Here is a 67,448-nt window from a genome sequence, read left to right as displayed (position 1 = left end):
CTCTGCCCAGACAGAGTGAAAATTCCGGTCAGATGCTGGCAGATCGCCTTAAGTCCCTCCGCTCAACCGGCACTTGCCGTGGCGGACCGGGGACCAGCTGATCAAGGAAGTGCAGGTACGTGGAGCAAAATACGAAAGGTGACAAATAATGCCCAGAGTTTCAGGAAAAACACTTGGATAAAAAAAAAAAAAAAGACAGAATCACACATTCAAAATACAACACGCAAGGGTGCTAGCGCGAGCTGCAGGCAGTCACTACCGTAAGTGTGAAGCGTTTCGCTGCGCGCGTCCGTGCTCGGCTCGGGTTTAAATGGCAGGAGGGGCAGGGCCAATGTAGTGATACTCTCCGCCCAGACCGAGTGAAAATTCCAGTCAGATGCAGCTGGCAGATCGCCTTAAGTCCCTCCGCTCAACCGGCACTTGCCGTGGCGGCCTGGTAAACACTTAAACACTCCAAAGGTTGTGTTAGTGGTGTGAAGTGCAGTGCACATGCAATGTGTGGAGTTTGAAGAAGTTACACCGTTTCTCCGTGTTATCAACTACTTCAATGGCTTTTTTGACATAAAATTAACATACCCTCAGTACTCTCACAATTCGATATTGAAGCCTTGCACATTTTTCCATATTTCCACCTGCCGCTAATATATGAAGTATCGCGAGTCTGTGGTGGTGATAGAAAGGAGGAGTTTATTTCTTACAGAATGCTCCACCCACAGATCTGCTTCCTCCTCAGATACTGACACCTTCCAACTCCCTCAACAGCATTCCACATTGGGCGTTGCCTCAGAGACTCTGGGATGTTACAGCTCTGTTGAAGAGGCTGCAAGAACTTTGTGTGAAGAGTGAGCCGTGATTATTTGGGGTGTTACATGTGATTGTGCAGATCTGTGCCCGCCCTGTGTGTTGGTCTCTGGGTGTAGGGGATGGCTGTGAATGGCTTGGACGAAGCCTAACCTTTCAATACAAAATGTATGGAAGTGATTTGTGTGTGCGAGACAGTGTGTATGTGCTAGTTTGTGTTTGGGCCTCTCGGGTGGATTAAATCTATATTAGTGTGTAAGCGACTGATCTGTCTGATTACTTATTTCCAGTGTGTCGGTCTTTGTGCCTGGAGATGAATTGTGTTTCACTTGTGTGTGTGCACGACAGAGCACAATGCCTGTGTACATGTGCAGCATTGAAGTTGTGTTTAAGAGATATTTGTTACATTAATCCATTTATAAATGAGGTGTGAGGCTGTACAAGTGAGAGTTGGAGTTTGTGTCACGTCTGTAAGTCTATAAGTAAATTGAGTTTTTAAAGAGCAATGTGTATTTGTGCGTATGTGCTGCAAACATTTTGCGTGTGTGTTGCAAGCAGTTTGCCAAAGACAATATTTCTCATATTCAGCATAAGATCTATTGTCTTTCAGGTACACAGATTTCAGTATCTCCCCCATGCTTATCTCAACTTTAGAAGCAAATGGCGTGCATGCCAGCCACACATATAGAGTAATCTGGTACTCAACAGCCCTCACTTTAGACCAACAAACAATAAGACTCTTCTACATCCTTAGATTGAGCAGTCGTTAAAAGCGGGTTTACTAAACCCACCCACCCTAGGCAAAGATAAGGTGGAAATACTCCAATTATTAGAATCTCCTAAGCCGGATATCCTGTTCTTAACTGAAACCTGGTTGTCTGAGGAATCTACTCCAGATCTCCAGAAGCCATACCCGAAGATAACCAAAAGAGAACACGCTCAGAGAAAGGAGTGAGATAGCAGCAATTATTCACCAGTGGATTCACACATCTCTGAAACAAATTACTCAAACTGAAGGGGTAGATCAACTTCTCTTTCTCAATTGTCGAATTGATGACTTTAACTCAGACCCTAAAGATAATGAATTTGCTGAGTTAATGGTGTTGAGTTTACACCAACGCATTACATGCTCAGCTCACATAAAACGAAATCCTTTAGATCTGGTCTTGGCGTATAATTCAAATTGACCTAATATAATTGTTGTAGAGTAGGGTCTGCAATCCTATGATCACCCAGATTTTTGCTTTTTGCTTCACTGGTTTACGACTTCCCTGGCTGTGGGCCTGCTAATCAGACCCACAGCCTAGCTGTTCTCTCTACTCCAAATTGTACCCAGGTACTGAATTGGCACTGGGCCCTCTCTGAGTCCCTGTACCCAGGGCTGAGGTGCACCCAGAAGTCTCCCAGGGGCTGCAGCATGTATTATGCCACCCCTGGGCTGACTAACTAAACAGACACAACTGGCTGCTTGACAGCTGGGGGCAAGGTGGTGTAATCACCCTTTGCTTTAGATATAGTATACCTATATCTAAACCTATATGGACACACAGATCTCCTATCAGTCACTCCTATGGCAGGCCTTAACAATCCTGAAGGCAGAGTGCTTGGAATCGTGTGAGATGGTGCTCTGGCATGAGCTGAGCCTGTCTGCGGCTTTCGGGATCTATTGTAGTGTAGTTCCTATCTTCCCAATAGGCTCTGCGCATTGGAATAATACCTACAGCAGTAAAGGCCTAGGCCAGACGTTAACTAGGTCTACTACTGTCGATACTAGACTTAATTTTTGGGTTTGCCAGCTTAGCTCAGAGTTCGCTAGAAACTTTCTAGAATGTTCAAGGAGGAATTAACTTCCCTGATTAGACAAGAAGGGATTTAGTTTCTGACAACCATAGAACATGACAACTTTGCTCTCCCCTAATCAAGAGTCAATCTCGAGAGTCGTGTGAGCACAAGGCAATTATTTTACTCAGTCAGTACGTGCATTCTTAGTCTCATCAGAATGTAGAGAAAAGGAAGAGACGGGCGTGTTCAATAAAAGGTGTTATTTATTGATCAGTCTCTTTTCTCGTACAAGAGAAATGGATCGATATTATTGCAATACTTATAGTTAAGTAAAGTGCATACATTAAAAGCAATAGTATAAAATAATACTGTAAAAACATTGATATGGTTTCCGAGCCATATGATGTTTAAAATGATTAAAATATATTTACATACACATATACATTTGACTAAACGTACTCAACTGGTGTTTCTAAATACGCCTACCCCGTGTACCTGACCTAAGTCTAATGCGTGGGCGGGAATAGAAAGTTACAGTTTAAGTTAAGTTTGTTTTTGCCAAGTGAATAACTAAAGAATTCTCTGTGAGGGGTTATTCAGTTCTGTACCTGGAATTTAGGATGAATGAGGAATGGTATCTCTTTCTCTGGTCTCGATATTCCAGGCTGCCTGCGAGGGCTGCCCGGAAGCGCCGGTGCTGGGTCTCTCGGCTTGAGATAGCAGCGCGTCTCTCAGCGCGTCAGGAAGGCGGGGCTGCGCCAGCGGGGTCTGCTTCTGCTCTCGGCTTCGGCAAGTATGGCTGCTCCGTCTTGTCACTACGCGTGTGTTTGCATAGGGCAAGATCGGTAATATTTATACCTTAAAGGTGCCGAGATTGACGTAAGGATGGACATAGATACGTCAATAAAGATGTCATACGACTTGCTCGTTAGCACATTCTTTACTAAAGTTCTCGGTGAAATCAAAACAATGGCCGCAGGGTTTTTCCCAGGTTGTCATAGGTTTGATTTGTTATGAGAACGTCGTATGCCTTATCAGGGGCTGGAGGAATGTCGCTTGTCTAATTAGATCTCAAGCGTTATGACCTAATCAGATAACACGTTCCTGTGCCGTAGTGTGACTGCGTCAGATAACGGTATCTGCATCATGGGGGCTGTTCTTGCCTCATGGGCTGACTGTTAGTTAACTTGATAGTTAGTTTAACCAGAATAGGGTCAGGAATAGGGGGATCGATTCGGAACCTATAGGAATACACGACACCCACTCCACGCTAACTATGGTCATATTTACTAATCTATGCATAGTATAACATAGTACAACATACTATAGAGAATAGTGTATACCTTACCACCCCAAAATACATAAATGCATTTTGAAATTTTCAAATATACTGAAAAATTGCAGTTATATATTGTATGCACTTAAGCTATGAATTAAATGCAAAAGTAAACACGCATTTGTATGCATTATTGCTAATTTGGTATTTGAGAAATACACATGAAATTGCTCTTAATATGGCTATACAGAAAGAAAGTTCGAGACCATTTCATCACATAATAAAATGTTTGTGAACATACCAGCGGGCAGCTAAAGTCTAAAAAGTATCTAAAAATAGAAATCTTAGTTCTCTAGGAATAGTTTCTTACTTTAAGCAGAAGATCAGTGTCCTGGAAAAAATATTGGAAAATATTTTAGGGGGTTGCTGAAAAATTGCTGTCCGTGAACTGGATTGTAATTGTTCATGTGACTTTATTTTTAAAGTTGAAGGCCGAATTCAGGGAACGCCGTGTGCGAGTTTACTCAAAAGTCTCTATTTCTGTTCTGGAGAGAACATCGTATCATTCAGGCTTTCGAAAAAACTGTCAACAGCTTCATGGGAAAGTTCCTCTAAGTCGGAAATAGGTGTAACCATGCATTCATGCGCATGATTGTCTCCATTGACATTCTGATTTGCATCACTGACAGAAGGTCGTACCTGTTCGATGCTGCTTTCATCTTGAACTTCACTACTCTTCAATCGTAGTGGTGAAGATTCCAGGAATGCCGTCATCAGGATTGGCAGCCTTTGAGGGCAGCACAAAGCGTGAACCTTGGTAGAAACCAACAGTGTATCTGCATCCACTGGCGCATCCGATTGTAGCGTCAGACAGGTGTCTAACACGCATTGTTCTCCGCATAGCAGACACCTTAGTACAGGTAAAACACACCTTTGCCACATTGGTCGAAATGATAGAAACCAAGTCATGTTCAGGTCTCTAAGCCGGGAGAGTCCCAGGATTTTTGATATCCGGTCCCGGTATCCAATGGCTAGGATCGTATCTTCCATTGTCGCGAGAGTTTGATCTGTGACATGGGTTGCCATAACGAAAAATAAGGACTAGGAATAGGATTCCTGCAATTAGTCCCAGGATCAAGGGAAGTCCGCCAAAAATCGAATGGACGAAATCTGGAAAAATACCCAGTATGGCTTTGAATGGTGTTAATGCCATCGAAAATACTGTCTTAAATACCCCTGAGATCCCATTGGTATCAGAAATATTTAAGATTTCGCTCAGGATTTCCGCGAAATGTACGGGGGAATTGGTTGATAGTAATGTATGTATCTCTGCAGTCGTCCTTGCGACTTGTAGATCATACGTTTCTTTTGATGACGTGAGCCTTGTAGGCGTCTGAAGAAGCACTGTTTTCATTCTGCTTAAAGTATCTATTCGAATAGAAGTAATTTTCAAATTGGGCCATGCCCTTGCCTCCCTGTCTGGAAAGGAGCTGGGGAACAAAGAACGTCCACAGCACTTGACCTTCGCCGTCGTAGTGACTAGATAAGGAGTCCCGGGCATAAGACTACAACATCTGCGGTCTACAATAAGAATGTAACTCCCTTTATAGAGTCTTTGAAAGAATGGTTCTATTTCTGTTGCAGGTGCGCCTTGCTGGTGACATGAAAGGTTGTATGAATTCCCTTCACAGGCTCCGTGCAAACCAATACCGTTACACAGAAGCGTGCCGCTTAGTGACATAGCACAATTGTTGCCACTAAGAAACACTTTCTGTCCTTTATTACTGACACATGCATGTGAATAGGGCAGGTTCCAAGTTGTTTTAAGGTACCCTTTACCCAATTTCTCGTACATGCCAGCCTGTATATATTTTTGGCAGTATTGAAACCTGAAGGTTGAGATAGGAATATTTATGATTCCGTGGATTATCCATTCACTGACAGGTCGTTCTGACATTGTCATTGGTAATCTTTCTAGTTTTTCAATGCTCAAGATTGTATAATCAGCACCCTTTTGCGCCATACCGATTTGTCTATCAGTAAGGTTAAAGATTTGGAATAGTGACGTTGTGTTGATTAAACGCCAAGGCACGTAGCCTGAACGCAGATTTTGTAACGTCCAGCCAAGCTGTACTATAGAACGCAATTGTGACTGTCCATGTTGTAATAACAGTAAGTCTTGCGATAATATATCGATTGCTGAAGACACAATGCTGTCCAATGAAAAAATTCTGGAGGACAGAGTCATTAACCCATTGTCCACTACAGAAAGTGATTTTTCCAAATTAATACGGTCAATTTCCCGTATTCTCTCTGCTGTTTCAATTTGAGTAACCTTCCAGGCCTCATTGTATGCTGCATATACAGAGGCTGCTATGAAACGCTTTTGACGCTGTTTGCACGGTCCCAGAATGAAATCACGCAAGTCAGCACCATCAGTAAGTAAAGTTAGGTGTTGCTTAATTTCAGGCAGTGTGGAAGTTTGAAGCCATTGAAGGCATAATTTGCCCACACTGTAGGTTGTTATTATCCCTGGGTGATGTCTTTGGGGATATCTTGGGTCTGGCCTGGTCATTTTGAACCCCTGTGTTTTGTTCAGGAATCTGTCTCGACAGTTATTAGTATCTGTTGGCCAGATCAACCACTGTTTCCAATCAGGATGTGTTCTGTTTTGGTTTAATATATGGTTTACGTCTATCTCTTCATCTGTATCAGAGTTATTGCTAAACATTGTTGGCTTTGGAATAGACGGTTTATTTAAATCTTTGATTTTGGCTAAGCCAAGACAGGTGGTTTGTTGAACAGTGTCATTTAAAAATATCATTTGTTCTGGGATCATGCAGGCTCTAAACAAAGCTTCTATACCCTGTACTTGCCATTCTTTTGTACCCCAAACACTTTTCAAATCAACATTTTTGTCCCAATAATCAAATCCAAAAGTATTCATTTGTTCAAAGAATGAGTCTGAATAAATCAATTTTGTGTTGGTTATCATGGTTTTCATCCCTGTCTTGTTTGACAATTTAAAATAAAATGTTTCAGCATTACTTGTGTTAAAACCTGAAAAATATGAATATTTGTCATATACGGTTCTAGAGCTCCCTTTTGGAGGTGTAGCACAATGTTCCCATTGATTATAATTTAAAACATTTCTAGGTTGTGCAGATTTATGTAAAAAATGGTTACCATAATGGTTATAGCAATACATACTATCATAATTTGTAGAACCTTGCAAATAATCATGTTTTGTAAATTTAGCAGACATTACTAAGTCAGACATCATGTGGTTAATGCTTTCGAAATCCCAATCATCAGCAAATGAGTTTGGTTTTGCAAAATCACTCAAGGAGATCTTGATTTGGTGTGGATATTTCAGGATCTCGACCGGACCATAAATTTCATAGTCAGTGTTGTCCCAGGCTACCCCACCAGGTATAGGATTGGCTGTGAAGTTGGCTGAAGAAAGTTCTGGAGAAAGTTCTCTTTTCTCGATGTGTGAAGATGTGTGTGGTTTGAGGACCAAGTTGATGTTCTGACTTGCTGTGTCCATTTTAGCATATTTTCCCTCAATGAAGCGTCCCAAAGTAAATACCATGATGAGCCAAAGTATGAGGATAAATGCACCAAAACCCACCCAAAATTCAATCCATGGAGAAATCAGATATGTTTCTTTCAGTTGTTTCAAAAGTTCCTTAGCTTTGTCTTTAAAGGATTTTGATGATGGCTGTGTCTTTGATTCACTGAGGCTTTCAGAGGAATCATCGAAGTTTATGAAGTAGCTGGATGCAGTTCTGTCAATAGTTCCAATTGGTTCAGGATTTTTGTTTCTTGCATTTTCACTTGGTACTTCAGTATAGATTGGTGTGTCTCTGCTAAATGTCTTTATTTGGGTTTTCAGAGGTCTGAGTTCTATTGCATTGTTGCATAGTCCTTCTTGTTCTTCTGTAGGCGTTTCGAATGTGATGAGCTTCTTCGTTAGGACCTCTGTACTGGTAGCAAACCTTGGTGTTCTGCTACTTATTGGGAGTCCACTTGGCCTACCGTTTGTTATCGGCCACATGTTGTGGTTTTACCAGGTCGATGGATACAACTCGGTTCTCCTTTTTTCCAGCAAGTGGCGGTAGTACAACTGATCTTGTCCCGTTGACAGACAAGACAGGAACTGCTTTTCTGTAGGAAGGCCCAAATTCCTTCTTTAGCGCGATCTTCTCCCTGACTAGATCCCCGACTTTTGGAATCCAGACAGGTCTTGCTGGGACAGGTGGTGATTCTTCAGTGGTTGTTGGCTGTTGTTTCAGCTGTGTGTTGCTCAGGTCTTTTCTTGTTTTGTTTAAGTCCTGCAAAATAGCCAAACGGTCTTTGATATCAAAGGTTTTTTCTTTCACCACTGAAGTCTGACTATCAAGGTCAGAGATCATCATCCTAGTTCCAAATAATAATTTGTACGGACTGAATCCCTTCAGAGAATTTCTTGGCAAGTTATTTAGACTACGTTGGACACTTATTAGATGTTTGACCCACCCAGCTCCCGAACCTAATATCCTTTCCATTATAGATTGCTTTCTGCCTTGGTTTTTTCTTTACACCATCCCGTACCCTCAGGAAGGAAGTGAGAAGATTCCCGCTGGACTGTGCTCATTTGGCCATGTATCCCCCCAGGCTGGTATGCCTGAGTGAAAACAATGGTCAAACGTAACATGCTCTTAGCGTATATGCCATTTAGACTCGCAAATCTTGTATAATAGTCCGGACGTCAGCCGAGTGCTGGTGATCTACATTATAAGTGGAAACTAGCCTGTATATGTTAATCGCAAGCCATTCTTTTTGCTGGTAATATTATCTGCCTTGATACGACGAGGTATTAAACTGTTTCTCTCCCCACTGCGATCTCTGTTGCAGTTTGGGCAGTTTTTTACAAACATGGTGTAGTGCAGGCTCATGCCTGGCCACCAGTACCGTGATTGTAATTCTTCCAGAGAATCTTTTAATTTAAGGTGTCTGAGACCCTCGCCCATGTGTGCGTCTGCGATTAACAAGTTTCTCCTGTCCATGTTTGGAATCACTCTATCCCCCACTCCAGGGATTCGAGCAAAAGGGACGGAGTTTGAATCGATTATGTATGTATAATTGAGTGGATAGTTGATCGGTAGTGCTGAGCAGTCGCCTTTTGATGACGTTTTCACCGCCAGCAATGTTTCACCGTCAATGTATTTTAATGTACGCTTTTTTCGAACTACGGGAGCCGAGTTAGTGGCTGCCGCTGCGGCTGTTTCAGCCAATGAATTCCCTACAACGTGAACGCCATCACGCTGGTGACTCAGTGAGTGTGTCACGTGAGTCTTTGGTAGTTCTTTTTGTAAAAGAGCTATTTGTTCCCAGAGCAGTTTCTGCTTTATTGGTGCATCTGTGTCATCTTTGTAACCGTTTTGAATCCATGTCTGCAAATCCTTGTTGTATGATTTGACGCAGTAATATGAATCTGACACTATAAGTGTCGGGAATTCGCGATCCGCATTATCTAGCGCCATTTTCAAAGCTATTATTTCAGTTTGTTTTTCTGAATTAGTTTCTACCGAGTGTGATTTTGTTAATAGAGGTCTCAGTTTACCTCCGCGCCACACTTCTTTTGTAATCTCACATGTGGGGTTGTATGCTTGTTCTCCCCAAACGGAGGGTTGAGCATGTCAGTCTGTATAGATTATACTGGCGTAATGTCGTAGAGGCAGAATGTCGATTGGGAGAGGATATGTTTTTTTTTTTTTTTTTTTATTCTAGATTTTCCATTTCTTCTAGTATTTAGAAAATTGTTAGCCAGGCTATACTTGATAATTCATATCCTACGTACAGGACTTTCAGGTGGGCAATTCTGGACTTTTTAAAGTTGAATTTGTAACCCTCTGCAGCGAACCCAAGTATTATGGTGTTCACTCTTTTCAAGTGAGTCTCCAAGTCATCATCTGTTAAGTAAATGTCATCGACATAGGATAATGCTTCATCATCATATAGTTGTAGTAATTCTGTTACTCTAGCTGAGAATACCCCCGGGCTGTTCTTGTACCCCTGGGCTAACTGACAGAATTGTTTTTGAGTGCCATTTACTGAGAATGCAGTTAAATATCTGCTCTCTGGTGCTATGTTTTGACAAAAGAATCCATTGGAGATGTCCAAGGTTGTTTTGTATTTTTTGCGCACTATGTTATTCATTAGTGCAGCACTGTGTGAGTTTTGCACTGCAAAAGTCTTGCAACATGTGTTAAGGTGTCGGTAATCCAAAACTAGACGATATGAATTGTCTGGTTTGGAGACCGGAAACAAAGGATTGTTCATTTGTGAGGTGCAAGTTTCAATCACCCCCTGGTATTCTAGCTGATCTAGTATTTCATTTACCTGTTTTTTAGCTTCTTGCTTAATTGGGTACTGCCTTTGTGCAGTTGGTTGTGATTTTAACTGGATTTTGTGAGGAGGAGAATCCTCATCCCATCCTACATGATTTTTATATAAAGCAGGTGCTAAGGCCACTGCCCACTTTCTAGCAAGTGTATATTTTTTATGAATCGGGATTTGATTCGAGAAGGCAGGCATAATTACTTCTTCGCCATGAGGGCACTCCCTGACAAACTCTGGTGGCCAGTCTTTTTCAGCTAGGAGGATGTCATAGCCCTTGGAGAGGTTATCCCAAAATAGTCCCCTTATTTTCCTAGTCTTATCTCCCTCTATACGTAATGTTATCTCGTATATCTTGTGGGGTTTGCTAACTCTGGTGTCTGCAGTTTCCACTTGAAGATATTCATTCGTGTCCACTGTCTCCAGATGATTCATAAGGACTTTGCGAGCTATGCTCACCTCTGCTGCGCTGTCTAGCATTGTCTGAGCCCACTCTCCGTTTTTCAGTTGTGTCCTCAGTATTCTCGGCATTGTTAACTACCTTGATACTGGCTACCTTCTTTTTTGGAAATTGTAATTTCTTTTTTAGCTGAGCAGGTTCCTTGTCTTTGGACTTGGCGTGCTCTTCTGGTCGTCCTCTTCTTTCCGATTTCTGCGAGGAAGTCTGAAAAGATTGAGAGGGACGTGTATCAATGTCTTGATATCTATCAGGTTTTTTAATATTATCCCTATTTCTAAGGTTATATCTATTCCCAGAGGGGTCACTCTGCGGTGACCTCTGTCTTTGGTTTGGAGATTTCTCTCTTCGCCTAGGAGACCTCCCTCGGGACTGGAATTTCTTTTCTTTAGGGTTGGATTATTTGTTTCCATCCCAGTTCTTTTTTGGTGAATTATTATTAAAAAATATTTTTTCTGGATTTGTAGTCAGTTGCGGTTTTACTGGTATTCCACCTAGACTATCTCTGCCTAGTTCTTCATAGGATTTTTCTATGATTCTGGCAATTTCAGCTGGTTGGTCTGCTATATCTGTCTCTTTTAACCTCTGGCGGATCGCCACGTTTGCTGCTTCACCTTTTATGTTGGCTAATAATATAGCCGTGACCTGCTTGAAGTCTTTTAGTAATTTCATACCAAGAGTTAAAGCAGGTTCTGGACCGTATTCATCTTGAATTTGTGTTAGCACATCTGGTATTACCGAAATGGATGGAACACCGTGCGTTTTTGTGTAGATGGAAGCAAAGACTGTACCCCAAGTGTCACAGTCCTCAATGTGTGGTGCGATTCCCATTGGGAGACATATAGTCAGAATCCTGTGTTTTTCTAATGGGGTGGTGTCAGGAAACACCGCCTCTATTTGGGTGATTTTTTGTGCCAACCAGAATGGTATTTGTTCCCGTTTAGCCGGTACTTTACCTAGGCAGGATTGGATGTTCTGTGGTGTAATTTTATTTGTGTTCCCCTGGTGAGGGGTCAGCTGTGGAGGTTTGATCGCTGGCTGAATTGTTGAAGTCCGCATTACATACTGAACTAATTGTCTATGAATTTTTAGTAGTTGTTTTAGCTGTATTAACAGCTCTGCTGCAGGCATTCTTTCGATGTCTGGATGTGGTGTGTATCCGGCTAAGACCGGCCACGTTGCTCCTGGTCTTCCTAAAGGACCGAGCCTTGTAATGTGATTGTTATGTATTAGGGCGCCATCAAATAAGAGCAAATGCTCTTGGAATTTGAGTGGTACTTCCACCTCCTCGAAAGGAGTGTACTCATTAGGAGGTTCCTCTACTTTGTAATAGTGGAAGTACTTTGTTACAGCATTAGCTGCTGGAAAATGTATCCATGAATAATATACCTCTGTCTGCCGATATTCGTGTGCCTCAATTACGAATATGACTGTGCCACCTCTAGGTGTCAGTCCATTTTCTATAAGTTTTAAGGTTATAGATCTCCTTTTAATGACCGGAATGAGTGTTATATTCGGGTCTGCTGCTTGCATGGTAGCATCAGCATCTGCGAGTTCAGTTGCTAATCTAACTGCTTCTCTTTCATCATCACTTTCAGTCATTTTACTGACCGGATGGTATTATAGCTGTTTGCAGATCAGGTTTCTTTATGGAAACAGAGATTAGATGCACAATATTTTGGAACAGTGTATCCTTCAACGTTGACTATACCAAGAACCATACATAGGAGTTCCCTCCTGCGAGGTTTTGGAGGATATAACCTTTCACCCACTCCAGACGTCTTTGGAGTATAATGGGAAAAGGGGTCTGAGTGAGAAAGCACGATTGAGTTACTCTAAATGTCTTACGTTAGTTTTATCGCCCTTTCCAAACGCGTTGGGCGCCATGTAGTGTAGTTCCTATCTTCCCAATAGGCTCTGCGCATTGGAATAATACCTACAGCAGTAAAGGCCTAGGCCAGACGTTAACTAGGTCTACTACTGTCGATACTAGACTTAATTTTTGGGTTTGCCGGCTTAGCTCAGAGTTCGCTAGAAACTTTCTCGAATGTTCAAGGAGGAATTAACTTCCCTGATTAGACAAGAAGGGATTTAGTTTCTGACAACCATAGAACATGACAACTTTGCTCTCCCCTAATCAAGAGTCAATCTCGAGAGTCGTGTGAGCACAAGGCAATTATTTTACTCAGTCAGTACGTGCATTCTTAGTCTCATCAGAATGTAGAGAAAAGGAAGAGACGGGCGTGTTCAATAAAAGGTGTTATTTATTGATCAGTCTCTTTTCTCGTACAAGAGAAATGGATCGATATTATTGCAATACTTATAGTTAAGTAAAGTGCATACATTAAAAGCAATAGTATAAAATAATACTGTAAAAACATTGATATGGTTTCTGAGCCATATGATGTTTAAAATGATTAAAATATATTTACATACACATATACATTTGACTAAACGTACTCAACTGGTGTTTCTAAATACGCCTACCCCGTGTACCTGACCTAAGTCTAATGCGTGGGCGGGAATAGAAAGTTACAGTTTAAGTTAAGTTTGTTTTTGCCAAGTGAATAACTAAAGAATTCTCTGTGAGGGGTTATTCAGTTCTGTACCTGGAATTTAGGATGAATGAGGAATGGTATCTCTTTCTCTGGTCTCGATATTCCAGGCTGCCTGCGAGGGCTGCCCGGAAGCGCCGGTGCTGGGTCTCTCGGCTTGAGATAGCAGCGCGTCTCTCAGCGCGTCAGGAAGGCGGGGCTGCGCCAGCGGGGTCTGCTTCTGCTCTCGGCTTCGGCAAGTATGGCTGCTCCGTCTTGTCACCACGCGTGTGTTTGCATAGGGCAAGATCGGTAATATTTATACCTTAAAGGTGCCGAGATTGACGTAAGGATGGACATAGATACGTCAATAAAGATGTCATACGACTTGCTCGTTAGCACATTCTTTAAAAAAGTTCTCGGTGAAATCAAAACAATGGCCGCAGGGTTTTTCCCAGGTTGTCATAGGTTTGATTTGTTATGAGAACGTCGTATGCCTTATCAGGGGCTGGAGGAATGTCGCTTGTCTAATTAGATCTCAAGCGTTATGACCTAATCAGATAACACGTTCCTGTGCCGTAGTGTGACTGCGTCAGATAACGGTATCTGCATCATGGGGGCTGTTCTTGCCTCATGGGCTGACTGTTAGTTAACTTGATAGTTAGTTTAACCAGAATAGGGTCAGGAATAGGGGGATCGATTCAGAACCTATAGGAATACACGACACTATCCCTTAGCCGTTTTCATGATAGCGTCAGACCATATACTCTTAAGTGCCTTATAATCCTCGCGGTTATGGTAACTTTGGTCTGACATTATCTAAACATGTCTTGTAAGGTGTCATACGCTTTGGAATACTACCCCCTCGCCAGTTCTGGCGACGGGGGTAGCATTCCACCCCTCTAGAGGGAGAAGACATGTTGGTAACCTGTAACCCCGGTTAAAGTCGAACATAGCCTCAGCTCCACAAGATGGATGCTGCCACTGAGACACAAGTCTGCCCTCCTGCTGCTGGGAGTCCTCCCAGCGCGGGAGGCAAGGACAAAGGGTTTCCTGCCAGGGGCGGTGCCAGCACCATCCCAGACAGGGTTTTGTGTATCCCAGGTAGGCAGGGCTATAGAGGAAGGTGACTGCAAGTGGCACCCCGGTGCTCACTGTGCATATGCCGGCTAGAACCAGTTCCAGGGGCACACCAGCCCCTGAGCTGGGGAAAGCCCGGCATGGGAGAGGGGTGTAACCACCCCCTTCCTAGTCCCACCCATAGGGCAGGACTTAGTCGCGTGCCAGCCCCCTTTTGCAGGATAAAGGTAGGAGCAGGCCCCCTTCCAAACTAGATCAATCTTTGAATCCTGAACCGACTTTCTACGAGAGGAACTCAAGACTCTTCCTAAGATTTCTCCCTTGTGACTAAGGAGTAGTCACCCTGCAGCAGCAGGCACCAACCAAGCATCGCGGTTTGCTGTAAGTCTCTCCTCCGGATCAAGACTGCCCAGCTCTACGAGAACCGGCTTCCCTGGCACCTCTGACCTCAACCTGCATCATCAGCCCAGCTGTGATCCGTGGGTGTGACGAGACCTCGAGGGACCGGCCATCTTCGGAACTGCACGACGCTTGTCCAGCACGACCACCGAGTGACCCTCGACTGAGTGCTTTGGGGTAAGAGAAGCCCCGACCCTGAGCAGCTCCAGCACCGAAGTACAGCCCCCTTGCATCCACGAGATCTGCGTGGGGCCCTTCTGCTCTTTGCTGCTCACCGCGTTGTCCAGGTCACTTGCCCGTTGGCTAGTGGCCCTCTTACGACGCTTCACGACGACAAACACCGCTGGTCTGGTTGCTCCAGACTGGCCCTTGCTCCCCTCCAACAGAGGAGCACCCCGGACCCTCCTGGTCCACTCCAGACTCCATTTTAAGTCTACCGCGTGGGCTTGCGTTTGACAAGACTTGTTGCCCCAATCCTGGGTCCAGCGACGTCGACAGCAGATACCTTCGTGAGACAGCTCGCACCTCCATCCTGGTCGCCGACAACGCCTCCTGGTCCGAGAGACTGCAGAGCCCAGCAGCGCCCACTCACCTGGTCGAGGTGACTTCGCCCGGTGCCACTCTGGTGCCCACTTAATCACTGGCTAGTGATTCAGAACTTGGTCCCCTCTGCTTACAGGTCTTCTTCTTCCCTGATCCAGGCTTGGATCTCCACGAACTTCTTCACTGGCCGCCTGCCAGCAACTTCTTTTCTTCAGGCTTCTGGTTCATCAACGAGGGTTTCCGACGCAACTTGAACCCTATGCAGCCGCAGCCCCTGGGCTAGGTAAACCGAGTACTCCGGTGCTCCAGCATAGTCCAACACCCTAAGTGTTCGGATCCACTCTTGTTTTCGACCCACCTAGTCGGGTTCGCCCGAGAACAGTAACTTTGTGATTGCTAGTATCCATAGACTTGTTCCTGCATTACGCGTGAGAGTTCCCACTCTGCACACGGCGTCCCTAGGCCTCCTGCTTCTAATCCAAGGGTTCAGCATTGTAGGCCTAGCGTTTCTACAGTCTAGAAAAGTATTACTTACCTGCTAGTAACTTCTTGTGTATATGGTTTTTCGTGCCCCTTGGGCATTTGTGTAAATTGTGCGACTTTCAGTATTTCTTTAAGAGTTTTGTTGTGTGCTTAGCTCCCTGTCTCATAAAGAGCCAGGGTAGTCTTGTTATAAATAAATATACTTTATTTTTGATAACAACTTGTGTGGTGTCCTTTCACTTGGTGTTCAAGGGGTAATGTGATGGTAAAACAGCTGGCTTAACACGCCCTCTAGAGTTTATAGCCTTAGACTGCTCGTATCCATGCTACTAGGATAGCTGGTCTATAAGGTTGACTTACAACCAAACATCAATAAGGGTTGTTTGGACTGATACATAGTGATCACTAGAATAGTGAGCACTGCATATCAAGCCAACTTCCCACAATAATGATCCATCCTTGCATATGGTCCAATCATTATTTGATCAATGTTTTTGTTCCGGTAGATTTTTCTAACTTGATCCACAAGCAGGAAATTAAAACAATATGCACATAGTGACACACTAATACAGAGCCAGTGTTATCAACACTTTCAACCCCCCCTCTTCCCATCAATTGAAGACATTCTCTCAAAAGAAAAGTAATCCACTCTGTGGTTCAGACGTGCTAGTGGCCCACACCCCTCAAATCCAACAGCGTGTTATAAACCGCACCAGACCAGTGCCCTGGTACAAGCCAGAGTTAAAGGAGGCAAAACCTGCATTGCGTCGACACTGGCAGGAGAGGGATGATGAAGAGAGCAAAATCTAATTTAAAAGTGAACTTGCAGAATGTGAAGGCAAAACCGCACATGCAAAGCCCTTTTAATAGACAAATAATAAAAATAGTTTTTTGATATCCTGAATGATTAGTCGCCCCAGATGAAATGAGAACTTCCCTGACTCCTATCGAGACATTCTGTGACAATCTAAATACTTAACAAAAACATTCTTTAAAGATAGTATAAACAAATACAGCAGCAGTAGTTCTGAAGTCGAGTCTCCTTATCCTTGTTTGAGGAAATAAACAGGCTTCATGAATTTATGATCAAGGTCAAATCCGGGTCTCCAACTGACCCTTGCCCTCCAGCAGCCATGGAGTCTCTGACCTCATCAATCAATCAATCAGCATTTATAAAGTGAACCCCCAAGGATATCTGGGCGCTGAGGGGGCTGCGTCTCTGTCAAAAAGCGAGGTCTTGAGCAATCCCCTGCAGAGCGTTTTCATCAATTCAGCAGCTCAAGCTGTTGCTCCAAGCGCGTTTCAAAAGGCTGTAGAGCTTAGGTCACTGAAAAACCAGGGAGAAGTCCCGGATATAACCAAGAATTATAGGGCAATACCTCTGCTCCCTTAACCTGCATAAACTATTGGTCAGAGAACTGTCTTCAAGAGCTTCCAGGCTTTATAACTATACCTACTCTCAGTTGTTGATTTGTGTGGGCAGAATGTCCGCCTCACCACTCCAGTTTCAAAATATGATGCAATTTAATGATTACTTGATGAGGTTGAATCAGCTAAAACTGAATACTGACAAAACTGAGATTGTAATTTGAAAGAATAATACCAATCTTTGGAACCAACTTTACTCTCCAACAAAAATTAGATTGTTACCGGAGCCTAAATACACAGCTAAAAGCCTCTGAGTGATAATCGATAGCAATCTTAGCAAGACCCAGCTGCTGAAGCAGTAGGATCTAAATACAGATTTGTCCTGAAACTGCTTGAGAAAATAACCCCCCTTCTCCCGCTTTAGACAAGAAAAGCAATAGTGGTGGCCGCAGTCCTATCTAGATCTCATCATGCCAACCGAGTATTTGTAAGAATGCCCAGTATCACCATTCATAGCCTACAAGTAATTCACAGCGACACAGATTGTTTACTACATCATCTTCAGAGGTGGGCACGCGCCACACCTATATTGAAATAACAAATCCACTCCGAGACCCTCTGCCTCACCTCTAAAGGGTCGAGAGGTCTAGCCCCTCACTTCATTACAAGCTAGGTGGAAATGCACACACCCGTACAAAACCAGAGATCACCTCACTTTAATTTACTTTCTATTCCAAAATTACAGAGGATCAGATCAGGTGGACGCAGCTTTGTGGTACAAGCTCCTTCCATTCGGATCTCTCTCCCAGCGAAATCCATTTTGAATCTAACTTCAAGTGTTGTCCCAGAAATCTGACAGCCCACAAGCCTATTCATGCTAGATTCTTCCCTGGCCTGATTGGTTGTCTCCTCTTTTATGTATTTCTGATTCAGTGCCAAGAAACCCCCAGGTTGAACATGCTCTCTTTATATGCAATGACATGACAAGCATTTTGTAGATCCTGTAGAGGTTTGGTATGTTGGCGCGTGCTTTAGTCACTGAACTGAATATTGCAAAAGAGAGCTGTACAGTGCAAGTGAGGATGATAGCGCAGTCTTGTCTGCTAGGGTTTTATAAACCTTTCATTGCTGCAAGGCTGTTACAGTATTCAATTTTTTTCATAAAAGTGTGCAATTTGAGCAGACCAAGGAACAGACATAGTGTTGAAAATGCAATGTTATAGATATTGTTAAATTTTAATGATTGAATTTTTTTCTGGTTTTAGAAATTCGCAATTTCCTCTGATCACACTGTGTTGGTGAGACGGGAAGGAGTATTTTGACCTAGTTGTCCTGTGATAACGTGTTGTCTTTTCTCTTTTACTCTCCTCTGCAGACACTTGAGACTTGAAAATCAAAATACCGGAATGGGGAGAAGACGGGCTCCAGGAAAGAAAGTGACAGCGCAGTGTTCATGTGAATCCGTAAGAGCCACAGTCCCGTCTTTACCTCTTCATGACGTCTCAACTTCAAGATCCCGAAATGATGCTCAAAGGGACCCGGACCTGGAACCGCTTTCGGAGAACCTGCCCCACATTATCCTTTTATCCATGCTGGAGGAGTTGGAAGCCAAACTGGAGAACCTGATGAATACTGTGAAGGACGTACCTTCTAGAGTCGCTGGGCTGATAAAGAAAATCTGGATAGAAAAGGATCAAGGTTCCCTCGATAATGCTGGAGTGACTTTGGAGGTGGTCTGTCCAGTGAGCATTAGAGATTGTGCTGTTAGCCGTTCTCCTGCGACACCTCAACTGGACGGGCCAGGGGAACCGAGCTTGTGTCTTCAGCCAGTGTTCTCTGACGGGCATACACCAAAGCAGGACTGTACGATCTCCTCGCCAACCTATCTTCAAGGGCGTCCAGAGGAGCCAAACCTTTATGTACAGCCAATGTTTCCATATCGATGTGACCCACAGCAGGACCAGTGCGTGCAACCTGGGTTTCCAGATGTACATAAGTCGCAGCAGGACGAGTACATGCATCCTGGGTTTCCAGATAAAAATGGAGTACAGCAGGATTGTACTTTATCCAGTTGCCCTCAGACAGATCCTCCAGGCAGATCATTGGAGGCAAAGCGGTGTCTTCACTCGGAATGTGTTGATGGCCAGGCACCAGAGCAAGACCAGAGCGTACGGTCAGCGTTCCCACAAAAGAGGGAACCAGATGGGCACCTGAAGCAAGAACCATCCCCATTGTCTGCTAATAGCTGGGACCAGCAACAAAACCTCTGCCCACACCCACTATTTCCTGAAGGACACGAACCACAGCAAAACCACCGTATACAACCCACGCTACCAGATGGGACCGGACCTGATGATCCCTTGGAGGAAGAATTGATGTGTTTTGATTTCCAAGATCCCCAGGAGAACCGCAGCCTACAACCCCTGTCACCTGATGGGATGTCACCAGACGAACACTTAGAGTCTGTTCTGTTGTCCTTTGATGATTTGGGGTCACAACAAACCCAGCGCCTACAGCAACACCTATGCTTAAAGCAGGAACTTCCTTATGCGCAGGATTCAAACGTGAACTACGAGCTAGAATCAATGCGTCCTGAAGCACAGGAATCAGATAAAAATGACAATCTAGAATCGGCCTTTACTGATGCACACGGTTCAGATCAGAAGTACAATCTAGAACCACTGCACACTGCAGCACAGGACCGAGAGCTAGAGTCAGTGCTTCCTGAAGCACAGGAACCAGATCAGAACAACACGGTGGAACCACTGCACCCTGAGGAGCAGGATTCAAATCGGAACTACAAGCTAGAAACTCCCTGTACTGATGCACAGGGCTCAGATCAGAACAACAAGTTACTGCACTCTGAATCACAGGATCAACATCAGAACTGCAAGCCAGAACGGCTCTGTCCAGAGGAGCGGGGTCAGTCTGTGCCTCCATCATTCCTAGAACTTGATACAAATACTGCAGATGAAGACTCATTGGAGAGAGGAAATACAAAATCACATTTATTGCCGTCCAAAGCCACCCCAGGTATGTGTTTCGCTATACATGGACACGCGGAGTACACTAACACATGTAACCTCTTTAAAATGCATATGGGCAGATTTTAGAAAGTCTCCAAGGGGATCATTTTGGCTTGGATGGAACCCCCTGAGCGATACTGACCAGAGTACGAGTACACAGGGTGCAGATGTGTCCCTGCATTCTCCTCCTCTGGTTCCACACAGGATTACATCCTTCCTGTGCAGGAACAGGCCTGGTTATGGGACTCTGCATGAGACAAGTAGGCCAGTAGCTCTCGTCCTTCCTTGTCCGTCCCGGTTCCAGGCTGAGGAACTGGAAATAGCGCTATTCATGGGAGGAATTACTGGCCGGAATCACACTTAATAGTCAGATGCAAGTGATGTGGTGTTCATTGAGAATAGTTAAGTATCAACAAGAGAGAGAGGGCATGAGTAGGCACTCCTGTACCCCAGACAGAATTGCAAATAACAACAGAGGAGTGACTCAGTGCAAAGAAAGAAAAAGTGCTACCTTAGCTCAAAAAGAGAAACTTGCTTGTTCACTCAGTACTGTCAATGCTATCGTTACTCCCACAATCACACGTACATGGTGTCCAATCTCTGTCCCCCCTGATAATACCCACCGAGGTACCTTACCAGGAAGTAACCATCGGGTACAACACTCACCTACACATAACATAAGAGCAAGAAAGAAAAGACTCTTCTCTTTAAGAAGGACCCTCACTCACCGCTAGTTGGTGACATGCTTCATCATCGGGTCCCTGCTAGGGTGACCGAATGTCACCCCAGCGTGCTACAACGCCTGGTTACAGCGGAGCGGGATGTGATGAGTGTAACAGTGCCCAAATTAGGAGTGACTATAAGTGAGTGTGCCAGTGTGATTAAAAAATGCGAAGGTTATAACCTTTACAAAAATCTTTAATAATGGCCAACCCGCATTGGATTAAAAACAAAGTGAACGGACTTCGCAAGGTTCTGAATTAGGGAACCGGAGTCCTATAAAGTATCAAAAATGGTCAACATGTTTCTGCTGTATTTAGTTGCAATTTGCTCAGCATTCGTCAGGACCTAGCAAAAAGTCCTCCGGTGGTATGTGCGCGCTAAGGCGCACCCTCCCGTGAGGCTCTATATGTGAATTTTTTTTTTAAAAAGGTGTGAAAATTCACACGACTGTATCCATTATTATTCGCTGCTATTTGCAGGGATAATCATTGAAACTGCGCAAGAGACGATGACACGCCCCTTCAGTGAGGACAGCGCGGGTCTGTTTCACGCGGTGACTATTTCAGCACTCGCGGCTCCCCGCAATCAACCTGCACTCTTGGCTGCTGCCTCCCGTTCATTGAGAATAGCGGACATGCGCAGTCCAGAGAGGGAACTGTGTTTCCAGTTGCACAGTTACATTGGGTAAGATGCAGTCATCTCCAGTTCCTGATAGAAAAATCCTAGTCTGTATTCGGCCTCAACAGCAGGGCCGACCAGGGATGTTGTTGTCACTGCAGGGTTCTCCTGAAGTGCACACGGCCTCATGATAGACAGATACACAAACAAACCTCTAGCTCAGTAAAGAGTGTTCATTGTTTTATGGGCAGACAAAAGTAGCCATGATCTCCCTACAGCAGCATCCTGCCTTTAGGAAACTCACTAACTGTGTAAAATGTCATCGGATCATCACACGTAACATACTGAGTTGGGGTTTGCACACCCGTAGTGTGACTGACGGATTGTGGTTCTAACCATAACTTGCACATGTCAGGAGTTTGTTCAGCTTTAAGTCTTAACCATATATACACTTTACCCTTGTTTGTAAGTGAATTTCTGATTTTTTTAAAGACCCATTAAGGTATTTTAACAAAGCCATCTACAACTTCACTTTAACCATATTCAGTGAAAATATATTAGGGATAAAGTACCCCCTGCCGCACCTTCTAAGATATTGCAAGTCAACAAGTTGTTCCATAACCATATAGAGGAACGAGGAATTCCTTTATAAGGTTATGGAACTCTGAGGTGACTTGCAATAATCTTATAATATGCACCAGGTGATACTTTATCCCGTATAATACATGGTCACACCGTATAATACATGGTCACACCATCACCTTTCCCACAAAGCTTGGTGTGTAGCTCCTACATATGCACCAGCTAACATGTTTGCAAACATGAAGCATGAACATAAAACCTCTTGTGCAAAAGTAAACATTAAAAAACTGTTAGATATTTGTTGCAAAAAGATATTAGAAACAGTTCAATAAAAGTCCATTTAAAAAAGCTGCACTAGCTTGGAACGTGTAGAAACATGCAGAAAGATTCCACCTTTCCTTCATCTAAGGAAACTGATAAACATATTCCCTCTGCTTCTCATAGTAAACTAGTAACATACAGCAGAAGTAATAAAAGCAAAGTTCTGTTTGTTGCTTTAAACAGTTGCTTCAATTATGCTTCGTGACTTGACCTTCTTTTCACATCAGCTGCTGGCGCTGGCAGCAGGCATTGTGCCCTCAGGACTCGACTGTAATAACTTATAAAAGCCGAGTTCTGACGTCTTTTCTTCATAATCACTGACTTGGTGCGTCACAAATTTCTGATTATATAAAGAAAATAGAGACTGCCATTTATACAGGGATTACAGAATCCTATGTAATATAATCAATCAATCAATCAAAGTGTATTATATGTGTAAAAGTGTAATATAATTATATATATACACATATAATAACTGGTGGTCCTCAAATTAAGCCACTAGTCCTTTAAGATAGAGCTAGCTGGACCTTTAGCCCATGAATGGTCCATGCATCTGTACTCGTGGACCCAAATGTAAAAATATATTGGATCCGATTGGTTGAGGGAGCTTTTTCGCCCATCTATTTTGGATACGTAAACCCAAAGTTAGGTCTGCGGACCTGAAGCTCCCTGATTGGCTGGCTATATCTTGAACCATTACATGATGAAGAGACTTGTTCCCCGCATCCTGTAAAAATACTAAAGAAACCGTAAAGAGCTGTGGTGCCATCCTGTCTCTCCCTGACTCAGGGGCTGCCTAATGATAAAATGTAGAAAGAAATTTCTGATTCTGAGACAGAGGTTGGATTCCACATCATGACCCTGGAGGTCCGCAAACCTTAGGCAGGTGTCAGCGCAGGCACAGTAATTGGCCTTGTACCCTGGTGGACATTTGTGATGTTCATTTTCAAGGGTCCGAGAACCCCAGGAAAGTGTCCGGAAACCCTTAAAAATAAAAAAAATAAAAACATAAGCCAGTCCCTTTAGGGAATCCCCTGCTGTGCCCAGGCACCGTTGAACACCTGTGCCTGCTTGGAGTTGGCTGAGGGAACTGTTGCGTGTGTATATGATAAAAGAAAGCCAGTGAAAATAAGCATTGTCAAAGCAAATAGGTGTCTCCTATCCGAAAGCTATTGACTTTGGCAATAAGTTTTAGCCATTATGTACAGCAGTGTGACTGCTGTTCGGCATGGCAAAAAGTTAGTGGCATGGGGTCAGGTGGGTAGATAGAAGGGGGATAGATTGGGGTAGAGTGGACTGCGGTAGATTGGAGTCAAGTGGGTTAGATTGAATTGGGATAGATTTGGGTGGAGTGGAGTAGATTGACGTGGAGTAGGATGGATTGGGGTGGATTTGAGTGGGATAGATTAGGAAAGAGTGGGGTGAAATGAGATTGGAGTATAGTGGGGAAGACTGGAGTGGAGTAGATTAGAGTGCAGAGTATTGGGGTAGTTTGGATTGCGGTACATTGGAATGGAGTAGAATGGAGTGGAGTTATATAGAGTGGTGTAGGTTAGATTTGGTTGGGGTGGGGTAGAGGGTGGTGGAATTTATTGGAGTAGATTTGAGTGGGGTAGATTGGGATACGTACGTTTGGGGTGGAGTGGGGTAGGGTAGATTGGAGTAGGGTGGAGTGGATTAGATTAGAATGGGGTAGGTTTCGGTAGAATGGGGTGCAGTGGAATTAGATAGATTGGAGTAGAGTGTTGTGGAATAGATTAGGGTGGAGTGGAATGGGATAGATTGGGTGGATTGTAGTGGGGTGGATTGGATGGAGTGGGTTGGAATGGATGGAGTGGAGAGGGATAGATTGGGTGGAATGGGGTAGATCGGGTGGATTGGATATAGTGTGGTAGATTCTCTCTCTTTCTCACCCTCTCTCTCTCTCTCTCTCTCTCTCTCCGCGCTCATCCTTCCTTCCCTCCCACGTTGTTTGTGGTTATAAGAGTTTCTATTGAAAAGCAATTATTTCTTTGCTAATAACTTTTGACATATCTGCACAAACTTTTCAAAAATATGTTTTTTCTGGCTTCTCTTTATTATACCAAATGTGTTTATTTTTGTGGTTTTATATAGTACAATCTTGGCTGAAGGTCATTGAAGCACTTTTTTAAAGAAGACACACCAAAATGCAGATTAGATGTTCCATAAAATAACAGATAAGCAATAGACTAATCCCACAGATCACGTCAGGGGAGAAAGTTCAAACAGTTAATATCTGGATACATTGGAAAAGTGGATGCAGAAAAGCGATCACAGATTTATTATTCAAAGCGTCTCTCAAATAGGAGGATTTTGAGTTCCTTTTTAATTGTGGCAAGACTTGTGGTTGTTCAAGGTGGTTGTGGGAGGGAGTTCCAGATCCTTGTAACGCTGGCAGAGAAGGCGAGCTTTATTAAGCGTTCTTGCCTGAATGTCGCTTGTTCCAGCAGGAGGACTTTACGAATTCTCGATCCTTTTTCAGATCCAGGGATTTTGAGTTTTTCAACCACGTAGGAGGGTGTGGAGTTGTGGAGGGCTTTGTGGGTGATGCATTCAGTGTTACATTCATCTGTTGCTTCAATTGGAAGCCATTGTAGGATGCGAAGTATAGAAGAAATGTGATTTAAACACTTTGTGACCTGTCACAAAGAGGATAACTGTATGAAGCATTTCTCTCAGTGATGCTAATTTTCTCGGGGAAGGCCAGACAGGAAAGAGTTTCAATAATCCAGTCTGAAAAGTACCAGCATATGGACTTCTAAGTTCGTCAGGCAGTCTTGTGCTTTGATGAGACATGCTTCTGAAGGTAAATGTGTTGTTTGATGAGGGGGGTGACTTGGCAGAGTTTGAGGGAGGTTGGCATGGGGCTTCTCGAAAAGGAGGAGTTGATGATTTTGGTCCATGCAGGCGAGATATGATGTGACTGAGATTCTTGATACGCTCAGGAGGGAGTGGATCGGAAATGTGCGATGTTGGTTTAATGCAAGCGAATAATTTGAGCACTTCTTCTTAAAGGACATCGTCGAATTCAGTCCAACTGGCATAGGGTGAGTTTGCTGAGACGACCATTAGTTGGAGGTAGGGCCTTGGGTAGACCCTCTTTGCTAGGGGGGACATCTTTGGTGTAGGACGGAGAGATGGGTGGGTCAAGAGAGATTTCAATGTTAGATATTTTTTCAGAGAAGAATGTTGCTAACTCTTTGCAGTGCATGGTTGAGTCATTTATTGAGTGTTGAGGGAAAGAGGAGGTTTGCTGTTTGATGATGTTGAGAAGGTCTTTAGGTCTGTTCCTAGAACGGTCAAGTTGTACTCAGAAGAAGGGGGATTTTTCTCTGAAGATATGTTTTTTGTATTTTATGCGTTTAGCTCCCGGTATCGCAAGATGTGTTAACAAGGGTTGTTGTCAGTTTCTTTCAGCCAATCGGAGTTGTTGCCTCTTTGTTAAGGTCGTTGTTAAACCAAGATCTGGAAGGAATACTTATGATTTCTTGAGTTTCAAAGGGGATTCTATGTCAAGTAGTTCTCCCATTTTTTAGGTCGAGGGATGTCTCTTCTCACTGCTAAGCAGTGAGGGGAGGAGTCCTGAAGAATTAATGTTTTGGAGTTAGGGGCTTTGAACCCGCCTCTCTTCTCCATTCTCCTCCATTGGCTGGCTTCCTAAACGGAGGCCAGCCATTGGAGGAGAATGGAGTCACTCCTATAAAGCCCCGTCTCTATCGGATTCGGGCGGGTTTTTTCGTTCTTTAGCCCTATGACGTCACCCATCACTCAGAACCCTTGCTGCTCGAGCAGCGTCAGACATGAGGTAACTATCCCTTGTTCTTAATTTGCGCTGTACGTTCACACAAGGCCTAGCTGCCGCTCTAGGAAAATAAAAAGTGTTCTTAAGTGCGAAGTCTATTAAACACGGTTCCCACTGCATCAACAGTCTCAGCGACCATGGTCCACTCTCTGGGGTATTCGCCGCAGCCGGTCCTCGAGTGCATGCACAAAGCTGGGGCTGTGCCTTCCCCGCGTCGTCTGTACGGCTCCGCCTCTCATTCTCACCCCTCCGGCTGGCTGGTGAGTGGACCTCGGGCTTTCACTGGGATGGGGAAGGCGGGCGGGCGGGCTCTCCGGGAGCCGTCTTTGCCATGGTCCACTCTCTGGGGTATTCGCCGAAGCCGGTCCTCGAGTGCATGCACAAAGCTGGGGCTGTGCCTTCCCTCGCGTCGTCTGTGCGACTCCGCTTCTCATTCTCACCCCTCCGGCTGGCTGGTGAGTGGACCTCGGGCCTTCACCGGGATGGGGAAGGCGGGCGGGCTCTCCGGGAGCCGTCTTTGTTTCTGCGGTTGACGCGCCTTCCCCACCTCCATCGGAACGGGCTGAGAGAGCTTCTTCAGGGAATGGGGATTAGGGAGGGCTGTAGTCTTCGTGTCTGATGCCTTTCGTCAGCTCCCTATATACATACCCGCGAGCTGTGATACCAGAGATCATGCCTACCGGGATACCTATTTAGGATAGAGTTTAAGATTCGCCTTCTTAACGAACACTACAGCACAATGAAGAAAAAGTTCACTTTTCTCCAAGAACCAGCTAACTCTCCGATGACTCGTTGAACGTATTCCTGCCTTTGAACCTGTGCAGCGCTCAGCTGCCTTTTGGCTAAGCTCAATACCATATGCCTACTGTAGTTCTGATCTGTGCCTAACTGCCCCAGCTTGTGATACTGACCGTGAGCTGCACTGATAGGATCTGTGCACCTAACGCGCGTTGTCTGTTTTACTGTCACCTTTCTGGCATCAGCACTTTAGTAATTTGTGCAGATATTTTAAGGACTTTAGAAAACATTTGATTCTTAAAAGGGAGTCATTTTTAAAATGTATCTATTTACACTGGCATTGCTGCCTTGCTTTTACTCGGGATACTAAGTGTCATGCAAGCCATGCAAATGTGTCATTTGGCTCAGCCTCCGAGAACGCCTTACATCATCCTCCGCATGCACACATCGGACTGAAACGTTTATGCTTACTCTCCGATCCCCTGAGTTTATGCTTGCCACTTGATCGCTGAACACTCGCTTCACTCCGATTCAATTATTCCCGCGAGCGGCGCGCACTGGTGTCGTCACTGCAAAAGCGCCAGCCTGGCAGCTATGGCGGCTTCCTTGAGTGTACTGTGCTGTGGGCTGGGAGTGGTGGCTACAGCGGTGAGTAGTGAGATTGTATGCACAGGGATAAGGGGGTGCATAAGTGTTGGTAGCGTACGTTGTGTGGATAATGGTCTCCTGTGATCCTTACGTGTGGGGAGGCAGCGCTGCCTGCAGAGGGAAAACAGGAGAGTTACATTCAACTAAGAATAGGATTTTGTGACTGGGATTATGTCATAGAGGCAGCAGGATACGAGGTGATTCTGAAATTTGTAGAGTATGGCATTTGTCATGTTTCCCGGTCCAGCATTCTTTTAGATGTCATCCGAAGCACAGTGGAGCATGCTTGCTCTGTAACGCCGTTGCTGCGCCTAGGTTTTGCCCATCAACTTTAGGGAAATGCTAATCTTGTCACATTCAGCAGCTGGGCCTGTGCAATATTGCCTTCCTTCTCCTAGGGGTTAATTAGCCTTCTTTCATAGCGTGGCCTTCCAACTGCTTAATTAGCCAGAATAAAAAGGTCCTTTGTCAAAGAAGCATCTGTTGCTTGTTTTTTCTTCTGCCTCGTGATTTTTAAATAGATTCGTCACCATTGTTTAGCGGAGTAAGGCCAGGATATTGTACAGGTGGCTATCCCTTGCCAGCTCTGTGAGTCGCGCACCCACTTTCCTGCAGACCAGTTCGTGGCTTGTGAACACTGTGCACCATCGGAAGCGTTAGTACAAAAACTCAAGAGCAAGAAATAGAACGTACACTGATCAGTGGCATGTTGTTTAAGGGTTAGTGTTAGGGAGGGATTCACCATAGAAAAAGGCAACAAAGGGAGGACTCTCAGTGGCCCAGCCCTTAAGTGCACTGTGGGTCCAATATGGCTTCCTTATGGATTCCCGGAAGGCCTCTCCTACCTACTATTGGGAGGAGGGGTATTTACTGTGGCACTGGGATGAAATACTAAGGTGCAATCCTCATACTGACGCGATAAGCTACTTGTCATCTGTACAAAACCCCAGGCGTGCACTGTCTCCTATAATAATTATTGTAATATGCTCAATCTAAGCATACTGTGTATGAAATCATGTGTTCATGTGCTTCTAATCACATTTAACACAATTACTCTGACTTTGGAAGGAAAAGCTTAACTGAGAGAGAAAAAATGTGAGAACATTGGAATTGTTGTGCCCATATACTTCATGTTTTTTGACTCTCAACAGATTATGGTAAGGGGTGTGCTTGCTGCATAAAAAAGCTTGGAATGAGTTTACTTCAACACAGATATCGAAATCATGGCATGTCTTGCCTATTTCTACATACACAGGAACAATTATTTTGCAATTGCTAATGTTCTATGGTGAAAGTGCACCCATGCTGAAGAGTGGTGCAACTCCAGTGGGGTGCTGGGCATGAAAGCCACATATGGTTGAGGGTTAAATCTTGTTGATACTTGAGTGTGCGCTTTACCTGTATAAAAGGCCCCCTATTAATGCTTCAGAATTAAGCAATGTCATCTCTCCCCACGAACCTTCAAACTTGAGTATGCTTGAGGCGTATGATAAACTTCAAGACTATTTGATTCTGAAATCCAGTTTTACTGAGAAGAGCAATTGCCTGGAAGTTTAAGTCCCTAAGAAGGTATGGTCTATTTTGAGATCCGTATAAGGCGATGTGCTTTATCCCACAGCCCAAGAAGACATGTTTGGGATTGCGACGATCCTTATTAATGAAAAAGGGCTACTTCGAAGTTAATCACCATACCTAAAGAATTGTGACAGACAGCTAAACTGTGTTCACCCTACAGTGATTTCCAAATTGGTGGGGCATGATTCTCTCTCGTGTTATGGAACCATTCTGGTGCTTGGTGAGTGTAGAGTGCAGATTCAGAGTGTAGAGTGCAGATTCAGAGTGTAAAGTGCAGATTGTGAGTGCAGAGTGCAGATTAAGAGTGTAGAGTGCAGATTAAGAGTGTAGAGTGCAGATTGTGAGTGCAGAGTGCAGATTCAGAGTGTAGAGTGCAGATTGTGAGTGCAGAGTGCAGATTCAGAGTGTAGAGTGCAGATTATGAGTGCAGAGTGCAGATTGTGAGTGCAGATTGTGAGTGCAGAGTGCAGATTGTGAGTGCAGAGTGCAGATTGTGAGTGTGTGTGTGGCTTTGTGTGTGTGGCTCTGTGTGGGTGTAAATGCAATAGGTCATGCATTTGCATGCGATTAAGCTATTGGCATTGTAAATGACAATGCCATTTATTTATGATTTTTTTTAAAAACAAAAAAAAATGTAATGAGCAATGCCAATAGCTCTACCTTTAATAATGCCGAGACCATTGCATTGTAAATGCTTGTCTGTTGTAGTGGGCGGTGAGATCATCACCTTGGAATTTTGGAACTGACTAACGCTTCTAACTCTGCCTGGGAGATTCAATGTATGTTCCTCGCTCAGTGCTTGTGCCGGGTATTTTGGGGATGGGCCTTTGGTTGGATGGCATTGAGATTAAAAAGAATTAGGTGGTGGTGAGTCCAGTCAGTGGTTAGGATAGAACGGAGGGATAAGGTGTTCTGCTTAGAGATGATTGCATCAAGGGTAGAGTCCTTGATATGAGTTTGTTTATTGCAGTGTTGGTTGAGATCGTTTGCTTCCAGGAGGGTGGATAGGGCTTGTACTGTTGAATCATCGGCATTGTTCAAGTGCAGGTTCAGGTCTCCTAATAGAATGTCTGTGTTGCCTTTAAGGCAGTTTTGCGTTAATAGGTTTATTTAGTCCTCAAAAATGTGTCATTTTTTACCAGGTGGGTGATAGATTACATAAATTTTGATAGATTGGGGTCTTTGGACAAGAGTTGAACTCCTACATATTCAAAGGTAGGGTATTTCGTGTTGAAGAATGGAGGTAAGCACAGATAGTTTTTGTGTTTAATGGTTAATCCACCACCAATACGATCTTAGCTGTCCTCCGGATGATTGAGAAGCCCTGTGGGTTGAGGAAATTGATAAAATAGAATGAGTGGTCGTTCAGCTGGGTTTCAGTTGGAAAGCAGCAGTCAATTTTGTGTCCTAGGATGGTTTCGGCTATTTGAGTGGCATGCTTGACTGCTGACTGACAGTTTAGTAGCATGCATAGGTAGTGATCTTGAACCAGGCTGACAGGGTTGGATGGTTGTTATTTGGGTAGGCTGCCTGGGAGGGTGAGTGGTGTTCAGGGTTCTAGTTGTGCCAAGGATGACTGGGATCTGGCGGCGACAAGGCTTGCTCGGGGCATTGTCATACGTGTTGCTCAGCATTTCAGCTTCCCGTAGCGTGATTTCAGTCGTGGTGCATCTATGTTTGAGTTGGTGATGGATATAGGGGATAGTTTGTCTAGGGGTAAAGGATAGGGGATCAGAGTGTATGTTTGTGGCAGGATCAGTGTTCGCTATAGATGCGTTAAGCTGGGGCAGGAAGTAGGTAATCTTTGCGTTCTTACGAGATTTCATCCAGAATAGTGTTGATTGTGAGTTCAAGCTGGGCTGTTGTAGGGATCAGTTGAGTGGCGTTTGGGTCAGTGGTAGGAAGTGAAGTGTGATGGAGCTCGTCAGAGTTTGTGGCGGAGGCTAATGCAGGAGCGACCCGTGCAGGTAAGAGTGCTGAGGCTGGGTGGGGGGATTCAATAGATGACAACGAGGGGGAAATGATTTATTTAATTTTCCCTTGTCGTTGTCTGTCGCATTCCCCCGGACCCCCACTGCTCTTACCTGCACTGGCCGCTCCTGGGCTAATGTAGTATCCAGCCTGCTGTGGTTAGAGGACTGAGACGACTCCAGAGGGATAGATAAGTCAAGCTGGGCAGTGGAGGTGCGCCATGGAGAGGGGGTAAGTAGTTTTGGTATCGAAACAGAAACTTCAATGCGTCTGGGGATCAGAGAGGCTGTAGGGGGGGTAGAGGTGGGGGCAGTGCGAGGGGGTTTGGTAGTAGAAGGTTCAGCTAGTAGAGTAGGGCGTGCATGGGAGAGGGTGGAGGAGTGGTGGTGGGAGCGAATGGCATGGCGGCACAGAGAGGCGGAAAGTGGAAAATAGATTATTTTTTTCAGTGGCTTGGATTAGGATGTTCCCATTTCTGTATATAGTTATGGACCGATCACCGCTAAAGTTCTGGGATAGGGATATAGTTTGTTTAGATCCATAAGGGACATTGGCAGCATTAGTTACATGAAGGTGTTGAATGACGTTTTCTCTCCTTTTGGTGGGTTTCGTAGTGTAGAAGATGAAGTCCATTTTAAGACTTCCGTGTGTTGGATTGTAGAAGATGTCTGTTATTAGTGTCGCTGGGTGTTCTTTAAGGATTTTGTGTTTGTACTTTTTAGCAGCATGTTTGGAGAGGTTTTGCAGAAATGAGTTGGGGCGTATCTTTCCACGCTCCCGAAGTTGAAGTGATACTCAGAAGTTGTTTCTGGGGATAACCAAAGTTAGACTTCAGGAGACTCATTCAGAGGTGTGCATAGTGGTCAAGAGGCAGCCTCCAACAGCTGAGATGACCGCCTGATTGTAACATTGGGGCCTTCAGTGGACGGTTGGTGGGCACTTCTTTGGAAGAGTGGGAAGCGAGTGTCAGAGGCGTGTGAAAAAGGTCACCAAGGCGATCTGGTAGGATTCCTTTGAGGAAAAGGGGGCATTGAATGCCGAAAAGCGCCAGAGGACCTGTTGATGTCACTGGGTTCTTAGTGGCCATGGTATCTCGGAGCTGGAGGTTGTGATGGAGTTTATTGGTCAGTCTGCAGAAACGTCCTTTATATTCAACAGCATATATACAAGTTATACACCTACATCATAGGTAGTATATCAATATCAGCATAGACTAGTAGACATCACAAAGGTTGGGTCACTGCTATAGGCACATGATAGGATAGGAAGCAGCATCAACTTGAGATAACAGTATATGCACGAGATAATATTGGAAGAAGATGGGCAAAACAATCCCCATGTACGCTTAGAATAACCGCGTCGATATAAAGACACAGTTTACTCGCAAGAGAACATCTTGCACTTTAGCATTGTGGACCTTGGCTGAGAGTTCATTTTAATGGTGAGATATGTTAGGAGGGTCACTAGGTGTTATTGATGTAAATTGTCTCTGACACTATAATTTTGTGGGACTTTGTTGAGAGTTGTTTTTATTGGCATGAAGTATCAGAAGGGACAGTAGGTGGCACTGGGACCTCATTTATTCTTTTGCGGTCTGGAGTCCAATATTTATACCTGGCGCCCACTAGTAGGTGTTTCTAGAGGCTTCCACCTCCATAACGTGTCAGGCATCCGCTTCCTCCTTGCCCTGGGTCCAGCTTGTCTGGAGTCACAAAAGACCAGCGATAACTGGTGGAGAAGTGTGGCTCACTGGTTAAAGGAGGCAGACCCTGATGCAGAGGTCAGACCCGGGACCAGGGTTTAATTCCCGACGCGGCAGGGTCTTGAGCCCAAATGTCCACAGAGTCGATAATTCTCGCCTCCGTGCCTACTTGAATCATGGGTTCAGTGCAGCTCTGGGCAATAGCTTGCTTAATCTCCACTAAGGCCCCCCGCGGCGGGATGCCTGGTCTTCACCTTGGGGATGCCCAGTAGGGGTAATCTCGCAGGGAAAGCCAGGACGGGTTCCCAAAGCAAGCGCTAAGAGACCTGTCGATGATTTGGCGCTATATAAATAGAAATTAAAATAACATAACATAACTCCTTTGTGAGAGTTCTCATGCAGAGACTATGTGATGTGCAACTGTGATAAGTGACAGCTGCTCCCCCTCGTTAAGTCAAAGAGGCTTATCCTGCCAACACCTTGCTTCCAAATGAGCAGAGGAATACTGAAGCCCTCAGCGAAGTCCAATGGCCATGCCTTGTGGCCAGTAAAGAAGTACTGCAAGATCAGAGATGTTTGTTGTGATTTATTGTTGTCACAATTATTCACCTTTCTTGCGCCTGAGACGTAAAATCCATTACAGACAGGCAGACGTCACGTGTTTTGTCATAGAGACTTTTTCAAGGCTGCAAGAGGATATACAAAGTATCTCACACAATTGTAACAATGACATAGGGATAAGAAATGCAGCTGTTAAGTCACCACCACCAGATAGAACAAGAAGAACACCGTTGTGATCCTGAAGGATACCCTGTGAAGAGCCAAGTGCATCGGGTGAAATCCTAAAACAGATTGTGCCTGATAATCTGGCCATGCTAAGTTATTGCAACTTGCTGTAAAATCATACTACTCCCCGGATAAAGTCATTGTTCGCCAAAACAACAGTAATGAAATCTGTTAGCATTCCAGAATAATCAAGTAGAATGGTGTCTCCGATTTCCAAAAAATGCTGTAATCCCCCCCAGATTTGGGGATACTAGGATATAATGCGCAGAAGTCCAAGGTAACCAGTATGTTGCTGTCAGTCTACTCACATTTTTTTCTTATTGCTTCATCAACCGTACCTCCCTTCTGCTGCATACACCAGAAGCAACACTACAAGCAACACCCTCTCCTTTCGCCGCTTCAGCCGTGCCGTTTAAGGCTTATTTTGTAACTTTAAAGCTGAGTGCAGCGCTCGCTCTTCCCTAGACTTCGCCCACTTTTCATCTGTGTTGGACTTGGCCCTTTTTGCATGTTCACCCCTGAACTTTTTGCCTTAAGCTCTGACATGCTGGTAGTGATTTTAGACTCTGGGCACTTAAGCTCTGTTGCCCAGTGTAGAGTGCGTGCGCTGTCTGAGTGCCTGTGGTGAGATTGGCCTGCCCTCCCACAGGAATGCATGGGGGGATATGTGTGTCCATGGTAATTCCTGGTATGAGAGGAGTGCAGGGGCGAGTTTAGTATGTATGGACTTATGAAAATAAATGCTGTGCAATGGTGTGCACAGATTTATAGTGAGTGGTAGAAAAATGCCACTATTAGAAGTTGGCATTGCTGTGTGTCTGCCTGCCTAATGTGAATTGCATGTCTGGCTTGTGATTGACAGGGGCTGGATGGTGTGGGTGGCTCCAGGAGACAGGGTGAGTCAGCCCAGTGATGAATAGAGAGATCTGCATGCAGATGGAAGAGAGGAGTTGCACCTGGGACCTGAATAGGGCTGTGCCTTCCCTCCACAATGCTGGCTCCGCCCCCTGTGGTGCGTTTGATCACTGAGCCCCCACCTAACAATAGGGAAGAGGAGCCTGGTAAACCGAGTGCTCCAAAATCAATTGCATCAGGTTTCCCAAGCCCAATGCTGTAACACAAAGGAAATTGTCCTATAAATGTACGGGCTGTGACCCCATGAAAGTGTTGTGCTGTTCTTACTTTGGGCGGACACTCTGTCAGGAGGAACCGCCCTGCATGCTGGCCTTCCCGGCTGCACTTTGCTGGGGTCTCCCCAGCACCAAGGTCTCTCTTATTTCTGCCTTTTTGAGGACTTTTGTGGCCTAGCGCCTCGTGAGCGCTGTATTTGGGTCACCTAAGGGGAGAGGAGCAGGCCCTTCCTCAGCGCGAGGCTGCGAGGGAATCCCAGCGTGTGGGATACCCCCTGAGCTCCTTATTGAAGCTGGAGCCCACCCCGCAATTGTGTGTGCTGCCGGCGGGTGCCCACCCCGCATTGCCGCTATTTCCACGTATTAGTACTTAAAAAAACAAAACAAAGTGTGAGCCCACCCTGCCTGTTCTGCCCCCCCGGCGTGAGGCTGCCACCGCCGAGAACACAGAGGTTCTACAGGAGGGGCCCCCACGCTGCCCGCGGCGACGCGGAAGCCAGGCAGAGCTGTAGGAGAGTACGGTCTGCAATCCTATGGTCACCCCAGATTTTTGCTTTTTGCTTCACTGGTTTACGACTTTCCCTGGCTGTGGGCCTGGTAATCAGACCCACAGCCTAGCTGTTCTCTCTCTAAATTGACAACCATGTACTTTAGGTGCATTTACCAATTGGTACTGGGCCACCTTATCAGTCCCTGTACAGTGTACCTTAGGTACCCAGGGCATAGGTGTACCCAGGGCCTACCAGGGGCTGAAGCATGTATTATGCCACCCCTGGCTGGCCATCTAAACAGACACAACTGGCTGGTAAGACAGCTGGGGCAAGGTGGTGTAATCACCCTTTGCTGTAGATATAGTATACCTATATCTAACCCTAAAATGGACACATATACTCCTATCAGTCACTCCTATGGCAGGCCTTATCAATCCTGAAGGCAGAGTGCTTGGAATTATGTGAGATGGTGCTCTGGCATGAGCTGAGCCCGTCTGCAGCTTGCGGAACCAAGTCCTAATAGCTGTTCCATGATAACGCTATACCATATACTCTTAAGTGCATTATAATCCTCGCGGTTGAATGCTAACTTTGGTATAGCATTATCAAAACATGTCGAGTAAGGTGTCATACGAATTGGAATACTACCCCCTCGCCAATTCTGGCGACGGGGGTAGCATTCCACCCTTTTAGAGGGACATGACATGTATGTAACTGCGAACCCCGGTTAAAGTTAACTCAAGCCTTGGCATCACAAAATGGATGCTGCCACCACAGACACAAGTCTGACCTCCTGCTGCTGGGAGTCCTTCCAGCGAGGGAGGCTCGGACAAAGGGTTTCCTTCCTTGGGAGGTGCTAGCACCACCCAGACAGGATTTTGTGTATTGGGTAGGACAGGCCTGAAAGGAATGAGACATGCCTGGGGCACACAAGGTGTCCTGTACATACACCGGTTCAAACCAGTTGCTGGGGCATCCCTGCACCAGCTCTGGCGCGAAACCGGACAAAGGATAGGGGGTGTAACCACCCCCCTTCCTGGTCCCACCGATGGGAGGGACCTAGTCACAGTACAGCCCCCTTTAGGAGAATAAAGGTAGGAGCTGTTCCCATTCCAAATTAGATTATCCTGAACAACTTTACAAGAAGAAACTCTGGACTTCGACGTTCTGCTCCACAGAAGACTGAAGAATCTCCCTTGTGGGCAAGGAGTGTCCACCCTGCAACTGCAGGCACCATCAAGCGTCCATCGGCTTCACTTTGTCGTCTTCCCTCGAGGATCCAGACTTCAGAGCCCGACGAGACCCGGATTCCCAGACCTCTCCGACCTCAACTCACATCTGCAGCACAGCTGAGACCCGTGGGTGCGACGAGACACGTGGGACCTGCCATCTTGAAGAAACTGCACTTCGCTTCCAGCACAACTTCAGAGGCATCCTCGAGTAAGTGCTTTGGGGATTGCGAAGCCCCAGCCCGAGCAGCTCCTGCACCGAAGACCAGCCCCCCAGCATCCACGAGATCTGCATGGGGACCTTTTGCTTGATTGCTGCTCGACGCGTTGTCTGGTCACTTGCGGGCTGGCTAGTGACCTCCTAGACGACGATCCTTGAAATCTTCACTGCTGGTCTGGTTGCTCCAGACTGGCCCATGCTCCCTTCCAAAAGAGGTGCACCCCGGACCCTCCTGGTCCACTCCAGACGCCGTTTCCACTCACCGCGTGGGTTGCCTTTTCCAAGGCCTGTTGACTCCAAATCCGGATCTGACAGCGAGAGCCTGCGTGGGACAGCTCGTGCCTCCATCCTGGTCGTCGAAGACACCTCCTGGTCCACGTGGCTGCAGAAACAAGCGTCCACTCTTCACCTGATCGCGACGACGACATCTGGTTCCTTCCTGGTTCCACTCCATTCACTGGCTTGTGACTTTGAACATTGTCCCCTCTGCTTTCAGGTCCTCTTCTTCCTCGATCCACCTGTGGATCGCACCGGACATCTTCCACCTGGTCGCCTGCAGCATCTTTTCTTCCAGGCTCCATAGACTTCAATGCGGAAACCCGACACGACTTCGCACCTATGCACCCGCAGCCCGTGGGTGAGGTAACAAGAGCATTTCGGTGCTCAAGGGTAGATTAACTCTCCTAGTGTCCAGATTCACAGTCGTTTTAGTCCTAACCAGTCAGGGTTTTTCTCGAACTGTACTGTCCATTGTCTTTGTTCCGCATCTCGCGTGTGAGTTCACACTCTGCACACGTGTCCCGTGGGCCTCCTATTACTTACCTGAGGTTAGGATAGTGTAGTCCCAGCGAACCTACAGCCTCTGGACAGCTCCATTCCTTCTATCGATTTCCTTATACCATTTACTTAGTATATGGTTTGTCGTGCCCCTAGGACACCATTGTGATTTTGTGCAACTTATCGTATTTTTCCTAAGAGATTGTCATGTGCTTAGCCCTCTGACCTCATATAAAGAGTTCAGAGGTGTTTGTTATTAATAAATATACTGTTTATTTTCATAACGACCTGTGTGGTGTCCTTTCATCTGGTATTCAAGGGGTTATATGTGGTAAATCAGCTGGCTTCACATGCCAAAAGAGTTTAGCCTAAGACTGCTTTGTCCATGCTACCATTAGGATAGCTGGTCTATAAGGTTGACTTACAACCAATCACCATAAGGGTTGTTTGGACTGATACAAGGTGATCACTAGAACTAGTGAGCATCATATATCAGGCCAACTTCTCACATTGGTGGCAGCGGTGGGATTTGAGCTTGCTGTTGTTTTTACCAAATATAATCTTGAAATATCATATATCAGGCCAACTTCTCACTAGAGCGGCCTGGTTGTGGGCGGGGCGCTCTGCAAGAAGCCGGAAGCAGACGGGGGCCTACCCCGCGCTCCTGTGGAAAAAGGAGAAAGGAAGCGGGCGGGAGCCTACCCCGCGTTCCTTGGACCAAAAGAAGAGAGAGACCGCCCGACTAGGTGAGGAGGGTCCCAGGGTTGGGAGAGAGACGAGTCACGTTGTCGGTGCCTGCTCCCACCCACCGGAACCCAGAGAAATCTGCCAGTGCAGCCCCAGTGAGTGAGGGGGGCTGAATGCACCGCCGTGTTGGTGCCGTTCGAGGCACATTGTTGGTACTTGTGGCATTTTCTCATCTGCGCCGCAGAAGCGGGTAGCTGCAACGTTTTGGGCCCATCTCCAGTCTAATCTCCAACTAGAGGCCCCTGCTCTTCCCCGTGTTGGCCAGATTTCGTTACAGTTGCCCCGCGTGACAGTGGGCAACTGCAACATTTGGGGCAGAGTTTATTTTCAGAGTCCCAGGGCGGGACTCCCATGTGCACTTTGCCCGTCCTCATTGCTTGTGGGGCATTATTTTGGGCGCCAGAGGCACAGTGAGTGCCAGGACAGCCGGTGCATTCCCTCAGCTGCCCTGCGAAGCGCAGGCAAGCTGCAACGTTTGGGCCCATTTATTTTTTTAGAATCCCAGTGGGGGACAGAGGGTGCCAGTGCCCATCTTTTTAGATTGCACAGCTGCCCAGCACGTAGTGAGCAGCTGCCATGTTTAGGCCAGCATTCCTTTGGGGGCTTCTCTGAATGAGGTAGGAGTGAGATGCACTCCTTTGCCCAGCACAATTGCGCACTGCGAATTCCGCTGCATTGGCAGCAGCCCTGACATTTGGGACATAGGGCATTAGAGCCCCTGAGAAGGCCAGTTGGCCAGGGGGACTAATAGGTCGGCCTACCACCAAAGCTGCGGCCTAAGGGGCTCAGAACAACTCCTTAGACAGCCATAACATACGGAGCTCCGATGGAGAGCCAGGACGAGATCCAAGCTCCAAAAGCCATTAAGGCTGACCCCGAAGCCAGCACATCACGAGGTGCTAGAAAAGCTCTGTCTGATCAAGTTCCACAGGAAGTGCCTGAGAGAGCACTACTGTCCTCCAATGTATACACGGCTGGTGCATTCTTAAAACTGCCAACTGCGTGTGATATTGCAAAAAAAGAGAATATTGGCGATCGATGGATGGATAGAGACTTTTGAAGAGTTCTTAGATGCAATAGATGAAAAAGAGTATAAAGTATCTTGAGAAACATGACCGGCGAAGGAGTGAAAGAAGCCATGAACAAGAATTTGCAAGAAGGTGAAAAGACATATGATCAAATGGAAAAGGCCTTTAGTGTCAAGCTTAAGCCAGTGACAAATGTGAATTATAAAAGATACATATTCAGCCAAGAATGCCAAGGACCAGGTACGACCATTGATGAGTTTGTTCAAAGACTGGATGTTTGGTAAAGCACTGTAAATTAAATTAATTTATGATGAGGAGGCAACCCTCCTCGGAGAAATCAATGGATGTCTGTCGTATGCATTTCAACGACGAATGCTGATGGAAACTGAGCTTGTATCAAGTCCTCAAGGCTGCTTGCGCTGACAAGAGTGCTTATTGCCAAGTGACTGACATGGAGGCTGTAGGCGCCCAAAGTGCGTCGGTCATGAGCACGAAAAGTAAGACAAGGTTCAAGGCCGAGGGGCACAATGTCCTGTCTCCACAGAAAAAGAAAACGTGTTACAGACATGGACTGTCATTTCCACACGAAGGTAAATATCCTGCAATTGGACAGATATGCATAGACTGTGGTAAAGCGAATCATTTTGTGATGACTTGCAACGTGAAGATAAAAGTAAGTGTGTTGCAGCGTGAAGACAAAATGTCCGACCAAACGCTACATCAGTGACATTCGATGTATTCCCACAGATTCAGACAATATATTATTTTTAAATTTTTATAACTCTCAAGACACAGATAAAAATTTTGACATGTTAGAGGAGTTATTATCATTATACAGTAGCAGGTCAATTTCCTTTGAAGTAATCCTAATGGGGGACCTAAATATTCATCCGTGCGAAAATAAGTGTGGGAGTAAGATGTATGAAGGTCCACAGTTTTCAGCACATTCTCACTTTGAGCACACCAAACAGGGGGAGTACCTGGAACTTTTTTTAGCTAACCGGAATCTCTATGAATCGGGGTGTGGTGAGGAGGAACGTGGGATCCCCACATTTAAAGGGAGGGATAGAGACACGGGCACAGTCATTGATTATATTTTTTAACTTCTTTTTTGTTAGGTTTAGTCCTTAGGTATTTTACAGAGGTCTCAACCTTTAGTGATCACAATCCCGTGATAATTGAACTATCAGCACTGTCTTTAAGATCTGATCCCAAAAGGAAGGCAAGAGAGGTTATACCAACGGACCAAGGAAGGAAACTAAAATGGGGAAAAGTGGTCCCTGAGACTTTTATATCAGAAATCTTACTGAATTCAGGGGCTGAGATAAACACTTGCCTAGATGAAACGGGACAAGGTCCAAATGTAATAAATGCATTTAACATTATTTGTGCACATGTAAATCAAAAGTTGACAGTCAAGAATAAACGCAAACCCAATTTGGAGAATAGATGGTTCGATAAAAAGTGCTCATCTGCTCACGCAGCACTCCTTAAATCCCTCAAGACCATCCCAAGGGTAAGGGGGTTGGTAGCCCAAAATAGAGTAGCCTATAAACAAGCCGTATGCGTTGGAAAAAGGGAATTACGAGATGAGGCATGGACTTATCTGCTGTCACCAGAAGTTTTGAAAAACAGCTCTAGATTTTGGGAAATAATAAATCAGCCACTGTTTGCAAACAATGTTAATACTGTGTTAGATTGTAACATCACTGATGAGGCCTGGATCGCCCACTTTGAGCAGATATACAGCTTTCCTCAAAGTGGAGATAATATCATGAACCACGCAGTGAATCATGTCGCACATTCGTTAAGGTTTGAGACTGCAGAAATTGAAAGGTTGATAGGGGAAATGACTAAAAATAAGGCCCCCGGCCCGGGTGGGGTCCCTGCGGACCTGTTCAGAGCCGCACCCAAGCTGTGGGCAAAAGTCCTAACAAATGTTTTTAACTCAATAGGGCATGATAGCATCCCCTCTACATGGGCCACATCAATAATCGTGCCAATCTTTAAGAAGGGTTCTAGACAGGACCCCACTTGTTATAGACCCATTTCGCTGATCGACTCACCTGTAAAAATCCTGGGTCGGGTTCTGTTGCATAGACTAAACGATAGCTTGGCTGATAGAGGTGTCCTGTTGAAAGCTCAGTATGGTTTTAAATCAAAACATAGTACTATAGATCAATGTTTGAATTTACACCTTTTAATTAACAAGTACACTGTGGCCAGGGAGGGGTCCATGTACATGGGGTTCAAGGACCTCTCCTCGGCATTTGACTTTGTAAATAGATCCAAACTTTGGAACATCCTGCTCGAAATGGGGGTAGACGCACCCTTAGTGCACTTCATAGCAGATCTGCACTCAAACCTTACGGCCAAAATCAGAGTGAATACAGACGGAAGGTGTACTAAGCAGTTCAGGTCGGATAGGGGCGTTAGGCAGGGGTGCATTTTGGCACCCTTGCTGTTTACACTCTATACAAACGCCCTAGAACAAACCCTGGGGGAGGTCCCCGCAGACAGTCCGCGTGTGGGGGAAATGGTTATACCAGTTCTCCTATACGCGGATGACGCCGTTCTCTTATCGCAAACCGGGGTAGGCTTACAAAGACTGCTGAATGTTTTTGGTTCCTTCATGCAAAACCTGGACCTGAAAGTAAATGCCAAGAAATCCCAGGTTCTCATTACAGGAAGAAGTATCTCAAATAACAAAGTAAAAACCTTCTTCTGTAATGGTGAATTGGTTTGTAGTGTCCCTACATTTCCCTATTTGGGGGTGGTCTTCGATCAGAAGGGCACTTGGCGGGCACAAAATCATAGCCGCTCGCTGGCATTTATGAGGACAGTTTCAGGGCTTATGGGGTTTAGTAAAAAACTGGGAGCTAAACCAACCAATGCAATCTTAAAAGTATATGAATCCAAGTGTCTGTCAGTTGCAACTTACGGGTGTGAAATATGGGGTTACACAAGCGAAGAGAAACTACAACTAGTAGAGAACAAGTTCTTAAGAAGTGTACTCTCAGTTCCTCAATCAACCCCTACTTTCTCAACTCACACAGAGTTGGGACTTGGGTATATATCTGATCGGATCAAAATCGCACCTTTGATTTATTGGTTAAGAATATGGTTGAATGGTGAGATCACCTTAAACCATTCAATAATTAGGGATTGCCAGAGATTGGACAAAGTACATAAAATTTCCTGGCTGGCATACATAAGAGCTGGGTTCCAGAGAATAGGGCGTATTGGTTTATTTACTTCCCCGGAAACAATAACCAATAAAGATATTGCTTTAACAAAAAAAGCCCTCTTGGGCCTTTTTTCCCTAGAGCGAGAGGAAACAGAGATGGGAAAACCCAGGGTAAGGGAAAACTATGCATTGGTCACCTGCATAGGACCGGAACCATACTTGGTCATAGTAAACAATCCCTACCTTCGGTTCCTCTTGACCAGATTTCGGTTAAATCTAATTCACTTTACTCTGGGTGTTTATCACAAATGGTGTAGCCCAGAACAGGCAGATCCTTGCTCATGTGACGATTTCTCCGCTCAAAACACCTTACATTTTTTTTATGTTTTGTGATTATTTTAACGAGTGTAGGAGGAAATATTTATTACCAATTCTCAGAGAAGCAGGATTTGTACAAGTCAGGCCGGCACTCGTGTATTTAAAACAACTTAGCACACCTAAAATAATGTTTCATGTTGCTAGTTTTTTAATTGCGGCCAACCGAATCAGGAAAAAGAATGCCACATCTCCACCGCTCTTAAACATTTGTGAATAGTAGACCCCATGTTTAGAAAAAATACCATTAAGGGCAGGCCGACACCATGATACTCGTACATAAATGTGGTTTTTAGGAATATTTTTAAATAAAAAATGTGATACAAATTTAAAATGTAAATTTTTATATCATATGGAATGAATTTTAGGAAAAACGTTGTTCTATTTTTAGAAATTTTGTAATCCATTTTATATCTATTGTAATTAATTGTATATTTTCTATGACTGTTTTCTTGTCTTTATATGATATTAATTTATCGAAAATAAAGGAATTGACTGACTGACTGGCATAGACTGTGGTAAAGCAAATAATTTCGTGATGACTTGCAACGTGAAGATAAAAGTAAGTGTGTTGCAGCGAGAAGACAAAATGTCCGACCAAACGTGTTACAGACATGGACTGTCATTTCCAAATGAAGGTAAATGTCTCGCAATTGGACAGATATGCATAGACTGTGGTAAAGCGAATCATTTTGTGATGACTTGCAACGTGAAGATAAAAGTAAGTGTGTTGCAGCGTGAAGACAAAATGTCCGACCAAACGCTACATCAGTGACATTCGATGTATTCCCACAAGGCTAAGCGGTCACACCAATTGAGGCAAATCGACACAAGATGAAGTTGATAATCGTCTAAATCATCGAGAAAGAATTCCTCTGTGTCTGTTTACAATGAAAGGGACAATGATAATTGTGCAATATTGATGTTTACTTCAAAAAGGCATGTACATATGGGGCTAGTCGAATGTGAGAAAAATCCAAAGTGAAGACAATTCAACATGAAGACAGCTGTGCGTCGATAAATATTATGCCGCTGGAGATGTATCGCAAATTATCTCCGGTACCACAACTTACGAACTCAAAGACTAAAGTATACTCATGGGCTGCCTCAACGCCCTTCAAAAGTCAAATAAAAATTTTGTAGCCACGATGAAACAAAAGAAAACTGTGGTGAATGTGCCTATTCATGTACTTCAAGGAACAGCTTCAAGTGTTTGCTAAATTTCCATAGTGCTGCTGATATGGGACTGATATCAGTGAACTACACTATGAATGCTCATCATCAAGTTGTAAGTCGATTTCTTTCATTATTTTATTGGTCGGGAAAAGTCAAACAATGAAAGTAAGATTACACATAAATGAGAATTTTCATCAAAGACAGAGACGAGTTGTGTTTCACTTGCAAGAAGCTGTTGAAAAGGAACTTCATTTTTTACTTATATATGGCATCATTGAACGCTCCATTGGTCCGACACCATGGCTTTCTCCCATTGTAACAGTGCCTAAAAGAGACAGTGAAGGACCTGTACGCATAAGTGTTGACATGCGTCAGGCCAATAAGGCAACTGAGTGAGAAAAAACTCACAATCCGCACATTGCTGATATAATACCTCAATTGAATGGCGCAGAGTTCTTCTCTCGACTCAACCTAAATAAAGGATCTTACCAATTGGACCTTGAAGAAAAATCCAGATACATTGCAACCTTTTCTAGGCATATTGGTTTGTTTTGCTAAAAGCGATTGAGTTTTGGTATTTCCTCTGCTGCAGAACTTTTCCAAGACCTCATTTGACATATCATATAGCCTGCAGTCAATGTATTTAACTATAGTGATATATTGTTATTGTGGGGCTGCACAGAAAGAGCATTGCACAACTCTCATGCAAGTATGTCGTTTGCTGAATGATGCAGCCCTTAACTCTGAATGCTGACAAATGTGAATTCCACAAGAAAAGCTTGACATTCTTCAGCCATGTCTTTTGTGATGGAGGTATGAAACCTGATCCATCTAGAGTACAAGCATTGTCTACTGCCAATCCCCCACAAAGCATTTCTGTCTTACGATTATTTCTTGGAACGGTCAATTACTGTTCTAGATCCATGCAAGACTTTGCTATGCTCATTGCACCAGAACTAACCAAAAAGTATGTATCTTTTCATTGGTCAGATGAGTGTGAGAAGAATGAATGAATGAATTTAAGTTTATATAGCGCGTAGCTCCCCTGAGGACTCCTAGCGCTTATGGACCGAGCGGCAGAGGAACAGCAATGTTAGAGCGATCCCTTGAAGAGATGGGTTTTCAGGAGCTTGCGGAAGGCCAACAGAGCGTCCAAAAAATCAAGCAAGCCTTTGAGAATGCCATTGAAATACCCGACTTTGATCCCAAACTCCATACAGAGGTTGCAGTTGATTCTAGCCCTGTAGGGTTAGGTGCAATCCTTGCACAGCACAAGGGACCGTCAATTTCCCGAGACATATTGTGGTACATGCCAATAAGAGCCTGCAACAAACTGAACATGCATACTGGCACCCTGAGAAAGAAAGTTTGGCACTGGTTTGGGCTTGTGAATAATTTCCACGTGTTTGTGTATGGAAAGCTCTTCACATTAGTGGCTGATCACCAATCATTGTTGATGGTATTTGGCAATCCCACAGCAAAAATGCCTCCTCGAATTGAGCGTTGGGGTTTGAGGTCACAAGAATACAACTACACGATTCTTCATCGTCCAGTGAAAGATCAGAAACTGGCTGATTATGCCCTGGTACCCCATCTAAGACAGTGGAGGATTACATCAAATTTATTGTGAAATGGAGTACACCAACTGCCTTGGCTTTAGAGCAAATATTCACTGCCACGAGATAAGGTAGTGGCATGTCAAGATTAAAAGTTGTGGAACCAGTATTCTAGACCTCTCACTAATGACAGCGAGTATATGAAGTTCAGAAATGTAAGAGATGAACTTTCAGTAACGCAGGAAGGCCTCATTCTGCGAGGTACATGGATTGTTATTCATCAAAATCTCTGACAACAAGTAGTCGAATTTGCCCAAGAAGGAGATCGAGGAATAGTTGCCACTAAGAGAGCTCTCCGTGATCGAGTCTGGTTTCCGTATTTTGACCAAATGGTCAAAAAATAATTGAAGACTTGTCACATATGAAACTGTCTTTCATCAACCTTTGATTGTGTCAGAATTGCCCCATCATGCTTGGGAGAGAATTGCTATTGAATTTTTTTATGGCCCTCTGGATAATGGACATTATCTTCTAGTTATTGTTGATCAATACTCCCATTTTCCATTGGTAGAAGACATTTCATCCACTACATATGAGCAGGGTTATTCAAAACCTAGATGGCATCTTTGCGACATGACTTGTACCTGCAATCTTAAAATCTGATAACGACCCACCTTTTAATAGTCGAGAATTCAAAAACTTTCTAAATCATCTCAATATAAAGCATCAAAAAAAGCACTCCCCTTTGACCCCAGGCCAATGGTCTGGTAGAACGCCTCATGAGTACTCTAAAGAAATCTGTTCAGCATTCTGCATTGGGGAAGCTCGACCTCGAAGGTGTTTTGAACACTATTCTTTGAGGTTACCGTTTGACCCCCTCACTCAACCACAGAGGAAACTCCTGCAACTATCATGTTTGGAAGAGCCATGACAACAAAGCTTTTCCAATGGGAGGGGCTGGGTGTGACAGGGAATTCATCTGCATTCATCTGCATGCTGATAGTCTTCTTGGGCTGGGAGAGAGGTGATTCACACTTTCATTTGAGTAAGTTGTGTTCTGCCCTCACTCAAAGGGCTGATTTACCCCCTACTGATCGTCTGGAGCCAGGAATGGGCTGCAAGGGACTGTTGCACACTTCTGAGGGTTCATTTGAAGTCACCCGTTCATCAAATACATTTTTGAGTATATGTACTGGAGCTCTAATCCCATGTTTTTAGACGCTGCTTGGGACTTGAAGCCAAACACTGTTGGCTCTACAAACTGCTCATTGCCATGAGAACTACTGTGCTGCCAGGAGCAACCACCATTTCGACTAACTGCCTTGTTGTGTTGACCTGCTGCTGCTGGACTACAGGAGGGACTGCCAATCTGCAACCTAACTGTATGTGCTGTCTGCTGCCTGCCACCTCCTTTTGTGCCCTGACTGAAGTGCTCTCCAAGGGTTTGTTTGACTGCCCCCTGTTCTCTTGAGATCTCAGGGCCATCAAAGAACGTGTTGCCTCTTTTCTCCAAGACTTCTGCTGGGTGAGCCCATTATACAAGGGCTAGCATGTCGCCAGTGCACCCTTCTGCACCAAGGTAAAACTTTGTGCATTACAGGAGAGTGCACCATGGGCCTGCAGTGCAGCCCTCTGACCATCATGGGCCTGCAGTGCAGCGCTCTGACCAGGGGAGTGCCTTTGTGCCTTCTAGGGAAGTGCTCCATGTTTTACAAACCAGCATGTGGTGAGCGTTTTTCTCCTGGAGGCATTACCAGAGAAACAAACACGTCCTTGAGCCAGCGTGCTCAATGCAGCTGAATTGTATTGTGAACCTCGCCCCCAGAGTCTGGCAAGATATCACCACTGTCAGATGCCACCAAGAACAAACTAGTGTGTCCCCTCTGGTCATGAGACTCTAGGAACAGCCCCCTGAAGACTTTCTCTGAGGTGATACAGTGCTGCGTCCAAGGCTGCAGAGCTACAGGAGCTGCACACAGCCTTCAAGGCAGGCCTTTCGATTACACGTTGTTCCGTAACATGCGGCGGCCAGCATTCTGAGGCTCATTCCAGCCAGCCTTGTCCTCTGGTTTTAACGTGTATACTGCACGAAGCTCTCAACATCGGGTCCCACTCCCGAGACATGACAACATTGTTAGCAAGTTACAGATGCCCTGATGACAGTGACCCTGCACCCACAAAGGTACTGTGAGGCGGGTTGGGTCGAGCAGAGTGGTAAAGCCGCCCTGCTCTCCTTCACGGGTGGCTTGGTTTCCCTTGGGCAAAGAGACCCGATTCAAGTGGCTCCGGTGGGCTCCAAATTCGCAAGAGCGCGAGGGGCATTTCTTGTTCAGCATTGTCTCTGCTCTGGAGATGACCTCAAGAATGGCGCAGGACCGTCCATACAGGAGAACTGCTGGAAGACTCAATCTCAATTACTGTTTGGCGTTTAGTAGGTGCTCCTGCGCTGTACGTTTGGTTTCTAAATGCAATCACTTCAACCACGTTCACTACAGTTACCATATGAAGTGTAATAGGAGCGCAGGTGCGCTGTTACCTATGTTTTCATAGTAATTTATGTGTTTTTCTCTATCAAACCTGCATTATTTGCACTAACGGTGTGATTTAAGTCATGTTGGTCTTGTTGGATGTACAATATAGAATGTATTTTTACTTAATCCTGCGTGGATTCCCTTTTGTGATTTACTCACTGTGTTGCTGCACTAGTGTGTTGCACAAATGCTTTGCACATTGCCTCTTTAAACTAGCCTGACTGCTCTGCGCCAAGCTACCAGAGGGTGAGCGCAGGTTATCTCAGGTGTGTATCTGGCTCACCCTGACTAGAGTGGTGGATTCTGCCTGGCTTAGTTGCCTACCCTAGCCAACCAGAAATCCCATGTCTAACAGTGGTTCTTGTGAATCACTTGATTTCCCAGCATGCTCCTGCTGCAGGACTAGGCCAATGCACTTTATGTAGGAGGACTAGCCACCATTTGTGTCTCAAAGGGAACTGTGACTCTTTTTCTTAGAACATACATTTTTTCCCCTGAATTGTAACTGTTCACTTCTCCATATTATAACAATGCAGCTTTTTCAATAAATATTTTCCATGTGTAATTTTCAATGTTTTTTCTATTTTGCAGAACAACAATCACATCTAGAAAGTATGAATGTGAAAGAAAGTCATAAAGGTTCCGGAGGAAAGATGAATTTTACTAAAAATATCTACTTAAAAAAACGGCGCAGAATGCACATGAGCGAGAGACGCTTTGCTTGTAATGTGTGTGACAAAGGATTTATCAATGAGACACTTCTTGTGAGGCACAAAAAAGGACACACCAGCCTCAGGCCATATCCATGCGAAACGTGTAAAAAGTGTTTCACTCAAAAGGCAACTTTTTTACAGCATCAAAGAACACACACTGGAGAGAAGCCGCATCACTGCACAGTGTGTTCCAAGCGCTTTGCTTATAAGAAAGGCCTTGTACAGCATCAACACATACACACAGGAGAAAAGCCTTTTCACTGCACCATGTGTGAGAAGAGCTTCAATCAAAAGGCAACTCTACTAAAGCACCAACTTATACACACCGGAGCGCGACCTCATCACTGCACTGTGTGTTCAAAGCGCTTTTCTCAAAAGGGAGACCTCGTACGGCATCAAAGTGTACACACAGGAGAGAGACTTCATCATTGCACTGTGTGTGAGAAGCGCTTTTCTCGTAAGTCGACCCTTGTACTGCATCAAAGAACACACACCGGAGAGCGACCTCATCACTGCACTGTGTGTTCAAAGCGCTTTTCTCAAAAGGGAGACCTCGTACGGCATCTAAGTGTACACACAGCAAAGAGACCTCATGTGTTCCAAAACCTTTTCTGAGAAGGCAACCCTTGTACTGCATCCAATCGTACACACAGGAAAGAAGCTTTATCACTGCACTGAGTGTTCCAAGCGCTTTGCTTATAAGGGAGGCCTTGTACATCATCAAAAAACACACACAGGAGAAAAGCCTTTTCGCTGCACTGTGTGCGAGAAGAGCTTCAATCAAAAGGCAAATCTACAAACGCACCAACTAATACACACTGGAGAGAGACCTTATCATTGCTCTGTGTGTTCAAAGCGCTTTTCCCAGAACGGAAGCCTTGTACGGCATCAAAGCGTACACACATGAGAGAAGCCTTTTTACTGCACTGTGTGCGAGAAGAGCTAAAATCAAAAGTCAAGTCTCGTAACACCAAACACACAGGAGAGAAACCTTATCACTGCAAAGTGTCTTCCAAGCGCTTTTCTCAGAAAGAAAGGCGATGTATGGCATCAAAGTGCACATACAGGAAAGAGGCCTTATCACTGCACTGTGTGTGAGAAGAGCTTTACTGGTAAGGCACATCTTCTATGGCTCCGAAGTTTACACTCCAGTGAGAGGCCTCATCGCTGCACTGGGTGTGAGAAGAGATTTACTCGAAAGGCACATATGCAACGGCACCAAATAATACACACTAAACTGAACCCTATCACTGCACAGTTTATGCCAGAAACTTCACTCAAAACGAAAGTTTCTACAACACCAGTTAATACAAACAAGATAGATCCATTTTCACTGTAACAATCTTATGTCCTGCTTACCCCAAAGTAAGTTTTACTGGAATGTTGTAATTTAGCTAGGGCTTATAGTCAAAAATACCTAATGGCCAGTGTTCCCTGTAGGGAGTGTGCATATAGTGTAATAACCACGAGTGCGCAAACTCCGTTGCGAAGCGCATATACTTCACACATCACTGAGGCACAATTTGCAGCTTTTGCTTTTCAAAAGCGAGCAGCGTGGAAAAAAAGATCTCTTGCGTGAAGGAGCACAGAGAGCAGATCTTGGGCCTAGCAACATACCACAGCGGAAGAGGGGAGAACGTTGCAGCGTGTCTCTTAAACGGCAGGAATCGGGTTGCCGAGGTTCACAAGTTGTGCAGCATCTTTCTTCTTCGCATGCCGTTTGCTGCACTAGTTTCTGAGAGAGGTTGCAGGACTTTACAGGCAGCTGTGGCTCTCCGGGGGTGATCCGTCCCTTTCAGATTCATTTATTTTAAAAGGCCATGCACTAATTAGCATTGTTCGGTATTTAAGGGCATGATGTGCGGCATACTGATGTTTAAGTCCCAGCTAAAAGTGTTCAAAAAGCAAGCACTCAGTGCATAATGGTATGCCTGTGCTAAACGTATTTAGAGAACTAATTTCTGACCCGGCCGCAAGCATGCTTAGTCATATGTGCCCGCAGTGAGGCAGCATCATTCAGATGAGTCATTTTCCCGGCTCCGTAATTGCAGCTCTGGTCACCTGTGAAGCATGATTGCGAGCAGCCATACAAGAATGTAAGGAGATATGATCGGTAACCAATCACACCCTTGTGTTATTTCTTTATAAATGTCCAGATCGTTTCTCACTGCTAGTTGAGTCTATTGCACCAACCAAATATAGGATTCATTTACTACCTCGCTCACGCCGTTACATGAGGGCACAGCCGCAACACTCTCTCGCCATCTTACAAATCACACACTAAACTACTACTTACACGTCACAACAACTTTGAGCTCACAGCTAGGGCTCTCAGCACAGCCCCCTATTTGCAGATGCCAATGTGCTAACAAATCGAAGCCCGATGCCCCTCTGCAGCACACAGAGGTACTCGCCTCGCGGAACAGACTTGCTTCCGTCTTCAGCCCAAGTGCTGCTCACTCTTTTTGGTGCTTGATTACCGTTGGAGCTGCAGAAAGAAACAGGGGCTCTTTTCCCTTCCCTTCATACCTTTTACCACATATGTTTAAGAGTTAGTAGTTGAACTGTGGTTATTGCAGATGTATGTAGACCTATTTTCCTAAATAAATCCTGCTGTATCTTGCATTTCAATGGGTTCGAGTCAGCATTCTGTGCATTTAAGATCCCCTCCTATAGGGCGCACATTTATTTTTGTGTCGTTCTGTAAGCTCTACAGCACTCAGGCTTCGGTAGTGAAGAGTGCTGCCGCAACCAAATGGAAAGCAGCTAACCCACTGAGCAGCCCTGTATCTATGAGTGCCGCCAGGTATAACTTGATTTACCTCCTGTAAGGAGTAAGTACTGTGTCCAGACTGATTTTTTAATTTCTGTTTTTCAGCCCAGCCCTTTTTTGCTTACCTCATTCGAAGAATGCAAAATACACCAAGACTTAGGGCAGGATGAACTAGCATCAGGAATACCGATTTCTTATTTGCGATACTCTGAGTCGCAATTTGGAAATCGGGATTCGTAATGTATGAAACTCTTTTGAGTTTCGTTAGCGATTGCTAGCGAGTGCCAAATAGACCTGCCTCATGCATATTAGTGAGGTAGGTCGCAATTTGAGACCCATTTGGAATCAAAACCATCACAGTCTATGATTTGGTTTTTAAAAAAGCAGTCTGTTTTTTTTTTAATGCAGCCTATTTTACTTAAAGGATAATGGGATGCATTTAAAATGATAAAAAAATAAGCAGTCTGTTTTTTTTTTATGCAGCCCATTTTCCTTAAAGGATAATGTGATTCATTTAAAAAGAAAAAAAATGAGCTTTTTCGTTTAATTTTTTAAGAGTAGACAGTGGGTTCCGTAGGACAGCTGCCTGCTCTTAAAAATATTTGTTATCCATTCTTCAAAGGACCCCTACCTATTTGCAAATGGGTTACCACCTACTTCAGGGAGTCAGTAAAATTTGACCTTGATTCAGTCGCAAAACATTCATACAGCCCCTGCAGATTCAGTAAGTGGAAGAAATGCCGTAAACACGCCCCTTTTAAATACTAAATCACACACACTAATTGCAAGTAGGTAGCATGTTACCGAATCACAATTTGTATTTGGTACATTTGTAAAAGCATTTTTGTGGTTGGACGTTTCCGACTGCAAAAATGCTTTGTACAAGGGGCCCCTAATGATTTACTCCCCCAGCAGGAGAACTAGCCAATAGGGCACTAAACTAATGGTGCAGCGCCAGCTTTGCACGTGTGCAGCAACAGCGGTGGCATGAGTACTGGCACATTTATTTTTTTAAACAAATGAATCACTGCAAGCATTCATTTATTTGTGCTCCTCATGATTGAAGATATCTCTTGCAGCCTTAGGCTTGGAGATATTTTGTTTGAAGTCCATGTTAGTGTTTTCCCAGTGGATGGCAGATGCTCCTGCTGTTCTTGGGCCATTCATCACACACTCCAGCTGGTGCTTGCTGACTCTATATGCTTCTGTGCACTTTACTAACGGTGCAGCAGGTGCAGTGGCACGGGGCCCAAGACTGTGAGGGGCCTGTTTACCCTGTAAATTACTGTATATTAGCAGCCCAACAACAGTCAAATTGGTGATTTCTTTTGATTGCACCTGAGCTTATGACATCCTGGTCTTTTTTTTAAAAGATTTTTTTATTAATTTCATTCAGCAATCAGTTGTGAATTGAGCATGGTACATAGCATAATGGTTTATACAGTCAATACACAAATAATAACGATATATTTGCAGAGAGCACTTGGCATAACGTAACATGATCAAATCCAATCATATCCATTTTGAAATAGGAGCCCAAACTTTTTGACCAAATGTATTCCTTTTTAAACCTTTAGATCTATAAATCGCCATTTCTAGTTGATATATCGATAACAATTTTAATTGCCAATGATTAAAAGCTGGAGGCTCAGGATCTAACCAGCGAGAAGTAATACAAAAACGAAAAACTGACATACAGATAAATAAAAAGCCTTCTTCAGGGCTGATCTTATTCTTATATGATCCGTTTGGAGACCAAAAATAATCATTTCGGCAGTTAATCTTATAGTAATCCCCAAACTATTATTCAAGAAAAATTCGACATCTAAGATAAATTGAGAAAGTTTTGGGTAGTTAAAAAACATGTATAGAATCAGCAGCTACTGCATCACATCGTTTACATTGATCCCCATTACTGACTTTCCATTTAGCCAATTTAGCCGGAGAGTAATATAAATCATAAATTGACATGAAATGCTGGCTTTGAAGTGAGCCATTAAATAACATCCTAATCGATAGTTCAATAGATCTACGTATATCAACTTTTTCAATTTCAAGTTTCCTCTGCCATTTACTCTCAAACTCAAGTCGTCATCCAATTGATTTACAGTCATCTGATAAACAAAACCTATTTTCTTTACTTTTCTACTGATTTCTAGAATATTATTTTTACTCATACATTTATGGTCAAGAAGACCCTTAGATTCCAGAAAGCTCCGTACCTGGAGGTATTTGAAAAAATAATTTCTAGACAGTTTATATTCTAGTTGTAGAATAGAGAATGAGACGATTTGAGTGCCTTGATAGAAGTCCCCCAATAAACGAATCCCAGCTAGATGCCATCTTTTCATAATTTGGTCATTAAAAATCTCAGGTAACATACGATTATTCAAAACTGGAGAGAAATAGTTTAGATCACCACACCGAATAATTTTCTTTTTTATCTGCCTCCAGATTACCGAGGCTGCTATTAAAGTTTTGAACTTAGTCTTTTTATAGTAGCTGGGCTCTACAATTCTTACTAAACATTGAGAGACTTCCTCACCTAATAGCATTTCATAAATTGAAGGGTGGATCGGTTCTTCCGTGATAACGTCTGGAGAGATTAATATCCCCATTTATCTTAATGAGATAAGCCAATAATATAGCCTGAAATTGGAGATCCCCCAGCCACCCTTCATTCTCGGAAGAGAGCACCATTTCAGGGCCCGTCTGGTTCGATGATAACCCCAAAGGAACCTGGATGCCATTCTATCAATTTTAATAAAATAAAAAGACGAAAACAAAAGAGGTGTTGTTCGAAATAAATACAAACATTTTGGAAAAATCAACATTTTTAATATATTAGCACGGCCATAGAGTGAGAAATGTAAATTATTTAGCCTTTCCAAAATGTTCATGGCATCCTGGTCTTTCCACAAATATGCATAAACCCAAGCTGGGCGTCACTGCTAGCACTGATGGAGAGGGGGGCTGTACATTTTGGAAGGAGAGTAGATCTCTCAGGACCATGCTCAGATAAAATGATCATTATTACGAGTGACTGCAGTGCCGACGCCTGAGCAGCAGGAACCCTTCGTCTACCTCTTCTTGGTTCATGCGGGACTTCATTCTACCTAAAATAAGTTTCCCGTATGTTTCATTTAACAACACAGTTTGCTTCCTAAATGCAACTGCAAAGTTAGATTTTAGTGGGATGAACATCACATAGGATTATACCTGCAAGCGTTTTGGAAATACAAAACAGACACACATACGCATCAACACTTTTAAAAATATCCACACCTTATGTCCATTATACTCCACTCCACGTGTTGAATAGCATTCCCCATCATAGGGAGGGGACGCCTTCACAAAAGAAGGGTCAAGGATGTGTTGCATCTTAAAAGGCTTCAAGCCTGTGCTCTGCGTGCTGCAGATGTCCGCAGTGGATGCGTTAACCATCTGCGCTACATTACATGCTTACTACGACACAGGAACAACGGTATATGTGTGTAAATTGTAACTGAGGATCAACAAACTTTTTGGTTTAGAGGATCGCCTAAACCTGTTTGTTTAGTAGCTACAAGCACTTTCTTTCTTTAGGACTTTTCATTTAATGTTCACTGTGCTGCGGCTAACCATTACCAGTCCACCGAAAACAAAATGCAATTGAGAATTGGTTGCCAGTTGCAGGCTCCACTCATCCTCCACCGTTCCACGCGTGAGTAGTTCGGAGCTTTCATTTATTTAAGGCAATTCCTGAAATATCAGAAATGGCTGTATAGTCCAGAAACATCTTTCACACTCTCTGGGGCTTCCTTTCTTTTCTTGCCCAACTCCCTTGCTGCAGTTTTTTTTTAAATTCTTTTTTATTAACATTTTAAAGATCACACATGCATATTTGACCACCTCTTAGTTCCACTTTACAACATAGTTCTTGTATGATACAGAAAGTAGCACAAAGCATTCAGTGGTAAGTGGCGCTCTTCAGTATACCTTTCTGCTGCTGACAGTCATTCGATAGACCTCTCCCCACACATCTGCCCCACAGGACCTGCCGTCTGTACATTCTTCAACTGCATACATTCGTTCGTCCTTTGCAGGGGTCTGGTGTTACCACAGCCCCATTCCAAAGCCCACCACGCTGCAGCCTGCTATCCTCTTTTAGTATCCTGTGTTCAGCATCACCCCTCTGCATGCCCTTCCTCATCGGCATTTTCGCTTTTATCCACTAAGTATGCCTTATAAAGGGACCAGTAGTCCCTAGGGCAGTTCTGCACAGACGGAAGCTCGTTAAAAGTGTCTAACTACTCATTACAGTGTGCCATGTCCGAGTGCCAATCCCCCAATTTTGGGGTAGGGCCCCTTGCCCAGCGCATTGCTATTCTGCGCTTAGCTAATAGTAGTCCAATAGCGAGTAGCTTTCTTTTTTTTTGTGTTGAAATGGTTTATTAGCATTTAATAAATATAATACAATAAAAGCAATAAAATACAGAAATGTGCAGTATGATAACATAAATTACATTTGAAGTAATGCATTAATGTAATGTAATGTGTATACTTGTAAAGCGCACTGTTGCCAGCCGGCGTCCTAGCGCTGTATATCGCTGGGGAACCCGTCCTGGCTTTCCCTGTGGGATGGTCCCTACTGGGAATCCCCAAGGTGGAGCCAGGCATCCCCGGCGTTGATGGGGCCGTTGTGGAGATTAGGCAAGCTAATGCCCAGAGTTGCCGAGTGGGACCCCTGGTTAGAGTAGGCACCGAGGCGAGAATTGTCGAGTCCGCTGACCCTGGTCCACGACCCTGCCACGTCGGGAATCGAACCCTGGTCCGGGGCCGACTTCTGCTTTCGGGTCTGCCGCCTCTAACCAGTGAGCCACACCACTCCACATTAAGGTAAATATATATGAATTCATGAGGATGAAGACTATCTTATTTTAATACATGTAATACAATATTAAGATGAAAGGAGGATAAAAGAATTGAGTTGTGAATAAAACAATAAGCTATTTGATTGAAAAACTCTAATGACTTATGGTGAGATAAAAAGTAATTTTTAAGCAAATGTGAGTAGAAAGAAAATGAAGAATAATAAAGCAAAGGTATCAATGCAGAAAATTGTAAAAGAATAGAGCGTATAGTATAGAAAATTATACAGGGAAATTAACCAAAGATAAAAAGGAAGAAATTGGAGGAAATAAGATGAGAGCATTGGTTCCATCTGTATAGCGAGGCTGTTATAGCCGTCAATACCTGGGAAACTCCCTCCTAGAATTGAAGTATCGCTGGACAGTACCAAGCAGCATGTATAACCCCTGCTTCCTGCTCATTGCATCGCAGGCAGTTTGTAGATTCCCATAGGCCAGTGTTTCCCAAACTGGGGTCCACGGACCCCCAGGGGTCTGTGACACATTCCCAGGGGGCCCACAGTCTGCAGTTTTAGAAGCTCTGCAAAGTTCCTTGTATAATTAGCAGTTTTTGGGCAACAATAAAAGTGTCAAGAGAACGCCAGTGATTAATGTACCTGCTGGAGAGAGATTAGAGTTTTGTCCAGTAGCAGCTTTGAGTTATCTAAGGTAACACAGAGGGTTAATATGCCTACTGCAAAGAACGTCTACCATGCAGTTTAAAACACTATTTTATTTGCATAGCTCAGTGAGTTACTGCTTTTCTCACTGATATTCTTTTGTTACTGCACAGTTCATAAGTTACTATCGTAATCTAACACAGTGACCTATAAACTGTTAAGGAGCTGCTTGGAAACTGCATGGTACAAGGTAGTAACTTATGTTTTTCCCAGTCTTTCATTATCCTCATGCTGCTAAAAAGGTTTATTTGTGTAGAAATATTTTTTTATTTTATTAAAGTCCATGCTAACCAATTTATGTTCTGCATCCTAGGGTTTTGGTTCTCCAGAACAAGCACTCTTTCAAAATGCCTACCAGTATGGATGGCGTGTGAATCCTACTCCTTGTAGTCTCCTTTGCCTTATGTAACATTTTCTAAACATTGATTTACACATAGGATTCATTGTCTCTATATGTGTGACATGTAAAGTGCTCTGACATCCCACACTGGTATAAGAGGTGCTATAAAACAAATGAAATACATGTGAGAGAGGGGCTAAGGAGAGATGAGAGGCGCTGTTGGAGGGTGATAGTGAGGGAATCATTGAAGAACCCCAATAAAGATTGTCGTATCCTGGTGCACAGTAAGGCCATCATTTACGATTCTTTAAAAGCTAAGACAATTCAATATATAATGATGAATGTGTTTTAGAATGCCCTATTGTTCCCTACATTTTTTGGGGGTGGAGCCTCCCAAAGTCCCCTTTGTTGTGGCCAGGCTCACTCACTGCACCTGCTGTGCGCCGTATGTGGACTGCTCTGAAAACATTTGCCAGGGCTGCTTTGGGTTTCCAGTCCGCCCCTGGCAGGAGCCTCTTACTGTGAAATAAAACCAACCATTTAAAAGTCAGTCGGGGAGACGCAGCACCAACCTTCCTATTAAAACATATCACTGTTTGCAATTCTTTCAATATAAAATACTAAAATCCTTAGTAATTCCAGTATTTGTTTAGTGTGCACATGTGTTTATTTTTCTCAAGTTACTGTTTTCATTAAATTTGAATCATACAAATTGCTTGGGGGTCCTGGCTTCCAGGGGTGACTCAATGGGGGTCCTCAGGAGTCACATGTTTGTGAACCACTGCCGTAGGCCGTATCGGAACAATCTTTCCAGCGTATAATACACACGGTTTATGTACTTAAAGTGTATCAACTGGTGTCTCCCATTTACAGCCATACCTGATCTTCTATGGCCCTACCCAAGTCTCTCTGCGAGTCCGATCTTGCTTCAATCGCACTGGGTCTGCGCGCTTCCTGCACATCAGCATAGAGCACTCTTACTAACTTGTCAGGGGCTTCTTCTGTATCACGGCAGAACGTGACATGTCTGGTGGCTCTTGCAAGTCTTGTCCTAATAGTTCTCTCAATTCCTACCGGCCTCTATGGCAATGATATCGAGTCAGGGCTGATGCCGGGTGCCTTGCTCAGGGATATTCCTACAATTCCCAACCTTTACTGTGTGAAAAAGATCTCCCATCTTTGTTACCCCTTGCGTTTGCAGGGCAGTTCTCATATTTTTTACCAGTACTAACGAGAGCCAGGTGCACCGCTCCAGTTTCACATGTGGGAATACAAGAGTGTGCCCCTTGTTTATCTCACAAGCTCCACCATGCATTGGCAGCACTGTGAGAAACCTGTCGAGCCTTCAGTCTCCGGACTCTCAATCGTGCCCCTCATAAACACCCAACCACAGTCTGAGCTCACCCAGACCTGAGGGGGACTGCTTTACCCTTTGTAATACATTAGAGTAATATGCTGTATGACAATAAAGCCACAGAAACACATCATCATTTCCCACAAATTTTGCGATGTTTGGCCGGGCATTCCCTGGCCTCATTCCGTGGTTGTTCTTGTGTGGCGCACCAGTCTACTCCTTTGTGCCATTTGACTATGTTTGGCGGGACGGAATTCTTCCATGCCATTGCAATGTCTTGTTTGGTCACCACAAGGGCGGTGCTTATGAATAATTTGTCTGCTCTAGAGCCGTCCAGTCCATCTGTCACTCGCAGTAGTATGTTCAAGGAGTTGTGAGGGCCCTCCCATCCCAGCACCTCCGTAAGTTCCGTTACCATTGACTCCCAATAGAAAGCTATGAGGGGGCAAGACCATACCATATGGAAAAAACTGCGGGTTCTGCCCCACAGCGTGCACAGGATGGGTGTGGCATTAGGCCTGCCCTATGTAGGCGGTCAGGGGTAAGATAGGAGGTATGAAGGTAGTATAGCTGGACCAAGCGGAGCCAGGCTGAGACAGTGATGGTCTTGGGAGCCATCAAGGTGTCTCTCCAGTCGTCGTCCTCCAGAGCACCTAGCCAGGACTCCCAACTAGTCTTCAGCGGGTCGAGGGAGGTGGGGCCATTGTTAGTTAAGGAACTATAAATGTGTGATACCCCCACCCCCTCCCAAAGTCCCCCACTGTGATTTGTGCTACTAAGGGGCTGTGTTCTAGAAGCGACGTGCCTGTTACTATGTGCACGCTGAGGGCGTGGCCGAGTTGTAAGTACCTAATAAACTGTGACGGGTGGAGTGAGTGTCTGACTTGAAGGTCCGAGAAGGAACTTATATGGGCACCGACCCAAACGTCGCTGAGTTGTGAAATACCAATAAGATCCCAGCCCCGGAAACCCTCTGGGTTCCCCACTTCTCAAAGCCATGTGCCTTGCCAGAGGGGTGTTTGCTGGGTCAGCCTATTCCCCCAGCTGGTATGGCGTAGGGCAGCGTTTCCCAAACTGTGGTCCGCGGACCCCTAGGGGTCCGTGACACATTTCCAGGGGGTCCCCAGGCAGCAGTTTTAAAAGCACTGCAAAGTTCCAAGTATAATTAGAAGTTTTCGAGCAACATTAAAAGTGTCAAGATAACACCAGTGATTAATGATCCTGCTGGAGAGAGATGAGTTTTGTCCAGTAGCAGCGTGACTTACTTAATGTAGCACAGAGGGTTAATATGCCTCTTGCAAAGAAAGCGTGCCTGCATTTTCTTTTTAAAAACTATGTTTGATCTGCATAGAACAATGAGGTAACTGCTTTTGTCACAGGTATTCTTTAGTTTCTGTGCACTTTATAAGGGACAATCGTGATCTAGCACAGAGACGTATAAACTGGCATCAAAAATGTGTTTGTAAACTGCATGGTACAAGATAGTAACTTTCGTTTTTTCCTAGTCTTTAATTATCCTGATGCTGCTAAAAAGGTTTATTTGAATGGAAATAAAGTTTCATTGTTAAAGTCAATGCTAAACACTGTGTTATGCCTACCAGTATGAATGACATGTGAATCCTACAACTTGTAGTCGCCTGGCCTTATGTAATTACATGTATGATTCATTGTCTCTATGGGGCAGATTTACAAGGAAAGTGACTCAGTGAGGGGTGCAAGCCATTTGGCTGCGCCGCACTTAGTCACTTTCAAAGCACAGGGATGCAACATATTTACCATAGTATGTTCCATCTCAGTGCTCTCCCTGCGCTGGTGCATAAACTGCTGCCATGCGCCGGCACAGGCACCCTTGTACCATGGTGCAAGGATGCCTGCGTTGTGGGGAGATTGTTTATGTTCAGGTAGGATTCCCTTTCTGCACATAAAAAAATCACTAGAGGGGATTTCATCTTCCTAAACAACAAGGAGAAATGAATACATGTATTCTTGTTGCACCTCCCTACGCCTGCCTTGGGGAGGTGTAGCATTCAGACGCATTTCCAGATTAACGATTTCTCGTAAATCTGGAAATGTGTCTGGTTTCATGGGTGTTGCTTGGGAACACTCACAGCAAAACCCATGGAACGCACCTTTCAAGCAAAGTGCTGTGTGCAAATGGGCCATATTGACAAGAAACAAGAACAGGAAAAGTCACGCAGGGTGGCTTTTCCTATCCTTATAAATATGGGGCACTAAAATGCGCCACCGGAGTGTCACTTTTTGTGACGCATCGGTTGCGCAAGGGGATTGTATATCTGTCCTATATGTGTGTGTGTTGTAAAGTGCTCTGACATCCTACAATGGTATGAGAGATGCTAAAAAAAGAAAGGAAATACATGTGAAAGAGGGACTATGGAGAGATGAGAGGCACTGTTGGGAGTGTGATGAAAAGGGAATCATTGAAGAACCCAAACAAAGATTATCCTATCCTGGTGCAAAGTAAGGTCATCATTTACTATTCTTTAAAAGCTAATACAATTCAATAAATAATGATAAATGTGTTGTAGAATGCACTATTGTTTCCTAAATTGTCTTGGGGGCAGAGCCTCCCAAAGTCCCCTCTGTAGTGGTTCAACTCACTCACTGCACTTGGTGTGCACCCTGAGGGGACTGGTCTGAAAACATTTGCCAGGGCTGCTTGGGTTTCCAGTCTGGCCCTGGCAGGAGCAGGAGCCTCATACTGTGAGATAAAACCAACCATTTAAAAGTTAGTCATGGAGATGCAGCACCAACCTTCCCAATAAAGTTTTTTGTTTTTTTGTAGATTCTTTCAATATAAAATACTAAAATCCTTAGTAATTCGACTATTTGTTTTGTGTGCACACCTGCGTTTATTTTTTTCGAATTACTGTTTCAATGTTTGAAATTTAAATCATACAAATTGCTTGGGGGTCCCCGGCTTCCAGTGCTGACTCAATGGGGGTCCTCAGGAGCCAAAACTTTGGGAACCACTGGCGTAGGGAGTTGCGGGTTGCTAGGTAAAATAGGTACAAGTTTGTCATACCCATGCCTCCATAGAAGAGTGGAATTAGGAAGCGAGAGAGGGCCATGCGTGGACGAGAACCATTTCAGAGGAACCGCACGGTCAAGCTGTCTAAACCCCTGAACCAGGCCCGGGGACTATGGAATGGGGTCTTATGAATGATGTAGAGGAATCGGGGACATTTTAAAAAGTGCCACCCTGTCTAGTGGGATGAGCGATAGGGCTTGCCACTTCTAGCGGTCTTTCTATTTACCGTCTGTGTCATGGTCAGTGTGGGGGGCCCAAGGAATCCTGGGGTCCTGCCGTTGTGAAGGGCCGATATGATATCCGAAGCTCTTCTCAGTTCCCCCTGCCAATTTTCTGGCAATGTGGAGGAGGATCTTGCTCTCTTCCAAAACTGGTTTTCGGCCAGATTGGAGGTATTAGCTCCGGAGAAGAAGACTAAATCTACTGACAGACGCAGTTCCGCTCCCTGGTTTACCCCGCATCTAAAAGCGCTACGTCAGGGGTGCAAGAAGGCGGAAAGGGCCTGGCGGCGAGGCTACGATTCAGCTGAGAGATTGCGATATAGAGAGGTGACAAGATCATACCAAGGCAAATCTGGGTCGGGAAAAAGGAGTTTCTGGAACGTAGAATAGATGAGGCCGACAATGCGAGTAGGGAGATTTTTTTAAATTGTTAAGGACTTTACTTCTCCCTCCTTATATACCCCCTCTCACACGCACTCAGAAACTTGGATTAAGCAATTGGCCGAGTTCTTTGTGGATAAAATTAAATCTATCCAGGACTCCCTCCGTCCTGACGGCTCTTTATCAGCTGTCAGCTGTTGCTTGTCCCTGCCTTTCTTGGATGGCGATGAAATGAAATGAAATGAAATGAAAAAGAGATTTCTAAAGCGCACTGCGGCCAAGCGGCTTCCTGGCGCTGGGGGGCACATCAGTATCTACAGAGGAACCCAAGGAATTTAGCCGGGGAATGCCTGAAGAAAAAGAAAAGTTTTAAGAGCTTTACGAAAGTGAGAAAAAATGGGGATAGAGCGAATGGAGAGAGGGAGATTGTTCCAAATCTGGGGGGCCAACACAGAAAAACGGGTGCCCCCGGTGCGGGATTTGCAGAAGCGGGGGACGTGAAGGAGAGAAAGTGAAGAAGAGCGGAGGGTACGGCTGGGAATGTGAGAAGAGATTAGAGAGTTGATGAAAAGCGGGGCAGAGCGAGCGTGCACCCGGAAGGCCAAGCAAGCTAGTTTGAAATGAGACCTGAAATGAACCGGAAGCCAATGGAGGGTTTTGAGAGCAGGGGTGATGTGGGAGGATTTGGGGAGACGAAGGATAAGGCGGGCCGCCTGGTTTTGGATGGTCTGGAGACGGCGAGTTTCGTAGGCAGGAATACCTACGTACAGGCCGTTTCCATAATCCAGGCGGGATGTGATGAGGGCCGTGATAATGGTTTTAAGAGCATCAACAGAAAAGAACCGGGAGATCTTGCGAATTAAACGGAGGGAGGAAAAACAAGAAGACACAACGGAACTAATTTGGGCGTGCATGGACAGATCATTGCTGATCTTGATGCCCAAAGTCCGGACAGAGGAAACTGGGGAGGGAGGAGGGCCAAAAGAAAGGGGCCAATGAGCTGGGGACCAGGGATTAGACGAACCACCGGTGAGGACAAGCTCTGTCTTATCGGGATTGAGCTTCAAGTGATTGAAGCTCATCCACTGGGAAATGAAAACAAGAGTGGAACAAAACTTAGGGAGAGAGTCAGCTGGATATGAGAGTTCAAAGACGAGCTGGAGGTCATCTGCGTAGTTATACACAGAGACCCCCAGCTCGAGAAGAGAGGAGATGAGGGGACGGATGTAAAGGTTGAAAAGAAGTGGGGAGAGGGAAAAACCTTGAAGGACCCCACAGGTGACCGGAAGGGGGGGAGCAGAAAAGTCAGAGAGGTGAACTGCCTGTGATCTGCCTTGAAGGAAGGACGCGATCCAGGAAAAGGCAATGCCTTGGATGCCCGCTGCGCTGACACGGTCGAGAAGGATGGCATGATCGAACGTGTCAAACGCAGCGGACAGATCCAAAAGGACCAAGGCCTGGGGGAGGTTGCTGTCAGCCTTCCCCTTAAGTTCATCCAGGACCGCGAGGACCACTCCCTCAGTAGAGTGACCGGGACGGAAGCCAGCCTGATGGGAGGCCAAGAGATGATTCACCTCGATGTAAGAGGAGAGGCAGGATGTCACGTGGCTTTCGAGAATCTTCCCTAGGTAGGGAAGAAGAGAAATCGGCCTGAAATTAGATGGAAGGGAGGGGTCGAGGCCGGCTTTTTTCAAAATAGGAAAAACTATAGCCGATTTAAAAGAAGAGGGGACACAACCTGAAGCCAAAGAAGTGTTGAGAAAAGAAAGGGGGGGGACGGGACAAGTAATGTAAAGAGTTCTGAGGATCCGTGCGGGAGCACAGTCCGCAGGGGAGCCGGACTTGACCTTGACAAGCAGGTCGAGGAAAAGCTCAGATGAAATAGGTTCAAAGTGATCCAGGACAGAAGGAGACAAAGGAGAATAACCAGAAAGTTCAGTTTGAGACACAATGGGAATGTTGGCCTTAATGGTGATGATTTTATTGATGAAATAGTCATTCAGAGAGTGACAGAGAGATTGAGAAGGGGCAGGGGAGAGACTGGCGCGATCAGAGGTGGCAAGACTGTGAACTAGTGAGAAAATCTCACGGGATTTGTTGGCCGAGAGAGCCACTCTCTCAGTAAAGTATTTGGATTTGGCCGCTAAGATGGCTTTTTTGTAGTTATTGAGAAGGGCTTTGTATTTGAGGCGAAGGGTAGGGCAGTAGTTGCGTCGCCAATGGCGCTCCGAGCGCCTAAGCTCTAGTTTAAGGGATTTAAGGTCACTGGAAAACCACTTTTGAGCGTAGTGGGGGCGAGCTGATTTGACCTTTTTTAGTGGGGCGGCCTGGTCACAAGCAGAAGAAAGCCATGTGTTAATGGCATCCGCCTGATTTTCCAAAGATAGGTCAGTCAGGGTAGGAGCAGAAGAGAGCAATAGAGAAGAAAGATCACTAAGATCGGTCTTATTCCAGCTTCGAACCAAGACGTTTTTAGGCAGGGGGGCTTTGTCAGCTTGACCCAAACGGATGGAAAAGGAGATCATAGAGTGATCCGACCAAACAACGGGAAGGATGGAAGTGGGCGAGAGATTACAACGGAGGGACCAGATTTGGTCCAAAATATGACCGTGAATGTGGGTAGGGGCCAAAACGTGAGGTAAAAAATTAAGGCACTGGAGTGTAGCAGAGAAATCTTTGGATGAGGAGTCCTCCCTCGGATCACCCGGCCAAAAGTTGAAGTCACCGAGCAGGAGCAGCGAAGAATTATTTACCGCCAAGGTGGCCAAAAGATCCTGCAGGGTAGACACAAATGATGGCATACTTTGAGGGGGGCGGTACATAAGGACCACCGTGAGAGGTACCGGGAGATTGAGAGAGCGAGCCACCAGAAAGTTAACACTGGATATGCGGGGGTGCGGAAGAAGCTGGAATTTCATAGAAGAGTGAATGATCATCGCCACACCCCCTCCAGTTTTTCCGTCAGGGCGGTCAGCACGAAGGGCATAGTGGGTGTTGGGGAGAATAGCAAGGAGGTCCGGGAGTGAATCGGAAGAAAACCAGGTTTCGGTAAGAAAAAGGAGATCCGGGGAATCAGTATCCAAAAGATTGAATAGGGCAGTTTGGTTTTTAACGGCGGAGCGAGTGTTAAGGAGAATAGCAGAGACAGCTGGGGAGCCGGAAATGGGGCCGGTGACAGAAGGCATAGGAGAGGTAAAGGGAGAGGAAATTGGAGAGACAGGGCGAGAACAAAGAGAGTAGGGGGCATAGATACCGTGCGAAATTAAGTGTTGGACTGCAGAGGGGGGAAGGGGGGCAGAAGCAGAAAAGGATAGTAATTGGGCAGAGGTGTACACCAGGGGAAGGGCAGGGTCTGTGGCCCCTGGTCCCGGCCCGTCGCGGACGGGCGCAGACGGGCTTAACTTAGGCGCAACTTCGGCGCGCCTTCGTCGCGCCCGCTGCGCTCGTCCGCTGCACCGCCGGGACTGGCCAACCATTATATAGGGACACATGGGGGAGAGTGGCTAGGGGGGAGGGGCCCAAACGCTGCAACGCTGACCCAGAGCCGCCCAAGATGGAGGACTCGCCCGTCTCAGGAGGAGACGATCAGCGGGAGGCGCTCTGGGTGGCGTGCAGGAGGGAGAAGGTAGAAGCTGCTAAAAGGTGCTGCCGTGCGCGGTAGTCCAGAGCGCAGCTGAGGGGCACAGCGAGCGATGACCAAGGTCAGTGAGGGGCTTTAAAAAGTTGACGTTGCTCCCGGCGAAGCCTCGGGAGTTCTGAGTGCTGAGTGATGAGGCGCGAGGTCCACAGTGCGCCTGAAGTACTAGTCTGGGGGCCCAAACGCTGCAACGCTGACCCAGAGCCACCCAAGATGGAGGACTCTCCCGTCTCAGGAGGAGACGATCAGCGATGGGCCTACTATGTCTGAATTTCCTCCTATGACCCTTACTAATTCTTTGGACCTTCTGTCCAGCTTGAAATCGGGCTCACCGCTGGACCCTTGTCCGGCGAAGTGTCTGGGGATAGTGGCGCCAGCTGTCAACATCTTGCTGAACCCACTTCTTAACTCCTCTCTGTCCACCGGTGTGGTCCCTCAGCCATGGAAACGTGCCTTGATCCTACCATTGATCAAAAAACCAAACCATGACCCTCTCATTCATGCCAACTACAGGCCGATCTCTGGCTAAAGTAACCGAGAAGAATGTACATCGGTCGGTCTCCAATTTAATCGAAGAGTACGACCTTTTTCATATGTCTCAATCTGGTTTCCGTGCGAATTTCAGCACGGAAACTGCCCTTCTCGAGGTCACCGATGCCATCAGGGAGGTTTTAGACTCTGGTGGTAAGGCCATGTTGGTCATGCTTGATTTGTCGGCGGCATTTGACACCGTCCCCCATGAAGGCCTCCTGTTAAGACTCTGGGAAATCGGCCTAAGGGGGACGGTGTTGAGTTGGTTTAAATCCTTTCTGACCGGCCGCCGGCAAATGATCTGGGCGCCCCCTTTTTCCGCTGATAAGCCGCCGCTAGAGGTAGGGTTACCTCAGGGTTCCATTCTTAGCCTCATGCTGTTTAACATCTTTTTGGCCCCTCTGGCGGCGGTTGCGGAATCTTTCGGTGCCCAGATCTCCTATTCTGACGATACCCAGCTTCTGTTCACATGTGACAGAGGCAGGGTCTTCGATGGCGTACGGATTAGGGACTGTCTCGAGGCGGTTTTCGAGTGGTTCCACCGTCACGGTCTTAAATGCAACTCCGACAAATAGGAGTTGCTTTTCTTTGGCTGCACTCCTGTTTCCAACTGGAAGGCCTGGTGGCCACAGGACTTGTTTCCCCCGGACACTGCCTCTGTGAAGGCTAAGAATTTAGGAATTCTGATTGATTGTGACCTATCCTTTCGGCCCAATGTCATCGGGCTCTCAGGGAAATGCTTTGGCATTCTTAGGATGCTTAGGAAATTTCTTCCTTTGCTGTCACTTCACCACAAAAGAACCATCGTGTAGG

The 67,448-nt window shown here is 45.1% G+C and overlaps 1 protein-coding gene across 1 annotated transcript; it reads left to right on the top strand.

Moving 5' to 3' along the window:
* Positions 1-18,487: 18,487 nt before the first annotated feature.
* LOC144764989 (uncharacterized) lies at positions 18,488-51,314 on the top strand. The gene is made up of 2 exons (XM_078650310.1): positions 18,488-20,140; positions 48,659-51,314. The coding sequence occupies exons 1-2, from the start codon at positions 18,514-18,516 to the stop codon at positions 49,393-49,395; spliced, it is 2,364 nt and encodes a 787-aa protein (XP_078506436.1). The 5' UTR covers positions 18,488-18,513; the 3' UTR covers positions 49,396-51,314.
* Positions 51,315-67,448: the final 16,134 nt, after the last annotated feature.

This window comes from Lissotriton helveticus, chromosome 1_1 (assembly GCF_964261635.1).
Source record: "Lissotriton helveticus chromosome 1_1, aLisHel1.1, whole genome shotgun sequence".
Taxonomy (NCBI): domain Eukaryota; kingdom Metazoa; phylum Chordata; class Amphibia; order Caudata; family Salamandridae; genus Lissotriton; species Lissotriton helveticus.
The sequence above is the reverse complement of the archived record's forward strand: the minus strand, read 5'-3'. Positions and strand labels throughout refer to the sequence as shown.

Coding starts and splice junctions, on each gene's coding strand:
- LOC144764989 (XM_078650310.1), top strand. CDS start 18,514: ATGGGGAGAAGACGGGCTCCAGGAAAGAAAGTGACAGCGCAGTGTTCA. Junction 20,141..48,658: donor GCCGTCCAAAGCCACCCCAG/GTATGTGTTTCG, acceptor TCTATTTTGCAG/AACAACAATCACATCTAGAA.